At 39.9% G+C, this 72,089-nt stretch overlaps 1 protein-coding gene and 1 long non-coding RNA gene across 2 annotated transcripts; one reads left to right on the top strand and one right to left on the bottom strand.

Annotated features, from left to right (window-relative positions):
• Positions 1 to 20,178: 20,178 nt before the first annotated feature.
• On the top strand, positions 20,179 to 33,857 carry LOC310899689. Its single transcript, XR_014584519.1, has 2 exons — positions 20,179 to 23,241; positions 32,918 to 33,857. It is a non-coding gene; the product is annotated as an uncharacterized lncRNA (long non-coding RNA).
• Positions 33,858 to 42,514: 8,657 nt separating this feature from the next.
• CHIC2 (cysteine rich hydrophobic domain 2) lies at positions 42,515 to 68,935 on the bottom strand. Its single transcript, XM_083835384.1, has 6 exons — positions 68,607 to 68,935; positions 61,826 to 61,880; positions 61,538 to 61,693; positions 47,458 to 47,514; positions 47,232 to 47,291; positions 42,515 to 44,295 (listed from the first exon to the last, which is right to left on the bottom strand). The coding sequence occupies exons 1-6, from the start codon at positions 68,723 to 68,725 to the stop codon at positions 44,245 to 44,247; spliced, it is 498 nt and encodes a 165-aa protein (XP_083691510.1). The 5' UTR covers positions 68,726 to 68,935; the 3' UTR covers positions 42,515 to 44,244.
• Between the last annotated feature and the right edge of the window lie 3,154 nt (positions 68,936 to 72,089).

The raw sequence follows: 72,089 nt of genomic DNA, 5'->3' as shown, positions 1-72,089 counted from the left end.
GAGTACTAGGGATCCATTTAATGGTGCTCACAGTCATTCAGCCCCTTCTGCAAAGTCAGTATCCCCACTCTTGATAAGACTGGCAGATTTCAGTCTAAGCTGTAACTGTTAAATGTCTTCACAACACAAGCCTGTCCTTGAGAGAAGAGACATTGGGGGAAATCTATAGGAACCTTTAGGTAGTGCTGCGTGGAGGTTACAGAAAAAAAAAAAAAAAAAGAAAAAAAAAAGATTTGTACACTACTTGGCTTCTGTCTTGTTGTAGGGCAGAAGTCACAAGGCTGTCACAAGGCTGCAATTGCTTTGTCAGGTCAGATGAATTGTCAACAAAAATCACTTGGCTGCTCCTAGGACATGAATGTTTTTCCGCAGAGCTTTCATATGCAAGGTTCTAAGAAAATCATCCATTTATTTCAGAAGAAAAGATTTAAACTAAAGTCATAAAACTGGTGATGCAGTTAATCAGGACATTAAATCTAGGGTGAAAATGTGTTCCATAAGAGAAAACATATTCCAAACATAGTGAACATTTACAGTTTAGAAGTAGCATTGTACCATTAACTGCCCTCCTAGTATAACCATTTCCCTATTAAATGGAGAATTTTGATTGGAAAACTGAGCACACAAATGTAGTAACTTGACTTTACAAGGTATGGCACAAATTAAGTGGAGCTTTTAACACTGAGCATGCAATGCTTATTACAGTTGTGCCCAGAAAGGCATATTTAATATATACAAACTTGTTAGAGGTACCTTGAAGAAGTGATTTTTCACAAATTATTTCTTTTGACCTTTACACAGTAATGAACCATTAGAAATAGATGGGGCTTTATAACTCCTGCAAAAATACCTTTTCTTAGGACTTACGTCATGATTAGATTTAGCCCTAACCTATCTGATTCTGAAAATGAGGGTTAAAGAGATATTTTTATTTTTACCCGATGTAATTTAGTTTTACTGGTAAAGAAAGCTGATGAGAGAATTATAATCACAACCATGTTTTGTTGAATATTTTATAGATATCACAAAAGACTATATCTCCCACTGTGTTTTAAGGACCTATTTCAGAACTAATATTTTAGTACTTTATCAGAAACAGTTGGATTTTTTTTATTTTTTTTTTCCGCTGGGTGTTGAATGCCAATGCTTGCTGCTCATCTTTTTCCAAACATTTGAGTTAAACTGACATAAAGCAGAATACTCCAGATAAACTCTCAATCCAATGTAATTGAATGCCAGTTTCACCCTGGCTTTAACCTGATCCTCTAACACTTCAGAAAAATGGCCAAAACATAGAATGGACAAGAGAGGGAGCTCTTTTGCTGCATCTTCCCTGCAGAAGTGTGCTTAGTTTCCTTAAAACTCAGGGCTGTTTCCAGAATTTCATAACACAGGAAACAGAAGTTATGTGTTCTGCAGATTAGATATTGAGCAATGCTCTTACCAAAAAACAAAACAAAACAAAACAAAAGCAAGCAAACAAGATCCCTTTGCCTTCTCTTCCAAACAAATGGTGAATCTCTAAAAGTCACCTTTTTGTGCTGAGCTGGCGGGCTTTTTCCCCTCTCTTTCTAAAGTGGAGATGGGCAAAAAAATGATTGTTTATAAGGTTTAATTACTAAAAAATGAAGAAATATACAGGGCTCCCCTCTTCCCTAACCACCCCTGGGTTGCCCAACTAAAACGTGCCTGTTTCAATGTATTGTTGTCTGAGTATGTTCCCTGTGCTTTACCTTGCCTGGGCTCGGCACAGCGGGTTTGTTACACCAACAAAGATCAAACCACAAGAACTGTGTTGCTCGACCCTGTTCCACGTGGCACGTTAGCAGCTCAGCTGCATGGGATGCTCCATGTAGCCTGACCACTCCTGTGAGCACACGTGCATCAGCGTGTCCCCTTCTGGGTGCTTGGCCGGGACCAGGACTCAGGCTCCACCCCTGGCAGCATCCCAGCAGGGATGGGATGAGCTCAGCCAGTGCTCAGCATCACCGCTGTGCCAGGCCTTGGTGAGGAAACCTCCTGGGTCTGCTGCTGGCTGACTTTAGGAAGACACAACACCGCCGCTGCTACCCAAGAGAGGGCAGTCCGGGAGCAGTGATTCCCTGTATTTCCCACCTGGTTCCTCTTCAATTCTGGGAAAAATAAAAAATTTTACATATTGATGAGAAGGACAGGTGAGTGAGAAGAGGAGCACTTGTTGGGTTTTGCCAACCCGGCAGCTCTGCTTGCAGAACCCATCAGCAGCAGCTGGCACAGCATCCAATGGCAAATCCAGAGCCCGTTCCCTCCTGGCAACAGGTTTTGGGTTGGATTTCAGTGAGAAAAGGAGAGGGCTCCTGATAGATGCATGGTCCAAACCCCTGGAAATGGATTGGCATGTAACTGACAGTCACTACCTCCAGCAGGCCATTCAGGCATGAACGTCAGGCTGGATTTTGGGCTTAGACGTGTTTGCTTAGCAGAGACAGATGACAACCCCAATCTCCAAGGGAGGAGGTGAATTTTAAAAACATCGTTCAGATTTCAGGCAAACTGCAGCAGTTGCCTCATCCAGCCCATGCCTATTTAAACTCCCTCCTCCAAAACAACCCCACCCAGAGATGGCTGCTCTCCCAGCAAGTGCTTTACCTCAGCCCAACTTGTATTTGAAGAGGCAGGCTGCAAGTTGTATTCCTATTTTGTTTTGGTTCTTGTTGGTTTTTTTTTTGTTTGTTTTCTTTCTTTTCTAAGTGTGACATTTGGTGAACGTTTGACTAAACAGCAGCAGACACCTATTTCCCAGAAATGAAAAGGGCTGGGAGCTATGTTGTAAACAAACAAGATCTTTGCTGGACTCCAACATTAGTGATGCTTCTTGTGCAGCAAAAGCAGACTGGTGACCATAATCTACTCTATTTTTCTTCCTGTGACATAAAACAATGCTCAGACCCCATAAATATTGACCTCTCTCCACTCTCTGACTGGAACTTGGCAGCTCCGTTCCCCGTAGAGCAGAGTCGGAGCCAGAAGATCCCAAGCTAAGGCGTTATTGGTTGTGCTCTCAGGGCTGTGCTGTTCAGCTGGGGCTGATACCTGAACACTTCTTTGGGGCTTCCTGGAGGGACCAAGGGTTAGAGAGATGGAGCAGCAACTCTTTCAGCAATCAGCCTTTGTGAGCAATGAGCCTCTTGCATTATGGTTTTTTGAGGGTGGCTCCAAGAGGAGATTGAGGTTTCTTCACAGGTGAGGGAGGAGATGAGAAAATGAAGGGTTAGAAATAAGGCACTATGATAAAGATAAATGTTTTAAAGACAGTGATGAAATGAAGCTGTTTTTTTTCACTCAGCCAAGATGCAATGGCTACCTTTGTCATCATCCTGGTTTGCACAGTGCTGAGGCCTCAACCCCAGCAATTTTAAGTGGACAGTTTATGCAGACACACTTATGAAAGGCCTATGTTATTTGGATATACCATTGTGGGGGAGCATCCAAAACATACTGCTTAAGAAGGATGTCTCTGCCTATGAGTAGGTCTGGGCAAAATACAAGAAGAAAAAAACAAAGGCCTGGCAAGACCAAAACGTGTGTACAGGGAGGTGAGCCCAAACCAAATAACCAAGGAACGTGAGCACTGATATAAAGGACATGTACCTCATCGTGACTATTCCCAAAGAGAGATTTTCCTGCTCTTGCTTGAGGTCAGGATGCGTACAAAAACAAACCGACATATGTAACAGATTATAACAAACACAAGGGAAGGGTGTGGACAGCTACCAAAAGCCAAGAAGTGTAGGATGTCACAAGCGAACGTACAGCCGGGTGAACTGACAGCACTACTCAGAGCAGAGGTAAAGCCTTTTCTGTGCAGACCATGGTAATAACCTTGAATTGTTTCTTCTTATTTGTCAAAGGGTTTGGCAGTACATGAAACATAAGTAAAGTTCCTCTTCCCATCAGAACAGCCCGGCTCAACTCTTCAGTCTTGCGATATGGTTAGAAGGGCAATACAATAGAGCACAGATCAGTTATTTATCCCGAGCTCCACAACAAGCATAGAGAAAAACTAAAGGCCGAGCTGAAGCCAATAAAATACTTGAGCAATTGCAAATTTGGCCCAACTAATTTTGGCTCTTTGTTGCGTAGATTTCAATCACAGTAGCATAAAATGTTCGCATTCCAGCCCAGACACTTTTTTTTTTTTTTTTTTTGTCCTGGAGCAGGGATTTGCAGGCATTTCAGGCATCCCTGGGCAGATGCTCTAATCCTAACAGCTACGTGTAGCAGGTATCATCTTCACCAGCTTTATTTGCAAAGATAAATGGCCAGGTGTGCAGGATATGTGTAAAGAACGTCTGATAGGAACTTTATATTCCTGCCTTTTCTGGCAAGTTCCTACCTTCATCATTTGCTGCCATTACTTATTCCTTCTTCCTCATCTGCTTTACTTTAACTAAACTGTCTTTCCTCACTAGTCTGCTGTGCTTTACCAAGGACAAGGCCTAATGAAAACGGTTGTGCCCTGAAAGTACATAGGCCGTTAATGAATGCATTACCCTTCCCACATACAATCTGCCGGTGCAAGGCAAGGGGAGTGCAGGAGCAAGGCTTCTTCCACCTCCTTCTTGGACCACTGCTTTGCACAAGGAAATGTCTTCCACAGCCATGGGAAGGGAGGAGGGAGATGAAGAGGAAATGCTTTGTTCCTATCTCTTGCTGTCTGCACAGCTCCTGCCTCGTACAGGGCTTAGCATGAGCTGTTCTTCAGGCCACTTGGAGTCTGTAGGTGCTTTATTTCCAATTACTTCCCCAACACTGGAACTGAAAAAGCCTCATGACCTGCAGTTTTCTGTTTTTTGACTGGTTAAAGCTTGTTTAATTATTATTATTAATTTTTTTTATTCCCAAGCTATTTCTGCTGCATAGATTTTCTGGTGTTTAACAATTTCATGCCACAGTCAGGGCACTCAGAATGAAAAGGCTCTTTTCTTTATCCAGTCACCAGCTTTGGTGAAACTTCAAGAGCATGGTTATCTTCAAGACGCTGTGTGTCTGTCAGATGTTGTTGGATTTGGAAGGGTCAAAATCCCAGAGAGGCAGAGGCAGCACAGTCATGAAACTACCGCTCTGTGTCTGTCTGAAGACAGAGTGTGGCAAGTCTCCGCAAGAAACATTTCATAAAAAATGCTTCTCCAGTCCCTGCTTCTCTCCCTCTCTTTAACATCAGTTACAACAAAGACACTCACTATTGTCCATGAGGTTTCTCATAATCAGGTTTCTGTCTCTGGAAGGCATCACTTTTCCACAGAGCACTGGATGAAATCCAAGGCACAAATTATGAGATCCATATGAGGGAAGCAGATGTTTCTAGGCAATGTTTATGGGGAACAGCAAATCTTTGGGGAGACATTGAATTACATTTTCTTTAAAGCAAATACTTAAACTGTGCAATAAATAGCCAAAATATGAAGCATAAGAGTGAGGAGATAGAGATGAAGGTGTATGCATCTTTGTTTAAAAAGGTTAAAAAAGAACTTACATAGATCACAAGCACTTTAGTGATCCAATATGTTGTGCAAGGGGTGTGGAGTTCAGGAGGTCCCTCTGACAAGCAAGGCTGCAATGGGAGCGTAGCATCTTCAGCCACCTGAAGCTGCACAGGGTTGTCTCGGGTCCCCGAATGAAGCTGACTACACAGACCTCACCACACCGTCTCCCCAGTCACCGACCTTACACCAGTGATTCCTGGGCTGAGAGGAAAGAAAACTTTCAGAGTGGAACAACTTGGGACATCTCCTGAACTCCACCAGGATGACTTTTTTGCTGCAGTGCAATGTCCGATGCTAGGAACTGAGCTGAGAGAGGGAAACGGAGCTCCTGACTGTTGGTTTTGTAGTTCCCATTATTATTCTCATTGTGTAAATTCAAACTACACAGCAGCACTCTTCTGCCAGGGAAGAAACTAACCGCATGAGAGCAACATTCAGCTCCTGAAATGCAGTCAGCATTTGCCAGCTGAGGAGCAGACAGCTGGCACCCATCTGCACAGTAGCCTTGCAGTCTCATTTGAGAGGTCATTTTGGCTTAAGAAACCATTCCTGCCTTGAAGAGCTCATCCTTGTACGTAGGTACTGGACCTACACTTCAAATTATGTATCCATCATTCTCCACTTAGAAAGATCATGTGAAGCACTAGCAGAACTTACTGGAAGCAAAGTCTTTAATGCACTGTGCTTGAGTCTTCATTTTCTACACTGTTAACTGGATGCTACTGTACTGGCTTCGATCTCTTCCTAAGACAACGTAAATAGGTATCTTAGGTATCTTTGCATAGTTGGTTAATTTTAAAACTTATGGAGATGAAATCTTTCAGAAATTATCAACTACACAGTGCAGAAGAGTAGGGTTTTTCTGCTCCACATACTAGAAAACATCTATGTAATATGGGCATTGGAGAAGGACTCAAACTTTTAGGTGGCTCCACAGGGCTCTATCTAGCCCAGCCAGCCTTACAAGCCCAAACACAGGGATGGCTGTGGTGTACATAGGCTGTCCCCACAGACAACTAATTCAGTAACTCATCAGCATTTTGAGCTGTGAGATGGAGATGTGAAAGAGTTTGGGGCTGGCTCTAATGCAACCATGTCCAGAACATGTAAAGCTAGTGAAGCTGCAACCTAGATAAAGTGCTCATAGACAAGTACTGACTGTCTTAAAATACAAGTGAGGGGATGACAGAGCTTCAAAGCTGTTTTTCAGAGCTAACATGTTTATTTTAGCAATTAGCATGTCCCAAATTTGTTCATAGCTGTTTTAACATGATAGCGAGATGCATTTATGGCACCTCAGCCAGTAGGCTAGTTAATAGGGCAGTATGCCAGGTAATGTGTTATATGTTACTAAATGAAAATCAGGAAAATTCTTCATCAGAAATTATTCTGAGCCCAAACTCAACCTATGTACGTTCAGAGGCTGGGGGAAGAAATCCTTCATAGAATTAGCACTTCTTTCTTTCATAAGCCCAGCTCTAAATTATATTGCCAGATATCTGGGATGAAGTCAGATCCTTCTCAGCCAGGGCTTCTTTGTTTCTTGACATTTCTTTAAGAAATGTCTTTAATTGGTCTAATCTATGGTCTTCTTACTGAAGTCTAGAAGAACTGCACCTATGTCTATTGGGGTCTTGTCAATGAAATACTCTGACAACTCTCTTCACAAGCACAATTTTACACTACTCATGTGAGACTCAAGTGATGCAGATAGACTGTAAATGCTATGTTGGAAAGAGAGGTGTAAATGTAAGGAGAACATAATGCACAATGATGACAGAAGCCAGAATTGCTCTGTAATTTACTATATTATTGTACAAGCAGTTGAGTTATATTTACAGTATCAAAGGCATTTTCAAAAGATCATACAGATTCTTCTGATCTCTATGACAAACAGTTTCTGAAGCAGAAATGTGTAAAATACTTAGTGGAAGCCCACTGCCGCACCTTCGCCTGCCACAGTTCCATCTGCCTTTACCCACAGCCCTAGGAAATGAAGAATCTTTTCCCTACCGTTACCACAGCAAACAATATTTTCCCTAATCTTTCCAAAGCAAATAATCTTTTCCCTAACATCACCAAAGTCACCTGCTAACTTGGTCTCCTGCGTCTTTCCTCTTTATATAGGTATGCCCTCCTTACCCTCTGATTCAGTGCTGCTTCATTTCACTATTCTCCAGAGTCCCACTAATATGCTTTAAAAATTATTCAGAGGGATTTAGCTCCAAATCTCCAGGCCTAGATTTTCCCCTCAGCACCATCCCAAGGGAATGCTGTGAAATTTAATTTAGCCATCACACCTGCAAAGCTGCGGCATGTAGGCACTGAGTCCACTACAACTTCAGGGCTAGGATTACATTTTGTACACACATCATTTTCCTTTTGGATTCTTGCAGAAAGCAGCTACTGGGGAAGCTGCTGTAAATCCTCCTATCTCAGGAAAAATTGCCTTCCCTAATAAGCATAGTTCCTCCCACTGGTGAAGGATAATTATCTAATTAATTCTTCATTTGTTAAAATAATTGTTTTTTGGAGGGCATTAATCTGCTTATTTCAAGTGTGCTAGGGATTCCTTTTACCTCAAAAGAAATCTTCTAACTTTTCGTAAATAAGGACTTCTTAGTCTTCTTGGATGCCTAGACAGACTTGAAAGTATAAATCAAGACAATTTTCTAAGTCTGCAGAGATTCAATGAATAATTTCAACAATAGATGGTATCTTTATCGGAGAGGATTAGAAAAGGTTCTGATACTTTTAAACCAGCTTTTTAGATGAGTTCACTGTAAGTGGTAGCTTTGGAAACTGGACAAAAATATCAAACATTCTTCCCCCTCTTGGATCCCCGTTATGTTTAGAGAGGCCTTTCAGTAAAGCCCAACACCAAGAACAAATGGGCAAGGCAGAGCAAATAGATTTACAAGTAGAAATCCAGTGAACAAATGAACTGCAGAGTCATAACGGAAGAAATGAATATGAGGTGTGGGAAGAAATGTGCTGCTGTTGCTAGAGTGTCCATGTGAAAGTGGAAGTTGCAGAGGGAGATGGAGTTAATAGGCAGCCTTCGGAAGTGGGCATCACCTTCTCCTCCAGCCCTCTACTGCTTGATAGCAGAATATTTCCACTGATGGCAAATCCATTCAACAGGGCTTCCTTCCCTTCCTCTCATCCCTGCAAGGTTCACCTCCCCAGGGCACTTCCACTGCTTTGTGCCCTGACAGGGAGCAAGGGCCAAGTGAGAGGAATGTCCTACAGAGAAGATGGAGAAAATGCAGCTCCTCCTGCCCTGTCTGACTTTCAGCAAGGGGGAGATCCCCTTATGTGTTGAGCAGAGCCACAAAACAGGTCAGCAAGGAATCACATCCTCATCATAGGATCACACACGTGAAGACCTGAGCTGTACCAAAGGAGAGCTGTTGGTTTGGATCAGTGTCAGGGAGAGCTGGTAGCCCACTGCTGACTGTCACCCTGGGGGTCTGCTCTGCTCCGTCTTCCCAGTCATGGGCTGTAAAGGTTTTGTTTTCTGTTCTCAGGGAACATGACTCCTGCTAGACGGCTGTAAACCTATCCTGCTCAAGGACATCTTGTTTGTGTTAATCCTGTAGATTAAGCCCACAGCTTTTCAGTTGCGGCTTTGCTGCTATTGTTTCCAGTAAACCCCTTACCAGGCTTGTGGTCCAACGCACGTTAACTTCAAGGCTGTCACTGTGATAGCACGAACAAGGAGGAGCCCCCAAGCATCATGAGAACTGACTTTCACACCAAATATGTGAAAGGAAAAAAAGAAAAAAAACTTGGAGGAAAATTGCCTCCTGTGATCTTCCCCACTTTGAAGGATCTCAGCTGTTTCTGGCACCAGGCGATATGGAAGCTGAAGTTAATGCACTTGTACAAATACAATGGCCCAGTGTACGCTGCAAGGGGAGCTCAGCAAGAGCTGCTGCCTCCAGGGACTCCAAGGCAATCTGCTGCTTGGGCTCGAGCCCACCTAACCGTACACGCAGGAGAATCACAGAGACAGAGATAACAACAGTCAGGATTTCCAAAAGCATGCGGAGGCATGCTCTTACACAACCTCCTCTCGATGCAGTTGGCTTAGTCACACCAGGGGCTTGGCTAATCTTGCAAGTATACTTTAAGTCATCACTCAAGCACCAAGCATTCGTTGGCTCACTGTTAATTGTGAATGGCGTTACCTGCAAAATATTTGCAGAAGGTTCCATGTGGGTAGAAAAGTATATATAGCTATGTATTAAGGGATAATTTTATTTCTACGAATATATAGGAAATTAAAAACAGCTGGACAGTAAAATACTTCTTTGTATACAGTGTTTTTAATATGACTTCCATCAATCTCTGGACTTCATTGTTCAGTGAAGACTCAGTACCAGAGAATTAGCTTTTAGGTGATGTTCTCTTTGAATCAAAGCTAGCTATAGCTTTCATGCCACATCAGGATTTTCACAGGCTTTGTTCACTCTACTGTTCTTTAGACAATTCACTCTGCTCTTTTTTTTAGACAGTTCACTCTCCTTTCCTTTAAATAATTAATTCACTTAATAAAGAGCCTGGGATATTTTCAAAAGAGCAATAAATCATGCAATAGATTTATGCAAAAGCTTGATTCTGCATGTCATGTTTATCCTGGAAGCTTAAGCTCCTGTTAAAGCAAGATTCAGAATTTTCTCACTTGAAATACAATTGATCTCAGGCAAGTCACGTAGAGCCTGAAATACTATGTTAGCTCCAAATCTCACTTTTACTGTCCTCAATGAGACCATAAGCATCCTTAGAAATCAGAGCACCCTGCCTGCTGGATGCACCTTTTGTGAACACAACACAAATGTGCAAAAAGGTCTGAAAGTTTCATATCTGGCACTTAGGGGATGCAGTGATGGGGTGTTTGCTGTTCCAGGAAGATCATATTCTGCAGGTATACAAAAGAACTTGCTGTGTCTGTGTATTTCAAATCCCTGATTGCAAATATTTCTGGACTCTTACGACTGAAGAGCCCATGTTCTCATCACAAACAGAGCCTAACCTAGCCCAGAGATGATCTGATAGCTCAACTGCCATTCCAGGATTTTCAAACTGAGACTTGGCCACAACCCAGAAATTTGGGGAAAAAAAATGTTCTTTTGATGCCATCAACCCAGGGATGTTTTGGAATGTGCTAATAATTCCCAGCAGAAAGTGGCCAGGTTTGGCTCCTAGTGACTAATGAAGCTGTCATACACCATTCCTTCCTGCTGTTTAATAATGCTTTCGAAAGAGCTCTTTATGGAAATGAATAGTATGGTAGTACTGCAGCTGAGGAATTGGCGTGCTGTCAAAGAAAACAGAGGCCAGTTTACTATGCATGGCACTGTATTTTTCATTACACTTCACAAAGACTTGTTATTAACTGAAAATGAATTCATCATTAGGGGATAGATATTATTTAATAAATAGTTCAGTACTGTTTTGAGACTTTATTTCAATAGTCAGATTTCATTATAACAGCAAAATTACCTGTTACTCTGGATGTTGATACAATCTTCACTGTTCCTTAGATCCTGAATTTCAGGGGATTATATCAGGCTTACCAGCAAAATTAATTGAGATGGAAATGCAATTCATTCTTTCCACTTTCTCCCCGGTGACATACATATGCACACATGCTGTATATAGCATACGGTTAATTAAGAGGCCAATTCAGCCAACTGAATGATGAAAGCAACAGAGACTTGACATGACAGCTCCTATGTTCAGATCCAGATCTCAGCTTCTACTCTGTTGGTGGGGTGATGTAATCTAGAGCCATACATGTGATTTTTGTGTTCCTCAGTGGACTCGTTGGTCATCTCAGGTAATTGGGGGGGTACAGCAATATTAAAGTTGTGCAGAACACTCATATCAAACATTACACAAAGCTTGTAAAAACTTACTGGATATTTTTTTCCACCCAGGTGGAAGTTCACAAGACTCCTACACCAGTGATGTGTCTAGGCCTGTCTCAGATAGGTTCACCTGTTTAGGAACTCCTGGGGACATTATTACTTCAGCAGCAGTGCTGAGTAGATGTGATACACCTTTGCTCCGTTCTTCTCCTGCTGTGAAGCAGCTGGGAAAATCAAATGCTATCTGTAGCCTTAAGCATTCTTCATCACCTGCTCTTAGATGGAAAGCAGGGAGACAAGACATCCATATCTTATCAGCCCTCTACACAGAGCTCCATCACCATCAACCAGAGCCTCAGACTGGGTTGCAGCACATACTTTTGAACACAACTGGCCCTCAGAAGCTGTGGTTAAAGATCACAGGCCTTACCCATGCAGGGAAGTTTAGATGAAATAGCTCAGCTAGCTTGCTTTAAAGTACTTTGGGTTTGCACAAAACATACTGTAACCATTTTGAACATTTATAATATTTAATAACCAGCATTAGAATTGGTATTACATAGATGTAGCTTGTTGGTTCTCAGTTCAATAATGTAAAAAGGGAAAGAGCATCTCTGACTACCTTAAATCAGTATAACCCATGTAGTTCTGCATCTGGAGAACTAAATACTGGGTGATCCAGGGAAGCATCCCATCCTGCACAGTTTCCCTCTCCCATTTTCTTTATTCTGCACTCCCTTACCCTTATTGAAAGGTGCAGGGTTGAAGGACCAGAAGTCAGCTAGAAGGCCCATCCTTCTCTCATGACGTACTCTTTTGTTCCTGCCATTTTTAAATCACTATCAGCCAGCCTAGGAGTCCCAGTGCCAGATGCCAGAAAGCTGTATGTATTTGGGGTCACATGGGCAGATAAGTTAGGCTCTGTGGTTTCATGCTGCTTTTGATGCCGAAACCAGCTAATTAGAAAGGAATAGCAGGAAAACTGGGAAATCAGGCAGATACTTCTGTGAAACACCTCTCCAGCAGCTTTACTCAGTTAAGTGTTATTTCTGGCTTCCATCAACTGGCAAGTGGCAATTTAGATAGGGTAACAAGACAGTACTTGAAACGACCAAAGCCACCTTCCTAGAAAACTATAGAGGGTCCACATCAGAACTGATACCTCACAAAGACTTCAAAGGTGATGCCCCTTCTCCCATACTCAGATACTTGACAAGCAGAAATCTAAAGCCTGGGAAAAGGGATCCCTGAACCTGTTAGACAGAAAGGGGTAGGTCTGTATCCTTCTTAGACCCTGCAAAGAGGTTTGTCTGTTTTCAGAGTGGGCTTGAATCAAAATGCAAGATCATTTCGAAACTTCCTGACTTCACAACTTCAACTTCAGACTTCCTGAAGCCCGGTAAACAAAAAATATGTATATATATATGCGTGTTCTTTTGTTTATTGTAAGGAGGCAAAATGACTTGTGCATTAGGGAAAACATTGACAGAAGTATCATATTTGGTCAAGAGGGCTTTTGAGCAGTTCTGCTAAAGAGCATCCTCATAACTGGATAATCCACAAGGTGAATCATAAAAACAGGTGAGAACCAACAACACCAAACAGCAATGTCGAGCCAATCAATTCTGTATATTATCTACCAGCACCCCTCCAATACAGGACATTAATATCCCTGTCTATGTTATAATATGGGTATTCACTAACGTTTTATAGGGTGTAGACAATGTCTTAATAAAAACCCCCGGTTTGTGGAGATCTCCCGTCACATTTGCACAGATCGTATCTCTATTTATTCATGATCCCAGCACATCTTTTTGGCAACCAGAACAGTGTCTTACACGGATAAGTAATATTTGGAAAGCGTCCATAAATTTTCAATCGTCTCTAATGCAGTCAACAGCTGGAAGCAGGGAGACAAGCCAGTTCAAGAGAGACCACCAGCAAGTGCTGCCCGCCAGAATTTCAGGGTTGTTGTTGCAATGATCTCAGCACCCGCAAGCTAAACAGGGTGCTGCTGGATAAAACATCCCCCAGAGGCTTTTGGGCACTGCTAAACACAGAAAATTCCCTAGATAAGCATTCCTCCCTCTGCACCAGCACCAAGTAACCCTCTGCAATGGCAGATGACACTTTCATTGCAGGTGAATGTCCAACCTTTAGACTGCTGCTTAACCCATCGACTGCTGAAGGCTGTGGCATGGTCTTCATTAGGGCACCGGGCTATTTTCTGTTCTGGATGAATTTCAACTTCAAGAAAATGCTTTGGTAGGGGAGTTTTATGGTGTCAGTATCACAACTGCTCACAACACTCACGCAAAGTTCTGATACACAATGGAAAGCTGTCTTCTGTAATGGTAGGTGAAGTCATCTAATTTTATCTCTGCCTCCTCTTACAGCTGTGAGACTCAGCTGATGTCAAAACATTTGAATTTCATCTGGGGAAAAGGCACTGAGGGAACACTGCATTACACAGCTCATGTTTTGCAGGGGTAGTCTAGAAAAAGCTATGGTAAGAAGAAAGATAATTGCTTCTAAGGAAGCTTGGCTGGGATATTTGGAATGAGATCCATTTGTTTTAGTGCATTAGAGTTTATTCAGATCTAACTTTCCCATTGGAAGTTGTGCAAGCAAGATAAAATATGTTTATTATTTCGTAAGAGCTGCAGAACATGGTATGAACAAATTAATAGGCATATGCACTCTTCCTGTGTAGTTTGGTAGGATACTAAAAACATTTTACCAAGGCAACTCTTGACCAACTTCTGTGTGAATTACCACAAGACACTAAAAGGCAAAGAAATCCTCATTCTACCTTTCCTAGTCTCAAAACCACCATCACTACTGCTGTCATCTCCTCTGCCGAGAAGAAATACCTGAGAAGTCCATCTGAGCTGCTCCTGGCTTGTCCCCCAAAGCAAGGAAATTGGTAATGGCAATATCATGTATTTTGGTTTGAGGTCTCCAGGAAATTTAAACTGCAGAGCTGAGGACCAGAGCCTCCATTTCACACACAAGCAGGCGTGGTGCACAGAGAGGTTCCAGGCCATAGTATTAAGCAGGTCTTCTACTGACCCGAGAGAAGCATGCAAGTTTGAATTACCTAGGATCTACATGGCCTGGATTTGTCCATACACCAAAGCTCTGACAGTTTCATACATTTCTTCCTAAGTTGTATCTCAGCTATTCTAAGCTCTTGACAAAACAAAATGGAAACACACTCTTAAATGACTTTCAACTTCACAACTGAGCCACATGCAAACACAAACAGAACTCAAGGACTGTCCACATGATGGGAAGAGGCAATATGTCCCAGCTTTGGGGGCAGCAAGATCTCACTACCCCACTGCTGTTCTCTTTGGGAACCAGAGAGCTACTATCAGACTCCTTTCCTATCCAGGAATGACTTAGGCTGTCTTCCAGTGTCTGAACAGACAAGGATATTGCTAGAGAGGGCAGCTTAATATGAAAGTATGTATTAGAAAGATTAAACCTTCCCCCAGCCCACACCAGGAGGGTATGCAATGGACTGTGCCTTCAGGAAGTATAAATAAATTGGTATTCCTGCACTGAAGTCAGGAGAGTCATGTCACACCACCCCAGGCTCTGACCCATTTATTAAGAGGTGACTATATGCACTGCCAGCGCTTAGCAGAGCAGCTACACATGCTTTCTACTAAGAGCAGGCTTGTTTTTTTTTTTTTTTTCCTAGATCATTGCTTTCAACTTTAGACCTTCCTAATCCCTTGACAGAAGCTTTAACCACAAGTTTGCTTTCATGCCGCAAGACATGCAAGTGACCACCAATTTCAGCTTCATCCCCAGAGTTTACATTATGGGCTGTTTGCCCACATTCGAAAGAGTGCCTGACATCAGGATTAAATCAACTCTGAGGACTTCAGTAGCTGGCAAGTCAGCTCTGCTTCCCTTCTCCGCCCGTTTATCAGATCTGGCCTAAATCCCATCCCGTCCCTCTTATGAATTGTATCCTGCCCACAGGTATGCTCACAAACTTTTGTTTTGTTTGAAACAAGCAAACAAACAAACAAAAACCCTTTAGTGTTAGTTAATTAATATTGGAAGACATGAAGTATGGAAAAGAAAAATAGGTCTTTGGTTGAAAGAATCCTACATCCCTTCATATTTTCTTAACTTTCTAGGACAAAGTCTATGCTAGGGAAAGACAAGTTAATTCCGTATGAAGATAGGCCTTCATCTCCAAAGCAGAATTGTTTTGCTGCTGAACACCTAAAAAGCTAACATCAGTGCTTCAGGTACCGCACCACTACAACTTATGATGACAGTGAGCACTGTCCTACACATTGCACAGAGAAGGGCAGTGAACTGATAAACATGCAAGTATCGAAAGAGCTGATGTAAGGTTAATCAGTGTGCAATAGTTTATCAGATGGTTTCCATCCAAAAGCTCCAAGGATAGTTAAAGCAGTAATTTAGCCTCATGCAGTCTAAGGAAGTCAGTTGTTATACTGCTGCCCTAGAGGCAAGCTGGACTTGGACATAGCTTTGCAAAAGTTGGACGGTACAGCCCAGGGGATGTTGCAACATGACCTCACTTCAGACCAGAAGAATATAGCTAAATTTAAAGAGAGATATAAAAGCTAGATGGACTGGGATGTGGAAACACATGCTTTGCAAGTAAATCATACTTTCTTTGCTTACAAGCCTTTTGCTTGTGTCTGTGGATGAAAAGAGAGATACAGAGACTTTTTTAATGAAAGGATTTATTTGTGAAGGGATTTTGTAATCAGGATTAGCTACTTAAAACCCATAAATCAAAGGACTGATTCCATGCAACATCAAATGGCTAACTTCAGATGATGGCTAACTTCAGACTACTTAGCCCTCTGAAACGCTGTCTCCTCATAACACTTAACATCCAGACATATCAAAGATTTAAACTGCTCTAATTAACTCTGGGCACCTCCAACTTCACACGGGAGGATCAAGGAGAGGAGAGTTCAAGGCAGAATGATGACAGGTGAAACTTGTACCAGCACAGAGGGCTCTGTGCCACCGTGGGTATTAGGAGTAACTTCCATTGTGGACAAAAAGGACTCTAGCAAGAAACTAAGCCACATGATATCCAGAAAACCCAACACCTCATCACCTTCATTTTCAATCCCCAGGGTGAGAAGAAGACTGAGATAGAGAAGGAGAGTCAGAATCCAGAAGGGCGTGTTGTTACCTCACAGAGCCTTCTCACAGATAGAATTTGGTGGAAAAATTCAGCAGGATTGAATAAACAACCCATCTCCAACAATTTAACTGTTATTTTTCCATACAAATACACTGACTCCTTGCAAGTGTTTACATTGCAAAGTGTGCACACTGCCTCTTCTGCAGCAGATAGTTTGTAAATTTGTTCCCTAAAGTCCATCCTGGTTCTCCACAAGCAGCAACCTCTGCTAGGAGCAGTTGCTTGAGTCAGCTTGGCGATCTGTAAGAAGCAGGTCTAGGAGAAAGCAGAGATGGTATACCACATCATCCCATTTTTTGTTGGAAATGGCAGGACAGCTGCCTGTTATTACAGTGCACACCAGGAAATGTTTGGCTGCCAAGCAGCTCGGAGCCAGCGAGGGATTAGCACACAAACAGAATCCATGCACCTGGTAGTCACGCAGTTAGACGTGCCATCTTCATGGGACACAGTGCTTAAATCTCATTTACAAAGAAACAAAAACAAACCGGAATGACTTAATATCATCGTAATTATGATAAGTATTGGAATAATTTTGCAGTTTCGAGACTATATTAAGTGGCAGTAGTTTCCGTTTAATTGCAGTAATCTGTTGAAAGACTTATAGAGCTGCCATAAACGTAATGCTCTCAGTTGCATGCACAAATTGCTCCTAAATAATGCAGGATCAATATCATTTTAAGTGACCAGAACCCTTATGGCTCTAGAGATACATAATGCAGGTGGTGCACACAACTTAACGATTTCCTGTGCTCTGTGTACTGTAAAACATTAATTTCCTTCCCCAATACCCTTCAAAAGGCAAAGGTTTTTTTGTTCTTTTTTTTTTCTTTTTTTTTTCTTCACAGGCACTCTCCCACGAGCTGCTGGAAGAGTTTCTCCACCAGTTTCCCCAGGGCGTGCTGGGCTGGGTGGTGCCCAATGCCACCCCCTCATGCCCCAGCCTGGGTGGGGATGGCTGGAGGGCAGCTGAGCCCTGCTCCAGGCACCAACCCCACCCATCCCCTGGGAGCCCCCTGCCCACTGTGGGGACCGCTGCCACCACTCACAGCTGGAATCAGGCTCGCATCCCCACCTCCACATAAATGCACCAGCAGCAATAGCGAGAGGCTGTAAGGTTTCTGCTGTATCACCAGGACGGATGATGCATCTCCCCTCGAAAAACAATGAGCTTGTAATAAAGCTGCTGCACTGCTTGCTGAGAAGTAATGTAACAAGCCTCAGTGTGCACTGGCGGTTAGGCAGTCCAGAAGAGATCAGTCTGGGAGTATTTTCTTCTGGATATGCATGTACTCACGAGGCCAAGGCAAATGCGTTAGAAGAAGAGGCACTGGAAAACTTAAGATAAATGAATCCCATCTGTATTTTAGTATTAACTTCTCAGCAGACTTATAGGTAGAAGTGACAAATGCTTTAAGAATTTTCAGGAATCAGAAGACAGAAATAAGGTCTGAAGTTACTGAAGTAGAGCTGCCCCATCCTAGGAAACAGGAGCAGAGAACAGCTTAGAGAGGGCACTGGAGTTACCCTGCCTGTGGTGGAGAAAGGATGCCTCTTAAAGCGTAGCCAGCACTGACCTGTCAGGACAGCAGATACGTTGTCCACACTGACGTTACGTACCTCAGGAACCCCTAAGAATAAAACTGTAGGGGAAAGCAGAGTGCATTTCAACCTAATACAAGAACCTTCAAGCTTTCCCCAGCAGAAGCCACTGATGTCCATTCAGTCACTGACTTGAATAAAACCAGAAGCAGAAAGCAGACTGTGATGGATCTAGTGTGACAGCACACAGGGCTGTTTTGAAAACAAGTAGTTGTGCAATCACAGTAATATTTTAATGTTTGGAAATGGAAGACAACAGATAATTCTTTCCCTTGTTTTCCTTTAAGCATTTGTTAGCTACAAGATTTTTTTTGTTATATTTGCATCATTTCAAACTTACTATTGTTGTCCTAAATTAAGAACTGCTGCCTACTGGATCCAGTAGCTCACTGCACTACTGAAAAGCCAGGACTAGAAATAAAGGTCTGTGTTTTCTTATCACTCCACCTGCACCCGTCAATCCCCAATTTACTCCTTAACCTGGAAGATGCCTCATCTGCTCTCACCTATTTTATGTGATATTTGAAAAGAGAAATCTGCCAGAGAACACGATTCTGGGGTTGCACGGATCAGCTAACTCAGAGGGAACCATCTCCCTGCTTCAGGGGTGGGAGGCCTTGGGGTCATATGCACACAAGGGGGAACACAGCAGAGAGCTGCAGCCCATTAAAAGTCCATTCACATGTATTGGCCTTCCCTGGAAAGTCTAGCAAGTGAAATAATTGGTAGCAATTCATGATACTTCATCAGTCCCATTAGGATGTTACAAGCAGTCTCTTCTCTTCATGAATCCCTAACGTTCAATTCATTTCCAGTTTTCTTGCCCAGACAAAATATTGAAAAAACAGAAAACTTGAGTCTAAAAATAGCATTTTCACAGTCTCTTAACCCTTCTAAGCAATTTCCCGACTGTAACCTCTCCTTCTTTATGCAGTGTAGCACAACTAAAGCAAATGCACTTCACTGTTCACAGGTAAAAACAAAAAATACTATTTTTGTTCCTAAATCACACTTAGTTTCAATGTAATACAGTTACATTACACAATTTCACCAGGTACCTAATACTCAACTCTTAAAACAATAAATGACCACAAACTGATGAAAGTAATAACGGACTGCACACATTATAAAAATGAAAGACCCAATAAAATAATACAGAATAGTCATACTAGATTACTTCTTATTCTGTACAGAGACATTACCACAAAGCCACTGTTTTTCTTTTGACCATTTTCAAAGTGTAATTGCAAGTCATACCATCAGTCATTACATAAAGCCCTCACACACCTAGGTTTTCAGTTTTTTTTTTTCCTTCCTTGGTTTCATTTTGTAAAGTCTCTCCCAGGAAGCCTTGTGGGAAGAGAAGATTGACAGAAATCCCAAACTCATTAGAAATCAGCTCAAGTAGTGATTACAGGGTGCTAATCTGCCCACTAACTTTCCATTAATTTTTTTGATTTCCAGCCATCAGCCTCCTGTACGATTCCTCCAGGTGAGAGCTCCAGCTTGCAGGAGTCACTGTGTTTGCATACAGTACTGCTGAAGAAGCCAGGACTTACTGTTCTGAACCCATTACTCCTCTGCCCTGTTCTGTCACAGAAGTTACCTGGAGTAAAATTTCCTTCTGGAAAAGAAATAAAATGCAAATATATATATATATATATATATATTTTTACTTAAGTAAATCAGTAATTTCTATGATAAGTAGAGGATCACCTTTCTGAAATTATTCATGCAGTAAAATACAGAAATAGTCATAAAAGTAGGTGCAAGCCATTTCCCCCTCCAGAACAACCATGCAGCTCCATGTCTTGTTGCCTCATGGACGTTTTCTGTTTTCCGAGGAATGGTGCATTTTCTTCTGTGCAGCCTGAGATGCTGGAGAGTGAATATAAACAGGCACCCATGGCACTCCCTGTGCAAGTGGAAAACTCAGATTTTAACCTGTATTATACATAAGTGGACTGAACCTTATTCAAATTATAAGCTCAAGGTAGGAAAGCTGTGGTGATGCTGTTAGAGCAGCAGCCAGTGCACTGCTTAGATCCCTGACAAGAGACTGATGCTGCTTTCTGGTGAGGTGGCATCCCCAGGGACTGACTATAACCAACACCAACGCCCTCCTCTACTCGGAGTCACTCACTGCTGCTTCCTCATCCAGTGACCCTCATCTCTCCCTCTCAGTCTGCTTTTGCAATTGCATCTAAAAGGGATGCTGGTTCCCTTCTAAAGCTGCTAAAAATCAAAATCTTTAGTTCTGAAGCTGCTTAGGGAGAAAAAATCATGGCAACTGCAATCCTGGATGTCCTTCCATTAGCTGTAGATGGCTTTCCAACACACTAACTTGCTTCATGCTACTAGGCAGGAAACATCTGTTTCTCTTTGCTCAACCAAGTTTTCCTTATAAAGCAGTCCTCAATATGCAGTGCTGGGTCAGTTTGGACATAGACTAGCAGATGAGATATTTTTAATGTATTATATAAGTTGGAAGTGAATTATACTGGAATAGCTTCAGGAGGTCCACCTAGAAATGGTTCTCTTGACACACATGGAAGTACTTTATTTCAAAAATAGAAGAATCTGAGTACATTTGCACAGGCCTTTTTGTTGTTTTTTGGTTTGTTTGTTCTTTTTTTTTTTTTTTTTTTTGAAAGGCCTTTGTCTGTAATATTCCCAAGTAGGGGTTTACTTAAGAATTACTCACTGCTCAGATGCGTACTGTGCTTGAGAGCACAACTGCTCATGTTTTGATATTGGAGATTAATTCCCTTTTCTCCCCAGTGGTGACTTTACCTGACATACACAGAGGCACAAGTCTGGAGAAAGGAAGCCTTTTACTTCAAGCTGTGCAATTCACGCAGATGCATGGACAGTAGGTGACAAGTTGCACTAGCGATCTGTGTGGATTACTTTACCTTATGCTTATAGGTAAGAGTAGTATATAATCACTACTTTTTGCAGTACTGACACTCATTGGGTAAAGTTTCAAAGAGTGTAAAAAAAAAAAAAAAAGACCATTAGAGCATACTTTGAATAGTAATTTTTACTACCTTAAACTGGGTAGAGTCTTTAAAAATAATCAACTGAAAAAGAAACTTGAGTGCTAAATAATGTTGTGTATTTTGCAGTGAAAGTAACATCATGTATACACTGACTTTTATAAATGACCTTGTTGTTATGTTTATATGACCCAGAATTGAAAGCATTTCTTTCACAGAGTTCTTTCATTTAAAAAAAAAAAAAAAACAACTGTAATTTACCTATGAAGAATTCAAGAATTCATTTTCCTTTATCCCTTTAAGTACCACACTTGTAATTGAAAAGCAGCAAGTTCACACACAGTGACTAACGATGCTACCAGACCATGTTCACAATTATTTGGGGAAAATCAATGCATGCTCTCAGGGAAAGCTGAAAAGGTGGCATCCTAAAGGCAGGTGATAATGTTTTCAGGCAGTAAGACACCTGCCCACACTGCCAGTTAGAGCACTTCTGGACCAAAGTACAAAATCAGGCAGTTGTCATTTCCAGAAACGCTTCAGCTTGCACAAGTGCTGCTCCTGGAAAAGCTTCTGGTACAAAAAAGGTATTGATAGATCAGTGCAACAAATGACAGGAGTTCAATATCAATTTTGTGTTCTGTTTTGGATAAAAAGGGCTAAAGAGCAAAAAAATTATAGTCACAAGCTACTTAGAATTTCTTCAGAAATTATTCCTTCCCAAGACCAGATAAGTCCACACATGGAAAAGTGACCGTAACCACTTAAAGTCAATACAAGTTTTCTCACTATTCATTATTTAAGAAAAAATACTTGTGTGTAAGCCATTTTGGAACTTCCTGCACGAACACTTTTCATTTGGGAATATGCCCTTGCCCTTCTCTTCTCCAAAGCAGACATACCAGTACATAGAAGTATTAAGAAAGGGGAAATAAATAAATAAGTAAATTAATAAAAAGATCCCACAGACAAAAGACTTCTGATAGTCTAAAAGAAGAACATCCTTCTTCCCATATTGGAATTTCTTAATAAGCTTGTTGCAGTTCACTATCAGCATTCATGTTTCGAACTGGTAGGGCTAGCTGTCGATTGATCCTGCTGTGGTATGTGAACCCATGGTCAGCTCCATCCCGTCAATGCCATGAAAATTGAGTATATCAAACACCTTTAGGTTAATTCACAAAAGGAAGCAACCAGGTCTTGAAAGCACCTTTCTGAATTCCTCTGATCCTTTGTATTTTTGATTGAGCATTGCTTATTTGTCTTCCACAAAACTGCCCTTTTCTGCTCTTGGTTTTGATATTTAGGATCCACAGGACCCTGGCCTCCCTCGGTACGTGGGATGCACTTCCTAGCAGTGCAGCAGAACTCCATACAAGTGGCTGTCAAGTGAGTTTGTGCAAGAGAAAGATAGTCTTATAGTTAAAGGTACTGAATATTGCCTCAAATACTGGATTTTACTTCTACTCTAGAGTCCTGACACGAAAAAAGATTTCACACTAAACAGCTTAAAGTATTTTTAGAAGTGTTCTGAGCAAGGGTGAAAGAGAAAGTTAACAGTACGCAGCTGTAAGCCATGAGAGGACACCATTGCAGCTATGCATTAGGAGGCCAAATTATGGCCATATAGGCAATTCTAGCTTCTGACTCCTCAATCTGCCAACTCACATTTTATGCAACTTAAACCATATTGACTACCAGGCAGTAGTTAGTACTGTTTTATTCAGATTCTTACTTATTCAATTTTTTTTTATTATTATTATTTTTTATTTCTTCAGAATTTATTCAGATTCAATTGCTTCTTCTTTGCTGTCTCTACATTGTGACCAAAAGCTTGCTAAAGCAAGTTGAGCTGATAAGAAAGTTTGCAAGTTAACCTCCTAAATGAATGTGCCATGTGTGTCTAATTGCTAATTAGCAAATGCTAATTAGCATATACACCTTAGCCTGTATCTTCAATATCTTCTGCAGACGTGAAGAATCCCATCCTGTTCTCTGTGAAAGAAGTGGCACTCAGAACCAAGGTATTTCCACCTTATCACCTTCAGGGAGATAATTATGGCTTTGCCAGTAGTGGGTTTGGGGGCAGTGGGAAGACGAGTGATAGGGGAGAAGGTTGGAGGTTTTAAGCTGTCAGTGTGACAGTTGGACTATCTGTCTGTGGCTAGTTACTTATATGCTGGGGGTGTCTGCTGGAAGAAGAAAAGAAAAAGTGTGTTATCATGGCAGAAGACTGAATTTGGATGTGTGTGCTAGCTGTGGTTTCTTTGGGAAACACCAGCAGGGCCTGGTGATAGTCACGCCTGCAGAAAGTCACTCTGGAGGTGGATCTGCATATTTTGTTTATTTCATCTGCTTCTTCCAGGGCACCCTGCAGATGTAGGGATAAGAAAAGATCAGAGGAATTTTTTTCTACCTGCCCTTTATCTTCCCAGTACACTACCATATATCTGTAGTTGCCATGTGTATTGTCAATAATGGAGCTTAGAAGAAAGGCAATGCATTAAGATGAAAGGAATTGCTTAGCAAAGTATTATGGATGTTCTTCTCGTCTTTCTGCCTCTTGGTTAGGTGCAGGGAGTGACCTTGCCTGAAAAAAGACCTATTTGCAAGTTTGTCACTGGAAATATCTTTTATACAGAGAACATTTATACATTTGTATGTACACTTGTGTAGGGTAGCTGACCAAGTAACTGTAAAACCACTGCAAGCTCCCAGTACTATGATCCATTCAGGACCATACAAGACCACAGTCACTTATATGTAGATAACAGTTCAATTCCCCTTTGAAAAATGAAAAGCATTTTTCCCTTTTATTTCATGAAAAGTTTGTGGACAAGTCTGCATGCCCCTTATTCTCCACTAGTGGTAAGTATGCATTCAGCATCTTTACCGTAGATACGCTTTCACAAGGAGAATTAATCTTAAAGAGTCATTTAACAAAGCAGATGACATGAAGGTGCTCTCTTAAGGGAGAAGACAAGTAATTTCCTGTTTCAAATAAAACAAATGGGGAAAAATAATATCATGGCCAAGAGACAGAAAGAATCAAATCTCAGTTTGTGTGCATGATTCACGATCCATTCTTAGAGTGATGAATGAAGCAGCATACTTCCCAATGTATAAGTCCTTCCTCCATGTACTTGGTTTTGCATCATTTGTAGAGTCAAAACAATTAAATAGTACTTCACCCTCATGCTCCCTGTAGGAATTCAGATGCTCGAGTAACTCTATCCTTTCTGGAACGCATTAGTTTCGCAATAGGTAAGCAGGAATTAAAGATACTGAGTAATTTAGGAAGCAATGCAATACCTGAATGGGATGTATGGCATTGATTTGAAAATGAAATTCTACTTTTCCATCCAAAACTATTTTCTTAATATTGCAAGAGTTAAAGGAGACATCTCCAAAGGTAGTTGCAAACATCTCACAGTAATTATGTAGTGCTTACTAGGAAGACAAAGCTAAAGATCATATGGACTGTAATGGGTAACTTTCCCAACTTTTATCTCCACAGAGGATTCCTCATTTCCACTAGGCAAGGAAAGAATATTCATCTGCTAGTATGTCCTATAGATGCACTCTATAATTGATGCTCTTTAACTAAAATCATCTGTATAGTACATTCTACAAAGAGACAGGGAAGTACATGCAAATCTGACCAAGTGTCTTCATTTAAAACGGCACTGCCAAACGTGGGTCATTCAGTCCTTTATGGAAGAAGATGAACTTAGGAGATCTATTTTCCATTCTTTGGCTTGATACAGCTGTTAGTGCTGTTGCTAAAAGCCGGTATTCATCTTTGAAGATAAGCTGCCCACATGTCTGTCTGGGGGAAGCCAGATGGTTGCAGCGCACCACTGATGCACAACTGCAGTGTTAGTACAGGCAGAGTGGAACTAATGAGTGGAAGTGTGGGTGGGATGCTCAATGGCTTAAACATTTGTTTCTTTTTTCTTCTTTAGATAATGCTGGTGGTCTATGCAGGCTAGTAACCTTTAAGTTCAATTAAGGTTGTAGGTGGAGGATTCACACGTTTTTTTTCTTAATGTGTGGATGCTAATGACAGCTTGCCTCCCACTATATCATACATCACCATCGGATGTGATGTACTCATAAACACCTAAATCATATCTAAATTTATATTTTGTACTTCACACAATGGTAAAAACAAGCTAAGGTTTCTCATATAGTTACAATTAATATTTTTATAGCTAGTTTGGAGGTTAAGTGCTGGTCTTTCCCAGAAAGCATTGCAAAACATCCTTTAACAAGGATATATGGAATATTGATTCAAAGCAGCCCCACATTTAAAACTTAAAAGCTATATCTTAGTGGTTAGCTTGGCAGTGCAATTAGGAAAGAACCCTGCTATCCTTGGAACATCACAGATTCATATTTGATTTTTGCTGCAATTGCTACTTCACCGCTATCCTTTTTTTCTAAATAATGTTATTGTGCTTAATGAGACCTTCCTAAAGACACTATCAACAGCCAGAGAGATGACAATAGGGAAAAGAAGGAAAGAGCTCTCCTGGGAGGGTGAAAGTACAGAACCCCAACAGTGACATAAGTGAATGAGAGCCCAAACAACCACGTCATTTTCTGTCAGAGGCAGGCTAAAACTGACTCTTCCAAAGAAAACAAACCCAACCTTTCTGTTCCTCTAGCCTGTTCTGCTTTTTCTATACAAAATCTGATCATTGTAACCCAATGCTTCAGGAAAAGAAAGAAAGTCATCTTTACCCCCAGTAGAGGTCCATTAATTCTATGAAATCCAGAGGTCTCCTTCTGCGTGTTTCTGAAACCTATATAATTCTGTCTTAAACACTTTATAACTTTAGTCATCTTTTCACCTCAGCACTTCAAGACAGCACCACACAAACTACCAGTTTAAATATGTAAACAAAAATACTTAAGAGATACTTCGGGATCATTCACATTTCATTTATTCTGCTGAAAATTAAACTGTAACTAAAGACATACACTGTTCAATTTTCAAGGTATTTTGTACTCTTCCCATATTTCTCTTTTAAGAAATGTCAACACTAAGAAAAAATAGGGGAGTTAGCCTGGTTTCCTAGAACAAACCATGCACAGTCACAGTACATCTACCTTGGCTTATGGCCTGAACCACAAGGATTATATTCTTCATTGACACTCATAACTTCTAGCTTATGCTTTCCAGAATCAAATTCCTGAGTTAGACACCATAGTTCCTGCTGAAAATAATCTAACACGTTGTAAAGGGAGAGTTAAGAGTACCTGAATGGGACTTGCAGCCGCCAGCACTCTGACCAGGCAGAAACACTGGAATACTAGAGGGAGGAGTGTGGTTGCAACTCAGCCCTCTCTGCGGCACCAGCTCTTCCGTGCAGCTTGAGTTCACCTCCCCTCTCTGAGGCTGAGGCTCACAGCCTGGAAATCCTTCTCTGGACACTGGCACCTGCTCTGAGCAACATTTGTCATTCAAAGTCTGGCAGAAGTAAAGCAGCAGGATGCAATTCTTCTTTCCTCCCCTAAGGGACGTAGATTCAGTCTTATGGCATAAGCGAGTTTCTGAAAAGTAGTTCTCCACTTTGATTCCACTCTTCTGGCATGCATGTCCACCTTCCATGTACAAAACTTGATTTATCAGAGCTGGGCTTGTCTCCGAGCTTTCCTTTTACCTTGCCTCTACCCACACACATGGAGCGCAGAGTGAACCTGGTTCCCTTATTCACTTTTTATTGCCTCTGGCCCCAAAAATGAACTTCATGATTTTGTGTGGTTTGATTACTGCAATAATGGCATTACTAGCACTGTTGATTAGTAAACTGATAGTAATGTTAGTCTTTTGTCTGTGGACAAATTCTTCTATTCAATGCGAAGAATATGGCAAAAGCCTATCTTACAATCACAGAAGTAGAAACTCCATTTTGCCATTTGTTTTTTTAACTCAGCAGCAAGAATACTTTTCAAACCATTGATAGGAAGGGGAAAGTAACTCTTTAAGCCATCAAAGAAACAATATTTTCCTAAAGTTTTGGTCTCAAATGTACAGTACTGAAATGCTGGATATTTAACAGGGTGTGTACAAAATCAAAGCTTTAAACGTCTTTGTTTTAGTTTGGACAACAAATAACAGCTACAAGTCACTGCAGTGAAGCATTCATCATTCAGATTCTCTGTAGAGTACCAGTATGGACCAGCAGAGAAATTCGTGTGTCACTGTCAATTGGGAAGCCTCCTGCTCACACCTCCTACATGTACGACGTTTCCCAATAACCACAGAGGCTGGCAGGTCTGTTCATGCAGGTGATGGCCTCACCTACACCCATTCACAGGGTGTAGGCTCTGAGGTCAGAAAAGCAGCACAGCCTGAAAACCTGAGATACAACTGTGGGATTTCACATTTTTTCTTAGGATTTCTGGTGAAGTTTCTAATTATTAGGTGAAAAACTTCATAAAACAAATCCTTATGGGATCTGTTGATGAAGATGTCAATAGTGTTACAGCATGAATAATTTCCATCCTGAGAAGCTAAGCAACATTCAGCCTTAGTTATTATGTGTATTCATTTGTTCTCTGGCATGCAACTAGGTTAGAGTCTTGATCATGACATATCTGTAACCAACCATCAGGCTTACCTTTAGTCAATTAAATCAAGCAAAATTAGACATCTGTTAAAATCTACAGCCCTTCTATGGCATTTCTAAGTCATGTTATTTACAATAATCAGCAGCTGTGAAAGTGAAGTCCCCACATACAAATGCAAAAGGCATGTTGGCAATTGTTCATAAGAGGGGAATCTGGAGTCAGCGCGGGACCGAATGCAAATGCGGAGCCGCACAGCAGCCTGCTTGTGTGCCTCTGCCCCAGGGAAGGGTGGGCACAGAGCTGGGTCTTAAACCAGGACCCGTGAGTGGAGCCAAGATGCTGAAAGCCATCATTATAAAGCCCGAGACAAAATGAAACAACAGCAACTAACAGTTGGGTAACCTTTTTTGAAGTGGATGTGCTCCTCTTTTACTGTTTTCTGAATCTTCTTAATTTTGATTGGCTTTAGATGTGAAAGCAATTGGCAGACGGTCAAAATTTAAAATTGATGAAGTACAATCAGTCTGTTCATAGGACTCTTGGAAAAGAAAATAATGATCTTTGAGACAAAAATGTTCTGAGGAAGCTAAGCCACCATGTCAACACATAAGAAAGCAAACAGTGGTACTAAAATGGCTGGAGCAAACAGTATTTTTAAAAGGGTTTTGTCCTGGAGGAGCTGCGGCTAATGTAGAGGGCTCTGTACTTGGTGATCTTCAGGATAGTCTTTTGTGCTTCCAGTACATGCTGGCAGTACAGCCAGGCCCAGGGGTCATACCTGATTTGTAGAAATCGCATTAGTCCAGAGGTGTGACCCGAAAAAATGCAGTTCATGACATGAAGGAATGGCCCTGTATTGATTCAAGAATTAAAAACCTCAGCCCCACTGAGCGTAGTCTAAAAAGACACCCCCCAAAAAGAGCTCACAAAACACTTGAGGTAGCTGTGACCTGTGGATAAATTCAAGAAGGTACGTGAAATACTAGCTAGTGGCACCTTGCAGAGACAGGTTTGGGACATATGGTTGCACCTCTTCAGCAAATCTAGGCCTCTTTATGGGTATCTGTCAGATAATGTGTAATTTCTGGACTAAAAATGTCAATAATAGCTTTCTGTTCCTTCAGTACCAAAAAGTGTGGTTACAGGTAGTGTAAAAATTGTGCCAATTTTTTCTTTCTGGTCAGCCAAGCAACGGATCACAGGGGCACCAGCCAGTGTGTGTAGGCAAAGGCTGGCCTTCTTCTATGTGGGGAAGAAGGAGCAGGGGATTGGATTAAGTGGAGAACCTATTCTTATGGGTTTACGGGATGTCTGCTAGAGTAATTTGAACACTTTGGGGCAGGGGAGGGAGGGCAGTGGGCAGAGTGTGTACGTGGGTGTGTGTGTGGGGGGGTGGAGCTGGGGAGGGGATGGAAAATCTGTAACTAATAGGCACCTTTTCATCTTTCTCACTCTGTTTTCTTTCCAGTGGTGCCTAGATAGGGGACAAATCTTCCCCTAAACAGTAATCCTTTAGAAAGTGCTCAAGTACTGCTATTACTTAACTTCCTGATTAGTAGCAGTCGCCACCTGCTACTTCTGCTCCTCATTGTCCAGCATAATGGAAGTGTTCATTTCCCTGGCTGTGAAAAGGTAATGGGAGGGGAGTCCCTCTTCCCTGCTTTGGCAAAAAGAGCAACAGTCCTTCCTTTTCTCCCGTAACTAATCCCAGACCATGCTTAACCAAGAAAATAAAATTCTACTTCTGTTGACAAATAACTGGAGAAGGTAGATTATGAATACTTAAAAAAATAAAAAATAAAAAAATGGGGGGAATCATTCTGATCTCTTTGAACTAAATTAAGAGTTCCTGCTGCAGGGCTCTTTTATTACCTGACCATGGCTTTGAGATCCCAGTAAGCACTAAGGAAAGGCAATACAATCAATATTTTTGACACCTTAGACATGCAAAGACTTCTGTTTTCTTCAAAATTTAATAGCTGAAGCTGCCAAGAGAGCTGCACATGTTGCCTTGAAAGACAACTGTTAAAATAGTCTCCTTTGATCAAAATTCTTCCATGTTTATAGCTATAGCAAGACAAAGTATTATAGGATTTTCTTAGCACAGACTGAAAATCATAAAAAGAATGTTACTTTCAAAACCTGAAAACTGCATTTGTCATGAGCAAGCATAACTTTTGAAACATCAGTTAAAAGGAAACAACCCATGAATAGACCACAAGGATTTTCAGACTTTCTATTTCCCTAAAGTCCTCTTTTGTTTTACACCGAGAGCGGTGGTGTCCCTTCCTAGAGAAGCACAGGCAGGCAGTAGATTAGTCCTTATTTAGATGGTAAGTTCCAGCCTATTTGAATTGAATTAAGCATTCTCCTTCCTTCTGTGGGATTTGTCATAAATCTTGAGTAAATATACTTAGCGTGATCTCAAAGACTGAAGTTTTGATTTCTCAGAGGGCTCAAATCTTTAAGCCTTAAAACTTTTCTTGCTTAAGAGAGATAAAGCAAAAGAATCTACTTGTCAAAACAAACACAGGGAAAAAAACCCTCGCTACAGCCCTAGACATTATCTCAATGGGAAGTGGCACTCATTCGAGGCTTTTCGGTAGCATTCTTTGCTCAGGAGTGAAATCTATTATAGGAATTAGTACTGCCCCTTAAAATGGTAGCATCACTAAGAAGCGACTGAATCCATCTCTCTTTCCCTCTGTTTTCCTATCCATTCTCCTTCTTCCAAACAGTATTCAAAGGTTTCTTCAAAGGTCTTCATCCTATCTTTGTTGCCATGGTCTCTCACAGAGTTGAATCAACATCTTCAAAACTAATGCCTGCTCTAAATGCATTGTTGTTGGGATGCTGAGTCAGTTCTCTGCTGACTAGAGAGAAAGAAAAAGGATCTTTGAAAATCAGTTTTAACATTCAACTAACCTGAATGGGGAAAAACAAGACATCTATACGCCGCTAGAAAGAAGCAAAACTTCCCAGGGCTGGGATGCCTTGCATTTTGGGAAGAAAACCAAATTGTCCTGAGGTTTTTGTGTCAGCTATGCTGTTTTTTTCCTCTTTCATTTTATTCATACTGGACCTGAGAAAGACAATTGCTTCTCAGAAGGAAGAGAAAAAAAAAAAAAAAAAACAGATCCTGTTGATTAACACACACACCAAACTAAATCCTTGCTGTGGGGGTGAGAGGATGCTTGGTATGCATTAGCTGTGACAGGCAGGGCTAGCTTTGGCATGCTTGAAATGAGTAGGGGGAAATTTTGAAGAAGCATCATTATTTCTAAGGGAACTAACAGGACGTTTTGCTTGTAGTCAGGTTTTCTTTTTGCCTCTCTTGTCTAACTGCTTGCACTTTCTTTCAAACAAGACCCATCTCTAAGACAAGTATTTGTACAGCCCATACAAAAATAAGCTTACTATCCTAACTTGAACTTTTTAGCTTTACTGTATAAATAAGAACAGCTATTTGCCACGTAAATGAGAGCACCAGACGCTTCATACTTGAAGAAGAGACAAGATCTTTGACACAAGCTTGGTTGCATCAACTTTAAATTGTTTTTAGCTGCCTGCCCTCAATTTTTTTAAATCCTTTGAACATCTGTCCTTAGCCAGTGGTCTGGCATGGAATGCTAAATTCTGTATATTTGTTCATTATTCCTAGGGGAGGAATTTGCATGAAAATTCTGTTGGTCTAATTATATGCCTCGACTAAAGAAACTATTCATCTGTCTACAGCAGACTTCACCTTCGTGAAACAGATGATGACTTTGCCAGAGACTTTCTGGACATTGTAGCAACCGAAGGTTTTACAGCCTGTTTGTAATATGGGTCATAAACTGAATAGAAGGGAAACAAATTTCAAAAGTGCTTAGATCCTTACAGTGCTTTTGAAAACAGCCCTTCATCCTCCAGGAAAATCACACTTTAATGGGGAAAGTTGTTTGCAGCAGCTTAGGACAGGTAAAATGCCGCTTCTCCTTCATTCTGCTCCTCTATCTCCCCAAGTCAGAGAATTCAGGTAGTGAACTAGGAAAAGCTTGACAAGGATCTGAAAACACAACAGAAGAGTGTGTTCTGGGTCTTGATCTCTGAGATGGATGGGACACTGAATAGCTGAAGCATTTCAGAGTGACAGGATCCAGAAAGGAGAAAATGGAGCAAGAGCTCTCCCTGTAACTTTAAAAAAAAAAAAAAAAACACGTGTGAAGTACATTCATTAATTGGGAACAGTAATTTTTCATCCTGTAGGATGGAGATGGACACACTGAAGTGGAGGTGGTAATCATGGAATTTTCTGTTTTCAAAGCCCCCCCTATTTTATCAGATGTAAAGATATTCCTAAAGAGACTGGATGCAAACTGTATACTGTGTATACTCATGCTCGCATTTTTTGCCCTTTTCTGTGACCACCTCACTTTTTTTTCCCTGTGTTTTTAATTCACCCAACTCTCCCCATTTCACTTTTAAATTCCTTCTTTCCTTGCCTTTGGAATTTCCTCTTCCAAAATTCTTTTTTTTTCCTATGCCATTTGTCTTCCTTGCTCATTATCCAATGATTTTCATTAAACTTTAATTTTCATGTTCTCCTAAATTCCACCTTTCCAAAACTTTCTCATTCCCCCTTTCTAGTATGCTTTTGGCTTTAGTTTATTTTACCATTGCTTATACACTGTTGCTGGGGCTTCCGGCTTCCAAGGCCTTTTTAGGTTTCTTCAATTTATTTCCACTCTGATGAGCCATATCAACCCATCAATCCTATAGCTCAATCTACCATGTACCATTAATCAAACTACCTCATCACCTGATCTCTCTAACTGATCTCCTTTTTGGATACCAGTGCATCTGCATTGGTCTTTTGACTTTCCACCTCTTGGATTCTTCCAGGCTCATTTATTTTCTGCCCAACAAGTGTTTCTTCTGCTGAGTAAATTCTCTGAGCCACAGCTCTTCATGTTTCATTATCCTTGTCCTAAATGGGCTGACCTTTTTCTGCCCACTGAAAACAACCCAACTCTCCTTCCTTCCTGTGTCATTAGAGATCACGATGAAAGGAATGAAACGGAAAATGGTCTCCTCTCTGCTTGCTCACCTGGGCTTCCCCATGCTCTCCCTTCCTTGCAGCTCATAGACTTTCTATGGAGAAGATATGCCGGAGCCTGCACCGTGGCGGTGGGTTTTCCCACCCCGTGGGGAGCACCAGAAGAGGAACGAGCTCTACTCCTCCTCATCCTTACCACATGGTTGCCTCCATCCTCTTCCCCTTCACAGGGAGATCCATGACTGCTGTGGCATCACCCCTGGGGATGCAGACCCCAGTCAGAGAGCTCCCCAACGTGTCATGCAAGCCAGCAGGAGTGTCTGCCTCTGCTCAGGAAGGGCTAAGAACCAGAATAGCAAGGGTATTTCAGGACAGGCCTGAGGCGAATTAGCAGACAAGTTGTGAAGCTTACACAACATGTGGCCACATTATGTGTGGCTCTAGTCAGCACTAATAGCCTGTCATTGAGCTCCATGTTTAAACAATTTGAGCAAACAGCAAACACAGAAGATGGGAGGGGGGGAAAGGCCTTCGAGGAATGAGAAAGATCAGACTGCTCAGTATACTTGGCAAGCAAGTATTGCAGCGGTGAGGAGAGCAGAGTAACTGCTGGACAGGCAGAGGTGTGCCCGAGTTCATGCCATGCAAAAGTAACGTAACGCGAAACTAAGGATACAAAAATAAGTCATCCAGTTTTAAAATTCACTCAGCCAGCAATTTTTAGAGCTACTTAGGAAATTGATTGTTGGTTTAGGCTGTGCCTGATCATGTGAATTATCTGAGAGAAAAAAATATGGTTTTGGTTTAGCAGCAACAAAACCAAAATGGGGGGAAGGAAGAAAAAGAAAAACAAGTTTTAGTGGCAACGAAGAGTAAAATTCAACCACATCCATGTAAATAACATTGATACTAGTGTTGGGAAGTAAATATAAAAACATTTTAAAATAGAATAACTTAGAAACTGTATTGCATTGTTTAGTATGAAAATAATAGGCTTTCTAGTCAGTACTGTTAAAGAACGTATTTAATCCAGCACAGAATTGGCTATGAAACCGTCCACTCTACCATGGGAATGCTTAGCTCAGTATCTGGTAGGTTGCCAGCCATTTAAAATGTTTTTGTGTTGGTTTAATGATTGTTCCCATGAGCACTGATGGTAAGGGTTGACATTAATTAAAATACTAAGTCATCAGAGCTTGCATTGTGGGGAGAGGGAGAATGGGCTGGATCCAATTGTCTTCAAGGTTTCTTTGGCCTTCCACATTTTTCTCTTAGATGCACCATACATGCCAAGTATCCTCTTAGCTGAGGTATAACAATGTAAACACACTGTCTCTGCAAATATAAAGTAATCTTTTTAGGTTTTCCACACACTCTCATTTAACTGATTAGAGGACACTCATTAAAATCAGCTAATCATGTAATGTGGCTGTGTTCTGAATGCTAAACAAAATGCCTAAATGAAAGAGGATTTTAAAACATTGTCTGCCTCTCTTAATTTATTTCTACTGTATACTCAATGGCGTACAATACAGTAGGAATGCTGGGCCCTATCCTCATTAACCTCAAAACTCATTATCTCATATAAAAACCAGCCCTTTACATAGAGTGTGTTGGAAAAGGTACGAAGAAAAAGGATATGAAAGACAATGTGTTTGGGTACAGGCTCTTGAAACACTACAAAGGATTTCACTTAGAGCTGTGACACTAATATAGAACAGCACAAAATTTCAAGATGCATTGCTAAAATAATACTCACTGAATTTGGATAGCTCTCCTGATGTCACTCATTCATTTCATTAACTATCCAAGATCCAGATCTTCAAAGGCAAACAAACAGGAGTAAGTCGCTAAATACCTGGACTCCTCAAAAGGCCATAGGCAGGGGTTGAGGCTGAGCTTTTCTGCCACCACCCTAGGATAGATTCAGCAGCCCCAAGGGCTCATCTCACAGGCAAGGGCTTACTGCTGCAGGGACTGTGAGTGTACGGGGGTAAGTTCATATTACACATAATATGTTCAACAGTCTGACAGTGATGAGCTCTGTGGAGCAATGTCAAAAATCAAAGCAAGCAAGCCCCCGTAAACACAAAGCGATGTTTTTCATGTAAGCAACGTACAGCATAAAGTAGTGATGCAAAAGATGGAGCAACCCTTTCTACTTCAATGTCTGTTACATTGGATCAGAATTCAGGCTGTCCTGTGACTTTGGGTCTCCTCCCTGCATCAGGGGAAAAGCAAAACCTCAAAGAATTGCCTAAAACTACTTTCCCAGCTCATCCATGGGCACAAGGGATGGGGCTCCCAGTGCTTCCCTGTGACTGTGTAGGTGCTGTGTAGTACAAGCCCTCACCTCTGAATGCCTGCAACGCAACCACCCTCGCTTTGGCAAGCGCAGACATCACCCAGCCAAGGCCCCTTCACCTGACCCAGGCACCTCCGTGCCACCTTGGTGTCTGGTGGCAAGCAGGGGTTGAAGATTTCCGTGATGGCAAACCCTGCAGGATGGGAACACTCTTTGGCTTTTGGGTGTGAAACTTCTCCAGTCTCCTCATGTAGGACTACGAGGTCTGAGAGTCCTTCATGAGCTCGTCCACACAACGTGGAAGAGCGAGAGCAGCTGAGGAGGCCCTTGCCCGTGCACATGAGGGCAGGAGGCCTAACATCCCCCTGGGGCTGGTCTTCTGGGGAGCCATCTATGAAGACAAGGGAAGCTTGTCTTTGGAGAAGGGGAAATAGCTTTGCTTTCTTTCCAATTCACTTTTTATATTAAACCCCAACCCCTTCCCCACCACACATTTTCATCGAAGGCGGCTGCGAAGAGGAGCAGGAGATGGGGCCTGCTGCGTTTACAACAGGCCAGGGCCCCATCAGTGGGTCGGGGCCCCATCGGTGGTTCGGGGCTGGGGGGCTCGGGCTTTGTGGCCACCGGCGGCCCCGTCGTGGTCGGAAGCGTCGGGGTAATCCGGGGAGCCATCCGCAGCGAGTGGGTGGTCTGCGGGACGGAGGCGCGGGCTCTCCCCGCGGCCCCGGCCGCCGGCCTGAGCCAGCTCCTGCAGCTGGGCCGAAGGCGGCCCGCAGACCGCTCTCGGCACATTTCTTCATTTCTCACTTGAGTGCCCTTCTTTAGTTCCCTTTCAACTGCCCACTTTATATCGGCTTCATTACACCACCGCTCCATTTGTAATGTAAATCGGGAAACTCAGGGAAGTTTTTCTTTTGGCCTTGTCTACGGAAGAATACCGAGAGGTATTCAAAACGTATTAACACAAATCAATGGCACCAATAAAAGCAAAATCTCCTTAGCAACATAATCTTGATTGCAAAAGGAGAACTGAGAGCATTTAGCAGAACAGTGGCCCACATGGAATACGCATTTGTCTAGAAGAATGCAGCACAAAGCCTAAAAGAGAGATGCTGAAAAAATCCAAAATTAACTCACACTGAACAGTTACTCTTTTTTTCAAAAGTACACAATTGGCTACATTAAATCTATCGTGCGCTTTTCTGCTCAGCAACATTGTATCATACCGCTTTGCAAGCCCAAATTACAACAGCCGGAACGCTTCACAGCCCCGAAGAGCAGCACCCCTCCCCGCGTGCATGCACGTCTTGCATGTGTGCACGCACAAAATACATACACGCAGACACACAGGTATCGCTCACAGGCACTCTGTAAAAGATTTCTATGCTTGAGGAGCCAAAGAGCTTACAGCAAATCTTCCACGTACAGGAAAAAGAAGCTGGCTTGTTAAAATTGACACTGTTTTTGGAGCCCCAGCGAGCGCAGGACAAGTTTTGCTCAGAAGTTTCGGGTTAACTTGCAGTTCGTATCTGACCATCATACAAATACCTGAATACATGGATGGGAATGATTCCTCCGGGAATAAATAGAATCTACCTTAACGAGTTGGTTAGTATATATTATATTGACAGCACCAGCATATTAAAAAAAAATGTGTACAAACAACTTCAACATTATTACCCAACCATAATATATAGATAATAAATCCTACTGGCATTAGGACTTTAAAAGCTTGAAGAACTACAAATGCAGACTTAAAAAACTAGTTTGAAACACTTGAGGTAGTCAATCCTCTAAGTCTAGTAACTCTGCTCCTATAGTCACCTAAATTACCCCCAACCATTCCGCTCCTTCCCCCCCCCCCCCCCTTTTTTTTTCTTCTAAATCAGACAAACATTGACTGGAAATTAGAAGAGAACTAATTAGAAGAGAACTGTATTACAAGACAGAAGTTTCTGGGGTTTTTCATCCCCCATCTGGGGTATTTTCCCCCCAAATACTGCATAGGCGAAAAACAGTAAGGCTTAGTAGACAGGTTAACAAATATTTTATTAGTTTGTAATACATACAACTTAAGAAACACTTTAAAAAATTATATTGGAGTCCATTCCAATTTTGGGTCAGGTCAGGAAAAACAATGCTGATGTATTAAATAATATTCTATAATTCAACAATAGATTAACTTCAGTAATTTAGCAGACATGGTTAAATAGTCTTAAATATGCGTATTTACAACTGTGCAGCCTTAAAAAAAAAAAAAAAGAAGTCCTTTTCTTTCTATCTTCTCTCTCCAAAGCCCTGTGAACACAGTACTGGCCTCTAAGCTTTCAGACTCTCACCCAGACTTAAAATGTTTGAAGAGGAATGTTACAATAGTGGAAATCACAGCAACTCTATCTTTCTAACCTCTTTATTAGAAGGAATCCTCAGTAGGCATAATTCCCATCAAGTCTATATAAATAGCAGCTTTTTTTTTTTTTGATATCCAGTTCCATGTTAAATTATTGCTTATGCATTTTCTGCTTGAAATGGATTTTTAGCATAGATACAAAACATTGTTTTTTTAAAGTTTGCCATCTTGAAAGATAACGTCCCTTAAGTGACTTATTTTCTGTTACTGCTTTGTATGTCTAACACGTTTTTCCTAAGCACATACAGTCCTACGCAGTTCTCTGCAAACTTTTAAAGCAATTACATAGGGTTGGTTTAGTACACAACATTTAGGCACTGTTTTTGTCGTTTATGGTTCCTTTTTATGTTTGGAATTAGTTTCGTATTCTCACTGCCATATTCAGTTTTCTACTGAAGCAAGAATCAAGTTACACTTTCAAATCTCTAACTACTCTGTATTCCTTGTTACCTCACTGAACCCAACTGCTCATTGCCAATACTAACAAATATGTACACTGCATATCCTAACAAGTTAGAAAGCCTGCTGCAAGCACAGAACAGAGAAAAACATTCAGAGTTGAAGAGCAAGATGCATGTTGATAAAATGAATCAGTTTAAACACACAGCCACTAAAAATATCACTTATATTGCATCAGAATATCTTTTTTTTTTTTCTAAACATGATTTTTAAAAATTTGGATTCACAAACCTAAAACACTGTAAGGGAAAAAAGGTATCTTCAGCTAATTATGAAGTCTAATTTTCAACATGAGGCAAAATAACTTTTAATGATAAAGTTGTAAACGAGGAAAAAAAAGTGTGCTTCAATAAACATCATAAGATCTACTATCTGCCCTCCAAAAGTGAGCATTTGTCAATGGTTCCCTTCTCCATGAAAGTTAAAACTAACTACAGAAGTCTATTTTACTTACCTGAACTTAAATTATCCTAACTGGATCCTACTCCCGGCCCTCAGATATACTCTCATATGACAGGCGCTGTCTGGGGAAGTCAAGAATTTTCTTTGGAAACAATTAGCCATGCATTACAGGCTCCAGCCTAGGAAAAGACTGGTCTGTACTCACTGAACAGCTCTCATCAGCAATTCCTTTTTGGTCTGGATATTTTAAACTAAAAGATGCTGAGTTAAGGATGCTTACCTCCATATCTGCGTAATAGCAGAAGTCTATCAATTAGGGCATAACCAAAAGAAATTAACAACACGTTTGTTATAATAAAAATGCAATAGAAATGAAGACAGTTTAGATAATTACCAAAATGGATCACTACCCTTTACTTAACTTTCATTATTCAATACCATTTCATATGTTTCAAAACCATTTTCCATCACACTCAGAGAATTTCAAACCTAACACTTGAGTTCAGTCTTTTGGGTGTTACTTCTCCTAATTTCTACATTTCATCCCACTAAATCTTTCCTAACAGGCTGTTGTATTCTCAAGAGTCAAGCCTTTATGAATCTTTGTCAAGAAAATAAGTCTTAATGAAATATTAATGAGCTAAATGAACCAGAAGATTTTTTAAAAGGTATCTACCATAAAAACAATAACATTTAGTTAATAGATGTATTATCCAAATGTCATGTGGCAGAGATACACACACCAGCGCAGTGTAAAGAAACAGTTTCATGCAAGGAATCCCTTTTTTAAATTTGCAAAAATATTCTCTAATTTAATCCTGCTGACCGAAACATCAGTGTGCAATAAGATTCAGTTTAAAAAAAAAATAATAATGAACTGCAGAACAGCGTTACCAACAAAATAACCAGAATGGATGTCTGTAACTAATGAAGAATAAATGCAGGACGTTTTCTGCAGTGAAAGCGTTTGCTTCTTGAGTACTTCTCCCCTTGAAACTTTTCTACTTCCCTAAGAATGATACAGTTTTCTTATTACCAGTATCCCGATTCATCCAACCAGCAGAGAGAACTTTATACAAAGAACAAATACAGGAACGAAGAAGGTAGCACCGTTAGAAATAATCACTCTATCCAAATTGGGGGGGAAAAAAAAACATCATTTATCTTTATCCAACATAGCTAGACATTCAGCAGCCTAATAATACAAGGTAAAGAGAGCTCTCATAGCTGTATATTGGTAACATTCGTAATGGTCATGCATATTACAATCAGAAGTTTCCTAGGGTGCCGTTTGCAAAGTACGCCTTCATGCAGATAGGCATTCAGGTCATTAACTCCATTTTCATATTTCCTATTAGTCCCTGAGAAGTTAATATTTCTACCTACCATATGGCTATTAAAGGCATTATAACCATCATTACACTTGGCTGTTTGTGATGGAAATGCAATGTGGCTTTAGGGAGAAGCAGCACAGAAATTACAGCAAATTAGTGGTGATGAATGCAGATCTTATTCCTAAAATGCTTTCTTTTTGTAAGCAAAGTAGCTGAAGAGCAACACAAATTATTTTAGTCACGGATACAACACTACCCAGTGCCTCTTACCCTTCTTTAATAAGTCACTACTGTGAATCCAAGACATTTGGAGCTCTGAGACCTCTCTAATTGAGCATTTCCTTTACATAAAATCATCTGGATTTTGACCTAATGTGGGGTCATCATGATCCTTCTTTTAATTACTCAACAGCAGTGCTTAGAGAACTTAAAAGAACAAGGGATTTCCTTTGCTTAACAAGTCTTTTGCCTCTTCAGCTAAAGTGATCTCTTTAAATTGTTCAGAATTCAAATGCTGTTTTTTGTGGATTTTTTTTTGGTGGACAATTTGCATTATTGCCAGCTGCTCGAAAAACAAGCTGGGGCTCCCAAAACAAGGGGGCTGATTTAAAATTAAGACTTTGGGGTGGAGGCTGGGAGGAGGGAATAAAGACAAGATCTTTTTCTTTGCCTTCTGGCTTCTGAACATTTACAGATTGCATTTTAAAGCTCTCCTCTACAGCCTTCAGAGCTAGATAAAATGACTTTTAGAAAAATAAACACTGACTTAAGCAAGCATATAACTTTTAAGCTCTTGAGATTTACAAAAAAGGTAAGTATAGTTTAAGAAACAAATTTACAGATTTTAATTTAAGTCTAAGTACTGTAAAATTTTTTTTTTTTACAATGTACTCTACTTGGCTTTCAGTATCATGGGAGATTTTGGATTTGCCACAGACATTTTTGGATTTACATACATAGTTTACTAAAATGACTTACCGAGCTATTACAAAACATATTCTATCTTTACAAGCATTTTAATTTCTGGTGAAATTTGCTAATCCCAGTATAAACTTCACGTCATAGCTATTTAACAATGGATAAGCTCTACAGAATTCTTCATAGAGGGTCAGAAGGGAAACCTTTCTCCTTCACAACTTATTTCTAGCTATCACTAAGAGAATAATCTATCTTGATTATATTACAGAAAGCAAGAGATCTTTATTGACCGGTTGGAGGCCACTATATCTACAAACAATTATTAGCTTTCACAGGGAGTCATTGATGCCTCTACCATTAGTTTTTCAGGCTAAAGGTGAAATAATTAACAATGATCATTTGTGAAATGATTAATATCAAGTGGCTCTCTCTCACTATTCAAGGAAATTGGAAATAGATAAGATTATTTATAGGAACTGCTAAATTACTAGAAGATAAACAGATTAGACTAATGTAATAATTACTTCAGCAAAGATCAGTCTATGTCTTAGAAGTCCTACTGTACCTTCTGGCCTGCTCAAACTGTTGCAACTTCATCCTTTGCCAGTTGGACAAGAAAAGTAGTATCTTCTTACTGGCACACAAAATAACAAGATTTAAATATTTTAGAAACAATCTCAAAGGAATAAATCCTGTTGATTGCTGCAGGCACTAAATAGATGTTTTATTAAATTTTTGCTATGATCAATTTCTATTGTTATAAGTACTGAATTGAAAGGAATTCTGTTAAAATGTTTTATAGCATTCTTACTAGACTACCTAGTACTACCTCAGCAGGAGAATAACACTTCTGAGCAAAACTCATCTAAATATAAATTCACTTTCTCAAGTCTCCTGGTAATATTTTAAGTCAGAGACATTGTTTTAATAAAGTATCAGAAATGCTTTAAGTGGCAATTTGTCTGTCTGCCTTACTATGGGATTTAGGCTTTTATTTGTTCAAAGCCCTACTTTGGACCCCTACAATAGAATTCTCAGAGAGTAAATCATAATGAAAATACAGAAATGCCTGCTAACCAAGTACATAACAACAGATACACTTATAGTAGAAGAGTTCTTACATAGCATTAGTGCTTATTTAGAAGTTTTGCTAACAAGATGCTCTTTGTAAATCTTTAAGCTACGCTTTATTCATTGCATTGGTTTCAGCACACATCACACTCAACTTTAAAATAAGCAGGTTTGGGTGCTGCTGGCAAGGTAGTCATGGTGTCACAGAATGTAGTATGAGAAGATTGGGTAGTAAATTAAGGTCATTAGCTAACGCTGAACTCATTGCTGCTATGAGCATCTCATAAGCCATACCCAACCTATCCCTCTGCAGTAAAGAGCTGCCAGTAAAAAACTGCATCCATGAAACAAACCTATCTATGCAGCCAACTGAGAGTTTTGATAATAAAGTCTAGGTGTAGTATATTCAATATTCATTTTATTGAAAACTGAGACTTGAAGAGATCAATATATATTTCTGGTCACCAGCTATTATTTCTGTTCAGTTCCAACGTCTCTCCTGCACCTCCAACCTCCAGAACCTCAGCTGCCAACTTTAGGCTTCTGTCCTCCTTCACAGGCTGAAATTGGTCCAAGATTATAACTAATACTGTGTAAAGGAGTGCTGCAGACCCAGATTTGTACTAGAGAACAGGCAGAAATTAATTTTTAAAAAATTGTAACTAGTTACTTTGGAGAGAAACCATTGTGGGCCCCAGTAGGCCAAGGCAGCGCACAAGACACATATTTGTTAATTAAAAATCATATTCAGTCAGGTCAAAGAAACACGCTTGTAGGCTTGTTGAAAAGCATAGTTGAGCTATTTTCGAAGTAAACAGCAGGAATCCACAAACAAAAGCTGAGCAAAGGATGTTTTTTGGGAGCAGATACAGACAGCTTGGATTTAAGAAAACTTAAAACTTTCTAGACCACTCCCACTATCAAACATATAATACTCACTAGAGAATATTTTACAGAGAATAAATATTTTGAAGACATAGAAAAATAGTTCACAGCATCAAGGTACCTGTAATATATTACCTTGAAATAAAACTTGTGTTTAAAAGATTAAAAAGAGAAAATTATTCTTGTAGTGGTATCAACTTTTCATTCATACAAATATTAAGCAGAGTATATCTGTTTTTCATATATTCACATTATTGCTTGCTACCACAACTGTACAAGGAAGATATTCATAGCTTACATAAATGTTCATGTACAGTAATTTTAGATACATAAAGCAAACTTTAAAATATGATTGAGTAGCAATTTAAAAAAGAGCTATGTGTGAAGATATGTACAATTAAGATATAAGCAGAAGAAATAAAATACAACCGGCCTGACCCAAGCATACATCATATATCCAGTTAAAAAAAAAAAAGTCTTTATACTTGTGCAGAAAGTAAGCTTTGTAAACCAAAAGCACAGAATGAGCAGAAGCAAGGGTGCAGTAACTAATTACCTAACACATTTAAATTTACACTGTTGTCCAGTGTACTCTGCTTTGATTACTTTTGATACATGGCACCTGCATTTGGATCTGGAACTGGACTGTTCAAGATTTGTTCAGTAACTTTCTTCTGCTTATGTGGCTTTAAAAAAAAGAAACAACCCTGAAAGGTCCTCTTGGATAATAAGTTTTACTAAAACAAGTCCTTCTGTACCCCTATATATTGTATCTGGTAAACAGTAGGAATAGAGCTGATACATGGCATTAGCCTGAATTAAAACAGCTACATTATAAACTGCAATACTAATATATCATTGAGATCTTGAGTTCTACTAATCAGACACATGCAATTCTCTCCGTGATTTTTCTAGTCTGAGTAAAATAATTCTATTTTGCTTTTTTTTTTGTTTTTTTTTTTTTCTTAAATTTAAGTTAGAACTTCTTCAGAACCAGCTGACAGGACTTCTTCATGAAAAGCACTGAGATTTATACTAATGCAATGGCATTTGGGTTCCAGAAAGCACATTTTCAAAAAAAAAAAAAATCATCTCCTTCTTTTGTTGGAAGAGGCTAGCCAATAACCCAAAAAGAAATAAAAATATTTACAACTGACTAGTCACTGACAAAAGTTTAGGTAGATCTTAGAAGGTACTTCAGCACAAACTAATAATTAAAAGGACTTAACACGATGTACAATCAATCAGTTGTGTCATTTTGGGTTAAAAAAAATACCTGCTCACTTGTAGAACATTTTCAGCTGTGTATTTATAGTAATATATATATGTACACACGCGCGCGCACACATAAAAGACTCTGAAAATCAGGATACATTAACAAACAGAAGTAGGAAAAGTAATAACTTAAGTAGTAGGTAACATTTGCATGAAATGACTTTGCAGAGTTTGACCAAATGCACTTAGAACATGCTGTTATTAAAACAAACAAACAAAAACAAACAAAAAAGAATGGAAACACCACAAGAGTCTGTAGAACCAATGCTATGTCACCACCAGGAGAGCACCAAGCAAGGCACCATTGGAAAGACAACATACTTGAGTAAGTCTCTATAAATAAATCATATGCTAATCTGGTCGAAAAATCGGTGTCTTTGGTAAAAATTCTATAAGGATGACCTGTATAAAAAGAAAAGAAATATATATTATTTAAGAGATGGCAGCAATCGTATTTGTCACAATGATAATTCACTTTGTTTGTTCTGAAGTACATCAAGTTGTAACGACAATCACAATACCTTCTTCAGGTAGAAAAATGTTAGACAGAATTCTTTTCAGACAGAAAGCCAAAACTCGTAAAGAATCAAATGGAATTGACAAAGTTTGCCTACTAATACTGAACACATCTAAACAAACTGAAAGAAGCTACTACATAAGTATTCTTTAACAAAAATGATTAGGAACACATTATTAAAGAGATAAAGATAGTAATTCAAAAAACGCAAAGCAAAATGCATGCAAAGTTAATTCTCAATTACATGTGCAATTCCCCTTACTTCAAATTTGATTCTGCTTAATATAGGATTCAAAAATCAAGCTTATACTTCAAAAACTCATATAGAAAGGGATATCAACTACTGCAAATGCTGCATATCAAGTCAATCTGCAAGTAGTTAACAATACACTTGACTAATGTTCCTAAATGACTATGCCTCAGGTCCCAGTTCAAGTTTTAACTATGTTTTGCAGCACTACATAGACTTGTTAGCATAGACATAAACTCAAGAATGCAAGTAGTTATCCTGGGTTTATATTTAAATAGAAATCTTAAAGAAAATGTTCACATGTACATTTTCACATCATACATTTTCTTTCTTTAGAGAGACATTCATAAGATTACCAAAACAGCAGCATGAGTGTATTAATAAAAATATTAATAAATAGAATTAAAAAATAAAGAAAATAATACTTTCATCTGGTAGCATAACTAAGGATTTTTTTTGTTTACTCATAATGGGAGCTTGAGTTTCTGCAAAGTTAAGAAAGAATTTGAAACATTTTTGATTGAAAAAGAACGTAACTTGGCTGCTTAGAGAATAAATGCTTCTATCTGTGATAGCATACTGAACATGAGAACAGAAAAAACATTTTATTTCCGAGGCCAACACTTCTGAAATAACGAACACTGAAATCAAGTTTATAAGTCTATTTTTAGAGATACTCAGAAGCGGCTTGATGTTCAGCAGGGATGCAAACTGCTCAAAATCCATTGATCGCTGACACAAATTGACCACTGGATGCTTCACAGCTACCAGCGCTTCTGATATTCAGGCAAGGTTTCAAAAAGGGAGCAAGAAGAAAAACTGGAAGTCTGTGTTTCTACCAAGGGAGTAAGGCCACCTTATATACAATTTAACATCTCTGGCAGTGGATGTAGAGCCTCAGGTGGACACAGAACCATATTTTGCATACAGGGGACTAATTGAAAGCACTTATTTTGAAAAAATTGAGGCTAAGAGTTTATTAATTAAAATTAAATCATGACTACAACATTAAGGGCAGTTTTAAAGAGACTAGCGAATTAGTTAACTGAAAATGAGGAAATGGTGTAGGGGAGTCTATTAAAAAAATTCTGATTAAATACATGCAGAGATTGCATATTAGATGTTTCACAAATTGAAAATAAAATCTTAGATCTTTATCCTGTAAAGCTGCACGTCCATGCTTACACAGTAGTAATGCAAATAGTTCAACTAATTTTAAATTGTCTTTAACAGAATGAATGAGCCAAAGTATTTATAAACTAGCATTGTACGTGGCTTTTCTTTTTTTTTTTTTGAATCTGCAAAACATTGGATGTGACAATTTTCCTTTAGAAAAACACAATTTTCGGTGAGATAAAAAAATCTTCATTTAGGTGAAGTTCAAATCTACTTTCCAAAGTTTGATTTATGCTGTTTGTAGTGTCTTATCATACATCTAAATTAACAAGTTTTTTTGAAAAGGTGATACAAAGTGTCTACTTACTCAGTGAGCTGAATAGAGCTATTCTGTATAAAAAGGCATTTTAGATTTTTTTGTTTCAGGCTAGAATTAAGAACTAATGCAGAAACAGGAAAAAAAAAGGAAAGGCTAAAAGGAAAAGATTATTTTAATATAATTTCCTACTACTTAATCAGTTTTTAAATCAATTTTACATGCATGATGCCTTTGTTGTTTCAAAGAATAGACAACTTTTCATACAATGAAAAATCACATCTAAGTTAGAACTAATACAGCAGATATTTCTCAAAGATTAGTCTTTATTTTTACAAAGTTAACCCTTCCTGTCTCCTACTTCCTAGACGGTTTGCAAAAATTCTGCAAATTCTAATGTTTCTTACACTTCAGCAGCTTAAATTCATCCTATTTAGCACCCTCTGTCTACGTCCAAGAGATTTTCAAAATGGAAACATAAACAGCACCAAAAAAAGAGCGAGAAGGTTGCCAGCTAAACAAACTCAAATCCCACACTGGACATCATTCATTTTAAACTGCGTATAACTTCTCACTGGATGTTTCTATGAAGTGCTTATGGGGTCTCAGCCAAAGACTGGAGTTTTAATTTTAGAGTGACTTAAAAATATTTTAGTGACACCAATTTGATATAAAGATACTTTCAAGACAGTTGAGGTAAGGGGCAGTTAAAATCTAAAAAGGCTAAAGGTTTCTTAAGCTCCAACAGCTTAGTTGAAAGGTCTTCTTCCATACTTTTAGACTTGATTAGCATCATATAAAACAGCCATATCTGACTTGCTGCGTAACCAAAGTTGTGGTTATTCTTTATACAGCATCTAAAATTTCACACTCCATCAGCACATGTTCGAGCTATTTTATCTTGGCAATTAATTTATTATTTTTTAGAACACAGTGAAGCCTTGTTTTCAAGTCATTCATAACTTTATAAATCAGTCCTGCACATGAAACCATGCATCTGTGAACCGTAGAAAATCCTTGCACTCAGGCGATTAAGCTCCTGACACCTTTGCTGATTAATAATCATGAAAAGAATAAGATCAGAAGCAAAATAAATGATCATTTAATAGAGAAACTCACAAAACAGCCCTTTAACTTACATATTCCATCATGTTATTCGTTTCACATTTCCTTTTGCTTAGTCTCCAATGCAAGCACAGCTAGACAAGGAGGAAAGAAAAAGAAGAAAAATGAGCTGTATTTTATTGCAGCACACAGACTAGCCCATTTGTCCACCTTTCATATTTTTCGTTCAACAAAAGCATCTGTTTCCATACTGTGCAATTCAAACTCCAACAGTACGAAGCTGCTCCCTGCGGCACTCACCTTGTGGTATAACCTATTGTTTTCCCATTCTAATAACTTCTCAATCGATCTTCGTGTCTGGAAGACAAATGAGAAAGAATTTTACTCTTGAGTGGTTTTAGAAAAACTTTGTTTTGCAGCTGCTTTTGTGTGAAAAGGAGAGAGGTACAGGACAGTGACTGAGTACAGGGTGGTCTGTAGTACTATCAAAACTTCCCTGGTATTAAACAGTAACCAGCGCAGAAAACAACTTTTCATGACACCCAAATAACTATCTTCAAAACAGTGTAGAAAAATCTAACCGTTTTGGAACAAAAACTTTTCCCATGTATGTTTGTATAGCAGCTACGGGTTCAAAACCTAGTACAGAAACTTTAAAGTGATCCAAGTATAAATGCAGGAACGCTGCTCCCTAGCACCCGTGGTCTCAATACACTGCTTCTTACAAGGTTGGTATTTGAACCGACAAACGTTACAACCAGCATTTTGAATGCCCTACATCAAGTACAGATATGCAATACTCTATTTGAGAAAAGAAAAAAAAAAGTTACATTTATATCCAGATTCTGGAGAGCAAATAACCAATCGCAGAAAGTTATGGTAACTTGCACAAATTTAACTTACAAAATCTAGGATTTGTATAAAGAGCAAACCCTGTATTTAGGAGCCTCAAGCCAAGTTTTACTGCCTGTCTTTACCACATTTGACACTTCAGATAGAGGATGCTGAAATCTGTTCCTTCACAGCTTTAAGACTACACACGCCAGCATTAAAAGACTTTCTGTGCTGTAAAGTTTCACAGCATTTTGAATATAGTTATTCAGTTATATTTACATTCGAGAAATACATTCTGACATTTATGGTCATTTGACTGCCAGAATATATACTGCTTAGCTCTAAATGGGATTTGCTACTGACTATGAATAAATAGAGGATAATTCATGGTGCCAGGTGTTAAGATGAGACCGACAGAGCTGCAGGTGCAAAAGGACAGAGCAATGACAAGAATCAAATACAACTTTGTGCAGCTGCAGCTTCCTTACAAGGCACAGAGGGGTGAGGGGAAGGGATGAGAAAGCATCTTGCTGTTATTACTACAAAATACAAGTACTGTAAATGAACCTTAACAAATCAAACTAAATGCCAGCCCAGCAAACAAGGACATCTGAACGAAATAAAAATTGGACAACAAATTATTCCTTTCCCATCAAATACTAACATTTTGCTTTTAAAACTCCAGTTAGCCTCCGGTGCAATATTGCAGTAGTTGTGGGGAAACGCATCTAAGCATGCACTGCGGTCACATGATTAAAAATTAGATCATGGCTATCTATAAATAATCACTATGCTGAATTTTTATTACGCTGTATTTTAAAAAGCATAAGTCAAGGAATTATCCAGAGGTGGATGTGCCAATGACTAATTTATCACTTCAGTTCGGAATTGAGTATTTTGAGGGTTATTGTTATTATTATGTTTTTAAAGACAGTGCCCTTTAACAATAATCAGCAGACCTCACTTGTTTCTTTGTAAAGATAGCCTTTTAGAGTCTGCTCTCCTTTTAAATGAAAATAGGGCAGCAGTTATGGTCACACTTTTGTTAATTTAGTTGCCAGTCAGCTCCAAATCAAAAGAAAATAAGGCTGCAGAGTGTAATTAACATTCAGTTCAGTCGTTTTGTCCCTTGTCTAGCCCCCAAGCTTTGTTAAAATTGCCATCTGAATGCTGAAGGCTGTAGGGAAATCGATTTGATTCTAATCGCACCATGAAAAGAACATGATCTAACTGCTTTCAGCCCTCCGTAAATCTGTACTAGGTCTTTAGCACAATGCAACTTCCAATTTAAAAAGCACTGAATGTCTCGTCAATGACTTTGTGAAGAAAAAAGAACAAGGAGCAGACATAAAAATTCCAATAGTTGTTTAAGCATTAAAGTTCATTTGCATCACAGCAAACCTGAAAAGGGCTGACCTCTCAAACCGCCTCTCAGGTCTATGAAGTTGTAGCCTTGACAAGCTCACATTGACAGAGCTCATTGACTCTGAAAGGCTACTCTATCAATGGTGAAAAATGGCAATAGGTTCTACTCTGAGCAGGCATCTGCCTGCCCACCCGCTGCTAAACCAATGGCAAAACCGATTCAAAACCTGAATCTACCTTGTAATCTTCCTTTCCAGGACATTTTAATAATAGATTAAGATCACTATACAACTTAATTTCATTGTTTGCCCAAAGGAGTGTGAAAAACATCTAAGCTTTTCAAATTCCAATAAAATTACACATATATTACAATACATACACATAAATAAGAAATTGATAGATAGTTATGCAGTATTAATTGGTTTATTTAAACAAGAAGCCAGTTTAAAGTCATTTGACTAGCATTAGATAAAAACACAGGCAGCCTCGCGGCCACGGTTATTTACATTCCCAAAACCTTACGTCCAACCCCCCTCCTGTAGTGTAACTTGGGATATTCGGCCATAAATTCGGGCCATATTATCCATAAACTAAAGTGTTAATGAAAATAGGACTGAAAAATATTTCTGCAAACCTCAGAGTTTGGAATAAAAAAGATGAATTAAACAGCATCCCCCAATTCACTATAGTAAGTTTTCTTCCTACTTGACAGGTGAAAAAAAGCACTTGCACGTGCAGCTTAATTAATCACTGCTCTTGACATCTCAATGATTTACAGTGAGGAGCAGGTGAGGATATACAAAACCAGAAAGGAACACTTGATCTGAGTGTAGCATTTCCAGCACACTAGGATGACAAGCTTATATATTCTATCAATGGCATACAGAAAAACCTATACAGCAAATTATTTGTTAGCCACAACAAAAGCACAAATTAAGTGGAAGAGAGACTTGCTTATTAGGAAGATTTAATACTAACCAGCTTTTACATTTTTTTTTCTTAAAAAACTCACACCAATATTTGAACAAAGCTGAAACTGCAATTCAAGTATACTTTTTAGCATACTAATGATAAGAAAGTATGCTTTGTAACATACTCTGTAAAAAAGCAGATAAGTACTTAATGTTACCTACATGATTTTGTAAAATAGGCCTCTTCTAGATGCAATCTTTAATGAAAGATTTCTGTAAAATGTCTGATTCTTTTGAGATGTTCGTGTATGACAGCCTCTTCTTGAAAAACTGGACTACCAAAAAAGCCCAACTCAAAATACATGTTTACCAATTCCTGTTGCTCCCAATTAAAAAAAGTTTTGCCCTTAAAGACAAAATACACTAGGAAAACTAAGAACTTTTAATGGAGAAATAAGGCAGTAACAAATAAAGTGTTACCTGTATTATCAACTGCAAGATCTTTCTCTTATGTCTTTGTAGTGTCTAGAGAAGTTAGGTTGCAGTTCCAGATGCAGTTGTGATCTGGACTGGGAGGTTGTGCAGCCACAAGGCCCCTTCCTGCGGTGCCTGACCTGGAACGCACACGCTGCACCGAACGGTACTAGTGAAGGGGCCAAAGCTCCCTAAACTCCTGCCGTAAATCAGCAAGCGACTGGACAATATTAAACAAAAGGTCCTACACGACACCCAAAATGGTGCTAATTTGAGTACCTCCTTTGCCTTATTTAAGTGGGGAAACAACATGTAAAGTAACAAGACCATTCATCGCTATCAATTTTATTCATACTTGTCTGGGAACAACAGAAAAATCTCTATGTGTATTTGATCTTTGACTCACATCTGAAAAACCTCCGGAATTATGCAAATGTAGTACTACAGTAGTCCAATGAACCATACATGGAAGTTTTCAAATTATTTTATAAAAACTTTACCACAATGAAGTATTACTAATTTTGAATACCACCTTGAAAAAATACACTTCATGCTCAAATTTCAAAATAAAACGATATCAATTTAAGGAGATTTCTGCTAATTGTCATACAGCCTAAAGTTGTATTGTACCCCATGTAAGAAAAGCCGAGGATCCTGTCAGAACTCTGAACTATACCATCACCTTTCACTCAAAGGAAAAAAGGATGGAAGCAGGAATCTCTGTTTATTCTGCAAGCAAAGACAGACTGGTCTACAAAATTAATACCCAAGCAATCTAGTTATCACTCCTAACAACGAACGATAAGGTTAGAAGACAACCAAGTCACACAACCGTATTCTCACTTTCAACAAGCCAGAACATCCTTCAAATCACCTCTCTCGTAATCAAATGCTTTCAGAGATTTAATTCTTCCATTGAGTTTGAAAAAATGCACTTGGATCAAAAGTGTGGGTATACAGTTGACACTGATGCAATATCAAGTATCGATGAACCATATTTGTGTTAGAAAACTCTGAACATAACTGTAGGCACAGCTTAGATGAAAAAAAGTCCTGATACCGTAGATAGTGCTGCTACACAGCTGGTTGCTTCTAGCACTAAAATATGCTTTCTGTAGAGTTTATACTGTGTGAACTATGAAAGAGGTCTAAATAATTTAAAGTCCTACTTTGGTGGCATGTCAAAAATGTCAACGTTGTAATCAAAACATACGTAACTGAACTACAGGCATCTTTATCTGTGCTGAGACTACATCACCCACAAACTCTTCAGGAACTGTAAATTGGTAAGTTTCTTGGTAAGTTTCCCGTCTTACTGGGGAATTCTCTATTTGTGAAGGGCAAAGAGGATGCAGATGAAACATGAGCTGATTTCAGATCCTGCCATCCTGAAATATCTGCTTCAGCACATACAGTTGTTTGAAAAGTGGTCTTGTTAGACCACACAGGTGTATCTTGCACCATCTTTCCTATTAGTAGCTAGGACACATCTTACTAAAGACTAGCTTCAGTGTGCTCATATCAGAAGCCACTGCAGCACCGATGCGAGAATGTGAGTGAAACCCATATTACACAGATTGAAGAGTATCTGAAAATAAACGTAGCAATCTCGTGCTTTTCATAGGATCTTAAAATAACTGCCTTGCCCAAGAGTATTAGTAGTGCTACATCTCATCTTACAGATGATTCTGAGCAGAAAGTGAGCCCAACGATCAAACTTCCTGATGAGGCAAAGAAATACATGCACCAGAATTCTGGAGCAGAAGCAACTGGAGACATCACTTTGACCTTGGGGAACTTCCCCTTCTAAAAGACAGCCCTGAGGATATCGTCCCAAATCTGAACGTGATCCACAAGCTAACATAATTTGTATGGTTGCTGTTCTCAACCCTGAGCAGGTACCTAATGGACAGACAAATTCAAAGTTTAATTAATAAAATCAGATCAACATCTTTCTGAAGGGGCCTCTTGTACCACATTGGAGTTATTTAGTGAAGAAAAGAGAAGGCTCCAGGGAGACCTAACAGCAGCCTTCCTGTGCTTAAAGAGGTCTACAGAAAAGATGGGGAGGGACTCTTTAACCTGGAGCATAGCAATAGGACAAGGGGTAAGCTAAAAAAGTTTTAAGCTAAAAGAGAGTAAATTTATATTAGATACAGGGAAGAAATTCTTCACTATGAATGTGGTGAGGCGCTGGAACAGGTTGCCCAGAGAAGCTGTGGATGCCCCATCCCTGGAGGTGTTCAAGGCCAGGTTGGGTGGGGCTTTGGGCGACCTGTTCTAGTAGGAGGCATTCCTGACTGTGGCCAGGGGGTTGGAAATAGGTGGTCTTTAATTCCAACCCAAACCATCCTGTGATTGTCTGCTGATATAAAGAGGACAAGCAGTGTTATTTGACGTTATTACATGTAATTGTTTTGAAAAGCTAAGCCAAAAAGCTAATACATATTCCTCAGAGACTCTGATTACCTTGATTTCCAAACTCTAAGACTGTTTAAGAAAGCACTAAATCATGAAAGATGTAGAGAAAGAAGAATGTACATAGAATCTGTCTATTATCCAGAAGACCAATAGCGAACATACATCTCATTATTACAATGCATCATTGGTCCATTGGTGCCATTGCTTTTGTAATGTACTGATGGATTTTTTGGTACAATGTACTGATGGTTACTGAATGAACATTATCTAAATTCATGGCACAGAATGAGCAGTTACCAAGTCAGCTCACATCAACAGCAGTGCAATGAACTGCTTCTAAAGCTCCATTAGCACCCACAATTTGGTCTGCAGAAGAAACATGGTAGAGAGGGAAATTGTCAAGGAAAGCTCCTAAAAGTTGACTGATGGAGTCTTGTATAAATTTCCTCTCAAATACAGACAATCCAAAAGACTCAAGATGCTAAGGCCAATAGATATTTTAGTTATGTCATAAGAGTTAGGTCACCAAACAAGTATAGCTAACTATCTTGTCATAAAATGACAGTAACTAGAGCCAACTGTTCTGGACACTCCCTGCCATGCAGAAGCCTTGTAGTGGAAATGGTCTTGACCTTCACAAAGTTAGCATACTTCCCTTGAGATGGCCTGGGTTGTAGAAAAACACTTTTCATGGGCAGATATATGTCAACTTGATCTCTCAGGCATCAAGATCTTAACTAATGTTGTTAACCTGAACTTCAATTGATAAATGAAGATTATTAACTCTTTTGTTTTAGGATGAAATTCCAGCTCTAAATCTGTCATTATAAGGGAACAACTGGGCATGACAATGAAAGGTGTTCACCTCCTGCTGGAGAACATTCTTACAAAGGGCCACAGAAAATGAACATGGAAGATTGAGCAGACCATAGCAGAAATGAAAAAAAGAACTGTATGTCTACCAAGAAACTCACCTGGTATAGTCTACTGTGGGAAGTTGTAAACTGAACGCAGATGAAAATTCTGCCTCCATCCCCATCTTTAAAGTTACAAAGATGTTAGTTTGGATTGCTGTCATTTTTTTCCAGAGTATCTAGTAGAATGCTATGGAATATAGTTCAAGGCCAATGTAGGTAGAAAAACTAAAGAAACTCAGGTTACGTCTGTATTAGAAAATGTAACTGTGCCCAGAAATATTCCCATTCACTTGAAACCAGCTGGCAGGGAAGAGCTTACATCTTTATTATAAAGTTTTCCTGACTTCCAAACCACCCACAGTGCCTGCAACATTCTGATAATGCCTAGGAATTGTTATACATACAGTACAGGACCAACACTTGCCATGGACCTTCCTCAGAGTGCAAATTATAAGGTTGTAATTCCTAGGAACAATCCCAGGTTTCACTTATTAATAGGAAGCATTTGATTCCTGCTGTTAGGAATATTTAAGGGCAGGGGCCAAGAATGGAAGAGAAGCTACATGAAAGGCAGCACAAGGTAGTGAACTAACTTTAGAAAGCCCTGCAAAATCCAGCACTTTACTAGTGTGCATGCTGAAGAGGATGACCCCCTCTGAAAGGAACTGCTTGTAGCGTCCTGCCTGTCTAGGGCCTAACCACAAGAATCCCAGGCATGCTGATCCCATAACTCATTAACCAAATTGGAAAAAATGAATCTGTCTACTCTAAAAAAAATCTATCACTATCATCATTGCTGTTCCAAATGTCAGCAGATTTGTTCCAAATTTCAAAAATTATTTTTATGGGGAACAAAATGAACAGTAACTAGTAACTTTCCACGTACATTTGGTACAGTAGAAAACTTACGGTCTTCTGAAGTCTCTTCTTCTGTAGAAGAACTGCCTCCCTCACCCTCCCAATGCTTTCCATAGCAACCTTGTCTCTTGAACTATTTACTCATGTTTTGTTCACTCTCATTTGGAATAAAAAGTTACATTTTTTTATATGCAGTGTTTGAGTTACTAGGAGTGCTCCATTTATGCAGAGAATATCATTCTATCCTAGTTTGCTTCAATAAAGTGAAAAAGAGAACATAACCCAGTGCAAGGCCATTTTGAAGAAATGCAGAACAGGGACAGAAGTGTCACTACCTCATACTTAGCCAGCAGACCATTTCTAGTTTCTTATTTTCAGTACCACAGTCTGTGAAGTTCAATGAAATGCTTCCTACTTAGTTTAACATAAGAATTTCAGATCATTATGGATTTTAATTCTTCCCTCGAGTGTCTGTTTATGCTCCCTTATTTGGCATCATCTACAAGTTGATGAGGACAGAACCCTACAAATGGCCCTTCCTAACCCGATTCCCAGGTTTGACAATCAGCTAGTTATTCTGAAAAAGCATGATAAGAATGATCTGCCTTCACTACGTGAATTTCAGCCAGTTCATTATTGTTTGTTCAGAAACATGTCAGACGACACAAAAAGCAATACTAGAACCAAAATACACCACGATATATGGCTCCCTCTATATACCTTAGCTATCATAATAGAAAAGGCTCTGTAGCATGGAAAGCATTATTTTTATAAATATTAAAATGCTAAGAGATCTCATTTATTAGATTTTAAATAGCATTTAGAATATACACTCTGGAAACTAAAGATATATGCTACATTTACAATTAACATGAAACTTATAATTAAGAACCCAGGAAATTACAAATTTAACTTCAGAATACTTATTTTTGAAATATATATGTATTTATATTTGACCTATAAAGAAAAAAACTAATAATTTGTGACTTACATATACTTGTAAGTATTCCTCATGCCAAGCTTATTGTCCTACCCTCCAAATAAGTTTGCAAATTAAAAGACATAGCAGAACTATTTGCTCCCACACCTTGTTACCCACCAACTCACTATTCCACCCTTCAGGAAAACACATGAAAACCCTTTATGGGGTGTTCTGAGGTAAATTAAACCTCTGAAAAACAGAGGCAGAAAAAAAATCATAGAGCTATACATGTGATGATTTTACATTTATTACATTCTGCAAACGCTTTGCTCCTTTAAGTTCAGTAAGAGGAGGATTTAGTGACTCTTTTGACTAGAGTAATACTGAAGAACAGATTTTTTTTTTTACCATTTTCATTTCATAACCAATACTAGAAATGAGATGATTTTAAAAACTTGTGAACATAATTTGAAGACAATGGACAAGAATGTATATTTGATACATACAGACTCTCCTTTAAGAAGTTTTACGAAGCTGATTAGACCCAATATAGACTTTGCATGTTTTCAAGTTAGGATAAATAAAATGTGGGTTGTTTTTGTTTTGTTTTGTTTCAAATGCTTCCAAATTCAATTACAATGTAAGATTTCAGAACAGAGAAATTAAAAAAAAAAAAAGCCCCTTCAGTTTTATGTAATTGTCACACAGAGCTGTTTGGAGAAGTATTATCATATCAGAGCATTTCTACTGCCAAGTCCCTGGCAGAAAGGCAGAACAGAAAATTTTTCTTCAGTTTTGAAAATCAGTTAAATGTTTTCATAGCTGCAATAAACTGAGCTAATGTGCTTTAACATCACTATCAACCACAAATTCATTCTAGCTCCTCCACCGCATATTTAATTTAATCAATGCTTTGGAAGTTGTAATTAGCTTATGTTTATACAGCACTTTGAAGATGTAAACTGCTATGTAAGTGACAATTAATAATGGGGTTTAAGCAGTATTCATCAGCTTTGTGTGAATTCACAAATAAACAAGTAGTTCTTGAAAGTATTAGTTCAGATCACCCTTAAATATCTCATTCTACTCGTTTTAAGAGACTTCCTATGCACCTTCCAAAACATGTAATTTACATGTAGAATTGCAGTACCTCCAGATTTCTTAAAAGCTAGCATTCTATCATAGCTTTCATTGTTACTGCTTCTGTTGAAATTATTTATCACATTTACACATCAGGAACTACAGCACTTAGTTAATACTGAAAATGAGTGTCAATTCATTTGAAATAGTGGCTTCAAATGGGCATCTCAGCCTGTAGTGCTTTTTGAATTATAATTCACTATGTCACTCTTTTTATTTAAAGAACAAAAACTTAAAGACTTAATGTCCATTTGTACAATCTGGAACTTGTCCCAGAAAGGATGGTACAATCTGAGTATAACTGCTGAAGATCATTGACAATCTAGATCTGCAAATGAGGGACCGCATTTCCTGTAATTTCCTTGCAGCTTTTACTCATCTAAATCCAATCAAGACCACATAAAAGGAAAGAGGCAGTCAGATATTGAATCAAATTAAACATTTATTCTACCGGTGAGGAGTACCAGGCTTTTTCTCAGATACCTCAATGCAAAAGAAGAAAAGAAAAGAATACCATACAAAGACTTCCAATACTAGCATTGAACAAAGCAATGAGAAGAAAAATACAGCGAGGGGAAAGCTTTTGTTGCATGGAAATGCATTAAAGTGATATAATTAACAGTCAAGCTTACAAATGTCTGTGATTTAATAAATTTATATTTTGAAGCAGCTGCTGAATTAAGGAGACAAAACTCATAACGTATTTTTCACCACACAATAAACAGATTCTCATTATATGGACAATCATTGAAAGTGTGTACTTTCAAAAGTCATTTACGTTTGTGATAGCATTCCTACATTTGAATTTAAAGAGTTAATAAAAGTAGTAAACATACCAGATAGAAATTAAGATAATTATTCAAATTTTAGAAACTGTGAAACTGTAGTACTCATTTTGTCTATGTGAACCTTAAAAAAAGGTGTTTCTCTGAAGAAGAGAAGACCTGAAAAGAGTAACACAAATTTAAGAGTATGGCAGACTTGATTCAGCCTTATGAAAAGATACATTTCTTAGTTGGTCACTCTGTGAAAAATTACCCCTCTGTATTAAAATAAGCAATTTTATAGTTGAAACTGATATTTCATTTATTAAAATCTTAAGCCTGAGGAAAAACTCCCACTTGTTACCTCACTGTGTGTGCAATTCAACAGAACAACTGGGTTAGTCTTCTACTTGAGTAGAAAACCATTTGCAATTAGGAATTGCCAGCAATAGAAGCCATCTGAAGGGCCAAGATGAAGCTGGTGTATTTATCTTGAGTGATTAAGACAAGCTCTGCAAGTTCTACACAAGTTTCAGTTCTACGTGTGAACATACTCCTACCCTGTATCACTAGGAAAGAATCTATTATACCTAAAAGAAGGGAAGAAACAGGGACATGTCAACCTGGATCCCTGGTTTTCTCAAGAAGTGGACACTGGCTGCTCTGGCTACACCTATGGCTGGCTGGAATCATGCCAGTGAACAGAGATCTGAAGAAGTCAAAGTATGGAAGATCGATTTAAGCAACAGAACTTTCTTCCAAGACACAGCAAAGTCAGAGACAAGCAGTACAAGAGTTCAAACATTATTACTTTGTACTAAATACATTCGTCTGCAGTGTATAAACAGAACTGTGGCACTAGCAGAACGGTCCATGGATTGAAGTTTTTTTTTAGGGGAAGAATATGAAATTGCCTGTTTTCAGTTTTGCTGGAATCTAATGATTAGTTCACTGATTAGAACCTAGATGAACAAGGTTGTATTTATCATTGCTCTCAATTTGCTGTGCAGTTTCAGGTAACTCACACCAAGCAGTCTTACTTTCTCCACTTCTGGAGAAAAAAAGATAGGGTCATCTGCACTTGTCACAGCACTTTGACACAAACTGATGGGAAGTCCTGCATAAAAGAAAAATCTTTTTTGGACACGAGTCAGTACTGGTATCTTAGGGGGCACAAAACCTGTAATTCCATGTACAAGGAATTCAAAGGATTAAAATCTTTCTGCTTGCTTGATCTGGTTCTACCAAGGTATAAAGTTGAATCCACACACACCTTTTCAAGCAACACAAGCAGCAGTAACTTTTCACTGCTTTTCCATGAGTAGTAGACCTGCCTAGAATGATTACAAATTCCTCTGCTTGTTTCTTGTACTAGAATTTGCAAATATGTCCTTGAAAATATTCTACAACTTTGATCCTTATCTGCTCAACCGGGGGGGGGGGGAATCTTTCCCAGCCAGATTTAGTATTAAGAGTTTAAATCTGGGAAAGCATTCTTGTCCCTTTCAATTTGTCTTTAAGAATAGAAGTCAATTCTTCTCTATATTATACCCTTCAGATGTCCAACTAACACCGAGTTCTGAGTTTTCTAACAGACAAGCCTGTAAGCAGACATCTATTTGTTGCATTGCTGTTACAGATAAATGATGTTGCCACAAGATCTAATTAACTTATAGGATTTTCATTCTGGGGCAGTAATCAAACTGCCAAAACACATGTACTTGGTGCCATCAGAAAGGCTGTAGGCCATCCACAGTGATACAAGACATTATGTTTAGGTAGCTGAGTCCTACCCATAATTTCACCGAGGCTCAATCTTGGAAGTCCAGCATGAGTCACCCAACCTTAAGTGCAGGAAAACGTGTGAAGTTCCTTAAACCATCTCCTCTGAACAGAGTATCCACGTATTTTTTCCATATTTCCCTTTTGAAGGGAGCTTACCTTAACTCCTATCCCAAGCTAACTTCAACTGAAGCACTTCTCTGTTGCTTCACTAGGTTCCTATACAATACCTCCTTCCTCAGCTTCAAACTCTGCTTCCTAGCCGCAGATGCTACCAAGCCCTTGGCTTTTTTTTTTTGTTAATACATTGTTTAACAAACTCAGAAAGTTGATAATTAGTGACTTTTAGTACCAGAGTAAGAGGCATCAGGTCAGAAAATGAGGGCTTGAAGCATCAGCCACCCCTTGCCAAAAGCAGATGATGTCACTTTGTATCACCATGTTACATCCTGCTACAACAGCACCTTATGTGAGAAAATGGATCAAACTGAAGAGCACCAGAAGCTTTCTCCTTTGTAACTTAAAAATTGACAGCAGCCATACAAACCTCTGTTTGTAAGGAAGCCTGAAATGGAGAAAGTAGTCTTCTCTGCAAGCTAGTTAGGTCACCAACTTATCTGTTGATGCAATCAACAAATTCTGATTTCTTGCAGTAGACTTTCAGGATATACAGTTATGCTACAGGAAACCCACTAGTTCATGAGAGCTTGAAGATGTAAAACCAAAGGCTTGATATAATTCATGTTGACAACAACTATATTTTTTTAATTGGATTTCAACATTACCAGCAGGCTATTTTGTATGCAATTAAAACTAGTCATAAGTAACCCCTCAGAGGGACTAATCATTAAGCTTTACACAAAGTTAGAGGAGAAAAGAAATGTGTACAGGTTTTGTTCTGCTTTGATCATCCTTTTTTTTTTTTCCCCCAATATATGAGGATTTCAGGCCTCTACACACTGCTTTTGCAGCATCTAATGCTACCACCAATACTTTAGACTACAAAAGCAGCTTGCCCAACTTCTGGTTTTAGTAACGCCACCTGCTTGAGCACTCGTGCATTTGTGCAGAAGCCCAGAACTGCAATCGCTTGATAAATATCGAGAAGACGAGCAAAGAAAATGTTAAGGCCATATTGCAGAAACGTATGGTCACTGTCAACTTTAGAACAGTTTGATTTACCAACTGTGTAAAATGAGGACTTTGATAAAGAAAAGCACAATGGTGTTCAATGTACTGTACAACAATTTGTAGTATAAAGGGATATTAAACAAAATAGAACAAACACAAGCCTTGCCACAAAATGGAGAGACTAACAGCACCAATAGTGAGGAGAGGATGGAGAGACACAAAAACGTCTTGCAAAAAAAGTAAATTAGGACTAGCCAAAGAATTTTTACGTATGTGGAAATAGAAGAGATGAGAGGGTGGCCTAACTATGTACTCTGGGGGAAGGGAGGTGAAAAAGCTGGCACATGCAAGGACCTTCTGTTCAAAGTAAGACACTTTCTAGTTGTTAATATAAGAAAAAAAAAAACTTATCTACATCTTGGAAGATAAAATAAATCACTATCTTAAAAAAAATATATTTTTTAAAGCACATGGCTATTTAGGCCACAGTGTAATTAGAAGCTCCTCACAACAAACCATCAATCACTGCCCAATTCTGATGATGCCAAACAGAGTACCACGGAGAAGACGAAGCTATTAAAAAAGTACATTGAGAATTATTTCAATAACAGTACGTGCTGTACAGTACGTGGTTCTAGCAGAGACAGCAAAACTACCAGCCACTGAGTTGAAAGCTCAGCGTTCTGACTGGTGCCTGTTTAAGTGGTATGACAGGCAACTGAGACCAAAATGTATGAAATCAAACCCATCTAAGCAAGGTCTAGCATACAGTTTTTAAAGTTGAAAAGAAACAAAAAACAAAGTGAGAACAAAACCAATACAATTCTGACGATCGAAAATAAATAGAATAGTTCAACTTACTCTTTTACTGAGGCAGATAACTGGCCACATACTACAACCTAAAGTGCAGCAGCAGCAAAGGCATCCACAAAGTAGCCATCGTACATTAACTGGAAGATTCTTCTTAAGACAACTGTTAACTCTACTGATGCTGGCTTTAAATTCTTCGGGTGCAACCTACAGGAAAAAACAAACTACCTAGTACCACAGCAGCATGAGTTATTGCTCCTAGAATGGATTACACCTTGAACTCTTGCTTTTTTAATAGCAAAAGTTTTAAATTCTGAATTTTTATTCACCAATACTCACCTTTCCAGTTAAAGATGAAGGAAATTCCGCTTCAAATTTGTTGCTTAGTCCAAACCTGTAAAAATAAAAATGAGAATCATACCAGAATCATCAATAAGATACAAACACCTGATGTGAATCCTGAGAGCATTATGAGAAGAAAATCAGTTCAAGGAAAAAAATATTTGTTACTAAAAGTAATTGCTAAGATTATCCTAACAGACAAAAGTACACCACCATAAATAGTCTGAAACCAATCCTGCCTATAAACTTTTAGAAATTCTGTTGATTTTTCTCCAAACTCAGCAAAACCTTTATAAGTGATAATATCAAATGTGAGAACTGGTAAGTAATTAAATAAAAGGCAGGCGAACTATGCCATGGCTTGGATCCTCCCACCCCACCCAGTATAGATATATCTTGAAGAAAAGCTCATTTAGCAGGCTCTTAACATTAGATAACTGTTCTAAACATAAAAAAGGGTTTGATACCAGCTTGCCTTTTCAGAAAAAAAAAATACTATTAAGTATCAGAACGCTATACTACTTAACAAAACATGGTTTAAATTTTACTCTCCAAAAAAAGCAGTACCACTTGAGAATGGAAAGCTATGAAATAATTTAAGATGGGCTAAAATTACTGACTATTCTGTGTTGCATAAGATCCAGATTATAAGAGTTTCAGCTTGTCTTCAAAAAAAAAAAGTCTGTTTTCTATCTCACGGTTCGCTGGCAGGATTTATGAATGAATGAATTTCAAAGAAAACCTGAATGCTTTCTGGCATCCAGTCTGGGGTATAGCTTCTATGAGCAAAGCCACTAATAAAAGTGTATGACTGGCTACTAATCTGGTAAATAGCACTCAGTGTAAAATTTAATTTGCAATTAATAACTTCCTGAATATGAACCTGAAAAGCAGTCTTACCATCAGATACTTCAAACCACCCAAAATCAGAAATTAAACTGCTCGACTTGAATACTTGCAGCAAGATCCATCACACAACTAAGCTGTGTGCAGAAAAGCTTACCTGAGCTTTCAAAGTTGAAGATTTTAAAGAAGTAATTTGCTTTCACAATACAATTATTGAGCAGCTAGATATTCCCCAGGCAATCTTTTTCTTACTAAACTGAGTGCTCTGCGTGTCAACGGAGAACTTTGTCCAAGTCATCAAATGGTCAATGGGCAGTTAAGTGCTGTGCCAGTGGAGAGGCAACACTGAAGGACCTCACAAAACCAACTGGCCAAAATCCAAGTGGCAGATGAGCTTAAAGATAAATAAAAGGTGCTGGGGAAAGGTGATCTAAACTATGCTTACATGATGCTTAAGTTAGTTTGGCAGCTACAGATCTTGAAGGAGAGCTTTTATCGCCACTCATGATTCTCTCGATCCATCAGCTCACTGATAGCAGCAGCCATCAGAAGTGGGAAGAAAATACCAAGCACCACTAGGTCTGTGATTAAGAACAAGAGAGGGCATCATTTGGACCCTCTGAAGAACGCTCACGTACCCATGTATTCAGTACTGGGTGCAGTACTGGCACCCACATTTCATGGGGGACTTGGTGGAGTTCAGAGAAAGCAGAAAGAAGGAAGCAAAGTATAATGAAGTGAATAAAGCAGTTGCCTTATGAGGCCAAAATGCAGACAGTAACTTGGAAAAGAAAAGGCTGGGGGGGGAGGTATATGATCAAAGTACAAAGATTCAGGAAAGCAGTGAATAAGGTGAATGATTAACTGTTATCACCAAATCCCACAACAGAGCACTCACAAAACTAGTAGGAGACTGGTTTAAAACAGATAAAGGAAAGTGCTTCTTTAAACTTCAAGTAGTAAACTTCTGAGTTTGTTTCCACTTGAGATTATGGAGGCAGACTGCACCAACAGATTTGAAGAGAAGTTAAGCAAGTTCCCAGACAGACACTAAAAGGAAAGACAATGTTGAAGTACACATCATCCCTACACAGCTGCAGATGCCAGAGGCTACCCGGAGAACAGAGATCAGGAACAGCTAGACTTGCACACAACCTCAAGGTAGCAAAGTCTGCTGCCAGAGTTTGCAAGAGTGTATTGTGCTGGAAGATGCTTTATTGATTTTATGCCTAGATAATTTCTACATATGTTCTTCAGGAAAAGTTAAACAAGTCATCTTCCTGCTGCTGACTGCAGACCATACCTTACTTACACAGAAATTAACTGGCATATTAGAGTATTCATAACTGGAATGGTAGCTCTGCAATTCCCGCACACCCCTCAAAACAAAGCAACAAGTGAAAATCGTTAACCAGAGAAATACGTGGCAAGGTTGCCAGCTCATCTCAGAATAAAAAAAAACAAAACACAAACAAACACCCACATGCTTATTGTAAACACACCTCCACCACTGAAAACCCTGTTGAATATTCCATGACAGGAAGACAGCCCACCTTTCTCCAAAATCCTGAGTGAAACCACGTGCCCAAGCAAAAGTTATGTAAATGTCAGCAAGAAGTGTCATGCCCTATCGGTTAAGCTACTTAAAACTGCCAGTATGCTGCAGCGGAAACCAGGGCCTGAAAAAATCCCTTGGATCCACACATACCTCAAACAGCCAAGCCTGGTAACACCACTCTACTACATAATTCATCAAATCAACACCAGAGACAGATTCTCTCTAAACAGACTTATCCTCAAAGAATGAATCACAAAATGATCTTCATATACTTGACGCTTCAGCATCCAGAAGAGATTTACTATGAATAATGGAATTAAATATAAACATGAATGATAGGGGAGTGGCCAACCGTAAGAATAATTCAGTCCAAAGCAACTCTTGGCCCACAAACTGAAATGAAGCTGAGCCCCAGACCAAGAGATGAGACAGAATTTCAGCTGGTCCTCTGCCTGCAATGCTGAGGAAGCCCTTTACCCTGAGGCATAAGCAGGGAAGGCAAAGGCCCAGGGAAGTCTCCCTGCTCTCAGTTAAGTCTCAGAAGGACATAATTGCAGTCTCATGCTGAGGTCTGGCTGGGAAATCAGCAGAACAGAAACAAGGCTTTTGTGTGAATGTGTGATCCAGAAGTATTTAGAAGTTGACAGCTTCATCAAATACAAGCAAACACGGATGAAGGTCACAGAAGATATACCTGACAAAGTGAGCCCAACTAAAAAGCTCTGGAGTTAGAGTTATCTGAGACTTTTTGTCTTGTTTTTAATAAAAGCATACCAGAATTTAGCGTGGACAAAATACTTTCCCCGGTCTCCTGTTTGGAAATAGTCACATTGTTTCAGTAAAGTTCTGTGAACTCACTAAATCAGATTTCTAGCACAGAAACTTCTGACCAATACAGTCACAATTCAGTGAAGTTATAAGCCTAAAACTAATATGGAGACTAAGACTCCATTTTCGAGGCTTGTGGCAGTGTTTAATATATGGTGGGGCTGCTAAACCAAAACACCAAAGCTAACCAGCTACCACCATCATCCCGAGCTTTCCATTTTACAGTTTCATTACCATATGTAGGTGGTAACAAAGTATGACTCCATACTTCAAATGCTTTGGTAAGTAAATGATACGATCCCAACGTTAATCACTCCACTGCATGCTGTAATTTGGAAATTAAAATATTAGAAACTTCGTGCAACACTAATACAGTTTCAGTGTAAAGATACAGCCGCTCCAGAAAGAGCAACAGAAAGCGTGTTAAAAATCATACACTTGAAATCCATATTTTGGAGCTGCATTTCCTCACAGCTGTCCTCACATAGCACCAAATTTCTATAGTACAAGGCACCATCCCCAGTGAGGCGTACATTTCTCTACACCTCTCCTCATTTCACACGATGTCCTAAGCAGATCCATGCTCACCTCATACAAGAGTACTTCCTTAAACCTTCCTGGAACCTAAAAAAGTGTTTCTCGAACATGTCTCTGCTTGAAAGGTTCAGCTGAGTTCCTGCCCTTGTGAACAGCAGAGGGAACAAAGCAGCGAGATGTGGAATCTTCAAAGGATAAAAGATTACAGCACAGGACTGAGCCTACCTCCAACCTTTTCGCAGGCTGCAGCTCTTATCTTCCTGACACATGAAACTGATAGACATTATCTTCTTCCTCTGTCATCTCTCGTGCAGACAGTAAACCATTTTTCTATTGTTCTCACCTACACTCCTTAGTTCCACATGTTCACAACTCTTACAAAATAAACACATATTCCACAAGTCCTAACTCTCCCATCCGTAATTCTTACATAGCCCTCTTTTCACTCGCGTGTCCTTGATACAGGGTAACACGCAAAAACACACAGGCAGACCTGAAGTTCATATTAAAGAAAGTTTCTTGGGTGAAAAAGGGTATTTTGTGAGGGCTTTTCCCCTCCTGCTCCCAAGACCTATCCTGCATCAACACATGATACACCAGGACAATAAACACCACAGGAAGGTGTTCACCAGCACATCACAACAGCTCTCTGTCAGTCTGGCACTGTAAAAGGCTACCAAACCTGATTTTGCTAGCCAATACAGCCTGGAATAAAGCACACGTGTCTCAACTGGTCAACAAACTAGGAAGCCCAGGAAAAGAGTCACTGAAAAACACAAACAGGCAAACTACCACAAACAGTCTCTGTGATTTCAAAGTCATCATGTACCTTTCCTTCCACCCTAACAATATTTTAGAAAAGAAGTATGAAATACCTTGGATTTTCAATTCAGTTAAGTAACATAAGTAAAGTTCTATATTTTCCCAACTTTCAAGTGTCTTGCCACTATAAGAGATCACCTCAAGTAATCGAGGACCAACTCAAACACTAATCCTGAGCAGCAAACTATCTAAACCCTACTGGTGTGAAAATGGTTTACCTGAATATTCAAAAAACAATGATTAAAAAATAAAAGAGGCTTTATAATTGTGTGCAGCAGGCTCCAAATAGTGAGTTTAAGGTAACTCTGTGCCAAATAAAAACCCCAAACCCTGGAAAAGCAAGGCATTCATGCGTTTTGTTTGGATAATATTTACCTTAGTTCTTTTGATTGGTTTTAACTACTCAGCTTAGAAAGGACTCTCACACGTTTCCACTGTCTGTTGGATGAAATCAAGTAATAGTAAATGCCTTTCTGGCATTAATCTGTAGTCATGGAAATGACATGTTTCAAACTCAACACTATGACTTCTATACAAGATCAGAGAGGATATGACAGGAAACTATGAAAGTAGAGCTTTTGTTTAAATACACACACGGCAGAAACAGACAGCAACTCTTTAAACAGCAGAGCTGAGACCAATACAGTAATTGCTTTATTTTACTGAAAATTTTTGCCAAGCCTTTGAGATATATCCATGCTTTTATACGAGGCAAGACAAATTAATTATATACATACAGCTTGACCTATTCCTTAAATTCACCGAGAGAGCATCCTGACAGTGATCTAACTTTTAATAATACGTTTCTCAATCATTGACAAAAATCCTATAGGCTGTACAAAGGTAAAAGTGGCTGATCCTATTCAGTGTTCACACCCAACATGACAAAGTAGATCCAATTGCCTAATTTTGGAGGTGTATGTTCACATTTAATTACTCACCTAAAACCTATAAAACTAATATTTTGAGGAAAATCTTAATGTTCTAATGAGGTAGGGAATATTAATAAGCAATTAATGAAGCAACTATCCGTCAGCCATGAATGCCGTGCTAGTCACGGGCACGGTATGCAGGCTTCCTCACGGTTCCATTAACGGGCCTCGATCTTGTCTTGCACAACTTGCCTTCGAGTACGAAGAAGAAACCAGCGTTTGCCTCCATTTCCGTTCTTGATACCCTCTTTGCATTTGCCAATAAGGCAACTCTCTGCGTTCTTGACCTGCTCACCAGAAACACCTTAAGGCTTCCAGAGTGTTTTCACAGAAGCCAAACAGCCACTGGATGATCGCAATTTTTTGATCACAACAAACCGGATCGCAGAGTCACATGCTGAATACTTCTGAGGTGACATTTCTGTTCCCTCATCGGGCCTTCACGGCCTCCCGTCCACTCCACATCCTTTCAAGCCTCCAAACCTCTCCACCACGTCTTATTTCCTGTTTATAACCAGCCTGCAAAATGCACCGCCTCGCTGTCAGCGTTTCATAACATCGACCAATTATCAAAGCAGCGATGTATCAGAGTGCCACCAAACTGTCCTGAACTTAAACCTGGATTTCTGGACAGGTCCATATCTGAAAATCAGCAGAGTTAGTGGGAGTCAGGGCTGTAGGATATGACACCTTACACTTTTATGCTGCTGTGGCGAGCCTGGTCCCCTAAACAGTGAAAAAATATATGTATTTGTGTATAAATATATACACTTATATCTGTTTGTTGATGTTTATATATATGCAGACGTCTATGTGAAAGTTTGCACTGCAGCACTTTGTCTCCAGGCAGGTATTTCAGCCTCTGAAGGAGCACATCATAAGTGGAAGCACCACACTTCAGCAGAGCGAGCACGACCGAGGGAAAGACACCCTGCTCTGTTAAATTATTGAGAAGCACCACAGCAACCCGTGGTGTTGGATCCTCAGCGCGACACCGCTCACTCGCAGAACAAAACCCTCCCGTGGCAAACACGGCGCGACGACACGCGTTAATCGCGACTCGCCGTGCTTCCAGCTGCACCTCACGGACTGCTCGCCCTCCTCGGCATCCCGTGTGGGATGGCACCGGAGGCACCAAGCGCCCTGAGGACGGGGGGCCCCCACCTGCTGCACGCCCGCCCTCTTCCTCCCCATCCTCGTCCTCCTCTTCCTCCTCGTCCCCCCCCTGCCCGTCCCCGCCGCCCGCGGCCCTTACACGGTGACATGCCCGGAGCCGCGCACCACCACCGGGTCGGGCGAGTACTTGAGGAGCTGCTCCTCCAGCGCCCGCTCCTCGTCCTCCTCCTCCTCGTAGATCTCGTCGAAGTCCGCCATGGCCGGGCCCCGCCGGGGACGCTGCGAGGGGACGGGGCTTCGCCGAGGGGCCGGCGGCCGAAAGGGAGGAAGGGACGGGGGGGGACAGGGGGAAGGGAGCGAGGGGAGGGGGGGCGGCGGGGAGCCCCGGGGCGGGCGGCGGAGGGGCCGCAGCGGGGCGGCGGCGGCGGCCGAGCCCGAGGAAGCGCCCGTCACCCTCCGCGGGGGGCGGGGCCAGGGGCGGTGCAGGAACAACAACAACAACATCCGGCCAGGGCGCCCCGCCCGCCGCTGCGAGGGGGCGGGCGGGCAGTGGAGGGTGGGCGGTGCGTGAGGCGGGGGAGGTTCCGCTCTGCGGCTGGGTGTAGGGGGGGGTGTCCCTGTCCTATTTTTGGTCCCTTTTGGGGGATTTCACGGAAGCAGGGAGGGCTGGTTTTAGCCGAGGGGTGCCTAATGGGGTTTTCGGCTCGGTTGAGGGGGCTGTGAGGGCAGCCCGCTGGGGTGAGGGCTGGGCAAATGGTGTGGGTCTGCCCCTGGTGCCAGCCCTCTGGTAGGCTTCCAGTCCTCCCCTCACAGAGCTAGGTTCTGGGGGAGCAGTCCCTGTCAGAAATATTGCAACACTAAACCAGGGAATCTGGAGGAGCAGTCCCTTTCAGGCTCCCTTCCCACACCAGGGAGCTCTGAAAGTGGACAGGGCTCTCATTCCCCCTTCAATTTTGGTGTTTCTCATAACCAAAACTTACATTTCAGTTGGGAAATGCCTGCCAGCAAGCATCGTGTAGGCTTGTTGGCTGATTTGGTAACAGGAAGGCAGTGCTGGCATGGGATTGAGCAGTAGCAAGGTGGCATTTTAAAAAGTAGAGGAAATCTTTATCATTGGACGGTGAGCTGGTGAATCATGTACTCACAGAGGTGTTTAATGTATAGATATGGCACTTAAGGGGACATGGAAGACTTTTCAGGAGACAGTTTGGGTCCAAGCCTGCTTTTCATGAGGGGGATGAGAACTCTACCTCCCCACTTTCTTTCCTCGGTTCTTTGCTCTGTATATCTTGATCACGACAGTCCCCTCCTCACATTACTTCACTGCTTGATCATTTTTCCTCTGAAACCTGCGGTTCTTTTTTTTTCCTGTGCCGTTATTGCAGTCTATGTACCAATCAGCTTGCTTTCTGAAAGACTACATTGCCACTTAATCTCCATTACTCATAAAGATGTTTGTGGTGTATTTCTCAGGAATAAACTCTATACAAATATGTAATAGTGTCTACTATGTAAAACCAGGGTAGAAGCAGTATATTTGTGAGATGTTCTGTGACACTGTCTTTAAAGGAAAAAAATAGTATCTATCACTGTCACACTGGAAAGCTAAGTATTTCTGCGTCATGACCTACTTGTAATAGGTTTCATTTCCCAAATAATGAAATTCTGCAGAATAACACAAAATTCCCCTGAGTAATAGTTTACTTTCATAATAGTATGCTTATGACTGCTTTCTTTTTTAATGTAATTACTGTTCTTGCATATATCTTGCACATTGAAGTTAGAGTTTGTGGTTCTGATGACTCATTGCTTCTGCCTAACAGTCCTGAAATTGAGAATATGGACCAAATTTAATACTGGCAAAAGATGGTGGAAACCCAGTGAAGGTATGCCTCCTTATGCAAGCCCACTACAAATGAATTTGGTAACTTTATTATTTTTTTCCAAATGGCTGTTTCATAGTAGCAACCAGATAATTTGAGTTAATGCTGCACAGCATCATGCTGGAAATCTTCGAGATGACTTTGAAGGGGTGGGTTTACTTACATCATACATGAGTCCATGTAGCAGAGCTGCACAGGCCAGCTATCCTGTTTGAGGTCTGTGATCCCTGTGTTGCATGGAGTGACAAGCTTGGTTAGCTCATTTGGTGGGTTTGAGCTAAGACAAGGAAAAAAATAAGTCCCAGGATTCTTCATCATCACATTAGGTATACATTACTCATCTAACAAATATCTGTTCAATGGTTTCCATCTGTTCTGTCTGTATATAGAGGAAGAGCTATGACAAATATTAAACTTCTAGTTTGAGATACCCAGGATGTTTCAGCACGCTGTGCATTCTGTAGCAACTGATGTGCTCAAAGCACCGTGACTGATGGTAGTAGTGAGCACAAGCTACTTTAGTATCTCTGACTTCTGGGACAGCCATTAGCACCAAAGTACATACAGCTAGCAACCACCTATGAAAAGTTCAGTTTAAGTAACGTTTTCGTCATCTCACATGGGCACGGTTAGCAGCTTGTTTTTCAGGCAGAAATGACCTGCCTTAGTCATGAGATTGTTGTGTCTTTGTGTCTCCTTTGCCAAACACCTTCACCAACCACCTCCTGGACTACTCGTGGACACAGTAGGTAAACTCCCTGTTTTGTGCAGCGGGTGTCCTACCACACGCTGCCAAAGGTCTTGCCTTGGGCCTCCTCTCTTTCATGAGTATCACACAAGTAGTCGCCCCTTCTCCACTGCTGTCTCCTGGACCCTCAGCAGCCACTCACTCCCAAGTCAGCCATGTGGCATTTGCTCTGAGCCACCACAGAACATGCCTGATTGTAAAATACTGATTGTCTTTTTAAGCCACTTATTCTCCTTGTATCTACCTACAAGATGGTAGGCTTAAAGTCCAATTTGAAGAGTACTTTGCTGCTGTTCCAAGCAGGAATGCCTTCCCAGTGAATTTGTTTTCTGCACCTGCAAGTTCAGTGGGATAGAAGTGGTGCCACACACAACTTTCTTTGACCGAGGTACTTGCTGTCCTCAAGAATTGCTCTGTAAGGGCTTTATATCGTAATCTAAGGGGACTCTAAATCATTGTCATGTTTATTTTTATGCAGCTCTTTATTCCAATTCTCTCCTTTCTCTTTTGTCACCTGATATATTTCTTTTCCTCTCTTTTCTTTACTGCTTGTTCATCTCCTGCCTGTGTTTCTTTCCAGCTTCCCCCTTTGTCATTGCTTCTTCCCACTGTTTCCCTCTAACATCTCCCTTGTCGTTTGCTCCCATATTCTTTGGCCTGTTTCTTCCTGTCTTTTCCTTTGTTAATTAGTGTGTTTTTGGGCTTCTGAAACCCAACAGGGCTCAACAGGGCATCAAAGAACAAGCAGTAGGTGCAGGAGTAACCTGGTTCTTTGAACTCCTACCACCAGACAGCAAAGCAAAGCTGGCAGAACATCTTGTCTTTTTCTTTCCCTGGTTAATTGAGAGAAGAGAGGTAGTAAGAAAGAAAACAAGAGTTGGTGGTGATAGCAAGGGACAAGAGCAAGCAGGGGAGAATAGGATGTAAAGAAGCCAGAGATGGAAAGATAGAAATAGTAGATTACTACTTACTTGATGCCACAGGAAGAGTT

The sequence above is a fragment of the Anser anser genome, assembly GCF_964211835.1.
Source record: "Anser anser genome assembly, chromosome: 4".
Classification (NCBI taxonomy): Eukaryota; Metazoa; Chordata; class Aves; order Anseriformes; family Anatidae; genus Anser; species Anser anser.
The sequence above is the reverse complement of the archived record's forward strand: the minus strand, read 5'-3'. Positions and strand labels throughout refer to the sequence as shown.

Coding starts and splice junctions, on each gene's coding strand:
- CHIC2 (XM_083835384.1), bottom strand. CDS start 68,725: ATGGCGGACTTCGACGAGATCTACGAGGAGGAGGAGGACGAGGAGCGG. Junction 61,881..68,606: donor GGCTCCGGGCATGTCACCGT/GTAAGGGCCGCG, acceptor TTATTTTTACAG/GTTTGGACTAAGCAACAAAT. Junction 44,296..47,231: donor CGAATAACATGATGGAATAT/GTAAGTTAAAGG, acceptor CTTTTTATACAG/GTCATCCTTATAGAATTTTT.